This window comes from Artibeus jamaicensis, unplaced genomic scaffold, assembly GCF_021234435.1.
Source record: "Artibeus jamaicensis isolate MK-2021 breed Jamaican fruit bat unplaced genomic scaffold, CSHL_Jam_final scaffold_612, whole genome shotgun sequence".
NCBI lineage: Eukaryota > Metazoa > Chordata > Mammalia > Chiroptera > Phyllostomidae > Artibeus > Artibeus jamaicensis.
In genome coordinates this window covers 7,645,463-7,717,551 of record NW_026522049.1, presented here as the reverse complement: position 1 = coordinate 7,717,551, position 72,089 = coordinate 7,645,463, and the positions used below count along the sequence as shown (strand labels likewise).

At 40.9% G+C, this 72,089-nt stretch overlaps 1 long non-coding RNA gene across 1 annotated transcript; it reads left to right on the top strand.

Moving 5' to 3' along the window:
- Nucleotides 1-28,929: 28,929 nt before the first annotated feature.
- On the top strand, nt 28,930-51,264 carry LOC128626436 (uncharacterized). Its single transcript, XR_008390410.1, has 3 exons — nt 28,930-29,143; nt 43,800-43,925; nt 51,177-51,264. It is a non-coding gene; the product is annotated as an uncharacterized LOC128626436 (long non-coding RNA).
- Nucleotides 51,265-72,089: the final 20,825 nt, after the last annotated feature.

Genomic DNA, 72,089 nt, shown 5'->3' with positions numbered 1-72,089 from the left:
GTACCTATAGACAGGCATGACTACAAAGAGAGAGTGAGCCATATGGATTTTTCTAAGACTAATTAAATGGCTAAATAATTTTAATTAAGTCACTTATATCTAGACCCTTTGGGGGCTCTTATTTCCCTTATCAGTTTTCTACTGATAGTGTTTACAGTGATAGAAAGGAAAAGCCAAAATTCACATGCAAAGTCCCCTTTTCTTTTAAATGTCTTGATTTTAAGACTTTGCAAGGCAGGGTTTACCAGCTGCTTCAATAACTAGTTGTGTGCTGAGCATGAACCAGGTGCTCAAACAGGGAAGGAAGGGACTTGGGCTGGGTCCTGGGCTGGGTCCTGGGCAGGGCTAGTGGGAGGGGAGGGGCTGAAAAGAGGGTACGATGCAAGAGACATGGCAGTTGTCCCTCATGTTTGAAACCGAATCATGGAAAAGCAACTCCGATTATCGAGATAGTCATTCTTAACCTTAATAGTAATAGACATCACTTTAAAGGGAAAGACATATGATGCAGAGGGAAGTTTGTAAAATACAAGGTGGTAGAATATAAAGGCAGAAGAATACAGACTTTGGAAACCAGAAAAGCCTAGATTCAAATTTCAGCTGTCTACCAGCTTCCTGGTAGAAAGAAGGTGGGCAAGTTTCTGAAATTTCTCTAGTCAAAATTTTCCTCCTGCACAAGATGAAGATAATATCTACCTGGCAGTTTTAACACAAGGCCTAACTAAAAGACAATAGAGATACTTATTTGGTATGTGGTAGATGACAGCAATCACGGTTTAGACAAATAAAGCATTTTCACAAGTGTGTCCTTTACTGCATTATGGGAACACAGCTAGGTGGATTTCTACCCAACTGAAAAGGCGTAGGTCTTAAGATAAAGTCCAAGCAGCATGTATGAAATTTGCATGTGAGGGGCTTAGACAAGCTGCAGAAGAATGAAGACATGATAAAGCAGACCACCCCGTGGCTTCAGATATCAGGGCCCCACCCCTCGATGTAAGTTAGAATGGAGTTCGGTCCAAACAGAAAGTTCCAAAGTGCCTTTGAGTGACTTTCCACCCAGTATGTACTGTGTTCCAAGGCAATTAGCAAATTTATTAATGGTTAATGATTCTCCGTATCAACCCCAGGGATGAGGGGGAGGGGGTAGTGATTTCACACAACCAAGCACAGAAGTTTTCCACTCACTTTACCAATCAACCGGGGAGACTGTTAAGGGGGAAAAAATGATTTTTGTTTCTTCTCTCCCTGGCATGTTCGCCCTAGGATTTTCCCACAGTGGATTTATGGCATCTTACTTTCTGACCCCTTTGCAAAAAGGAATTTGAGTTAATGTGCTAGGGTGGAAGTCGGCCCATTATTCCTGCCAAGGTGGGGTTCCTTCAAAGGCATTTAGGTCTGGACAACATTTGTGCAGAATGACTGGTCCACTTGGAAGTGATGGGTCAGAAAACAATCTGAAATTAATATAGAATGGTGAGTCTCATTCCTGTCTGATTGGAGCCGAATTTTAGGAGCAGAGAAAGACAATCACTCAGAACTGGAATCTTTTAAATTATCTTATCCTCTCCAGCTTCCAGACAGCTCTGATCTCATGATTAACATGTTTGTGAAGTTCAGCATTTCTAGTGCCAAGAGAACTAAAATGTGTACTTTTTAGAAAAATATATTGCTCTCACTGGAGATTCTCTCTGTCTCCCCCTGTCTTGCATCTTTAAATTTTACAGTGAAAGTCATTCATGGGATAGGACATGTTTTTTTCTGATTTTATACGTAAACTGGCTCATTTGTCACTTTCGACTGTATTCTGGCTGTGGCATTTATAGTTGTGAATGTCAGGAACTTTGATCCAACGGAGAAACTACCTGTTAAAGCTATCTAATTGAAGAAAAGTGAGTGTAATCTACTACGTTTTGTTGTCAAGTTTCTTTTTCCTTTTCAGCATAAATAAGAACAAGCTGGCTCCCAAACTTGGCTCCTGGGACTGAGACCAGCTTCTGCTCCGTGGGCCTTGCACCGAGCTGGTCGGGGAATCTCTTTTGTCTGGGGACTTTCTTTAGAATCGCATCGGTGTCCAAGCTGCTCTCAAAGGTCGCCTGGCTAAGTTTTTTTGAGTCATTGTATCTTCCACTTGGAGCTGAAGGTTTTTTTTCACCCAGCCCTTATTATAGATGACCTAACATTTTGCTCCGGGGCTGATGCCAGAAGCCTTTTCCTTTAGTTCCTGGCAAGGCTGCTGCCATTTCCTCTCGCTCTCCTTCCTGAATTTACCTAAACTCAAGCTCCAGGCTTTTGTTGAAATGCTTTTCTCCCTTCCGCCCTTGTGTGCCCCGTGTCACATTATCTGCAGAAGGTTGCAACCAACTTCCCTTCACTGTGGACACAGGAAGGGGAAATGGAGAGGCGAGAAGTTACTGATCTGATTCTCGAGGTCAAGGGTGTGGGGAGGGTGAATGAACAATTCTCAATAGCTTTCACTGCAGTGTGTGCTTTCCTTTGTTGGCCATCCCTTGCTATTGTGTTGGGAAGGCTTTTAATAACCGCCAGCAGAATTGACTAAATGGCAATACCAGGATGAAAAGGACTCGGTAAAAAATCATACGTGCGCAGATGCCTGGGTACATGCATAGCAGATACCCAGCTGTTTCCAGAGGATTTAATGGGCCTGCGACTTTTCTCACCCGTCCCAGACGGTACCAAACCGACTCTATTATATTGAACTCTCACGGCATTGCAGTAAAAGGAGCGTTATTTCTACCACGTTCCCAGGGAGAAAACTGAACACTGAGGCTTCGGGAAGAGTGGTGCTGCCTTAAGTCACACGCAAGCAGCCGAGGTGCCGTTCAAATGCATGTCCATACCTGGGCTTCTGTAGTAACACTGCCATGAACACAGGGGTGACAACTTGGCACGGTGACAGACTAAGGGCAGCGGTCACATCATAGGCACATAAATGCTGAATCACTATATCCGTGTGCATTTGAAACGAATATCATCTTATATGCCAACTGTACTTAAATGAAAAATAAAGGTATGTCACCCATCCCTGCTCTTCCCGACCTCTCATCTTGCTCTAATGTACACGCACACGTGCTGTTCACTTGGAAACCAAACTTTCAGGGTACGACAACTCTTCCCCATCAAAAGGGCAGCGAGATTATCTTCCGCATTTAAATGATTCTTTTCTGGTACAGCAGGCTAATTAACGTGAGCACATTTCCATTCTTTCAACCCAGAGGTACTTGCACGATGGCTCTCAAGGTGCCTGCAGGTCGTTCACTGGCAACCCGTCTCTTGCAGAACCTTCATTTCCATAATTAGACCCCTCTGCTCCACCACCTCTGCACGGCTGATGGTAGCCCTGTGGCTCTTCCTTCCCATTTATGATGATTGTGAACGAGGTCTCTGAGTCACACTACAGGCAGGACCCTGCTCTGAACAGGGCTCTGGGATCCAAGGGGCCGATGCCTGGAGTGTCAGGGACAAGGCAGGGATCACACGGAAGCCAAGCCCACGAACTTGAGCTCCCCAAGACGACTGAGAGGGTGTTTTGAAAAGCACAGGAATAGGTTACTAAATACGCAAATGCCTTTGGTTTATTATTATTGCTCCATAAGTGTCAGAACAAGTGAAGTAACACATCAAAGGTAGCATCTGTGTTAAGGAGGGAGGGCTCTGCATGAGTAGTGGAGAGAAAGACATTGGGGAGGTGCTATGACCAATGCTGGGGCTGGCTCCAGGTCAGAAGAAGCAACCCTTCACTTGAACATCTCTGTGGCCAAGCCCAAGCAGGGAAGCCAGGGGTAAAGGGAAGAAGAAAAGAGCAGAGAGGAAGCAGAGGCTGAGGGAGTCAGCCATGTGGGGAAGTCAGTGAGGACACACAGAAAGGATCTTTACTTCCAATGTAGAAGTTGTCTTCTCTGTGGCCCAGTTCAAAGGCACATAGTAAAATCAGTTGATGGAGGGAGGTCACAAGGCAGGCAGAGGTCAAGCAGGTGGCTGGGAGGAGGATCCAGGCCCTCTGGCCCCTAGTCCAGTCCAGCTGCTCCTCCCCTGCAGCCGGGGCCATGTCCAGGACCGCTGAAGGGTCACCAGGCACCCGGACACAGCAAAATGACACAAAACTCACCAACTTCTTTGCAGCGTGAAAGCAACTAAAAAGGGCCATTTCAGAGACATTAACCAGATCATTGCCTAACAGCCGTATTGCCATGTCAAAGAACATCATAAAATACACATTGATCCAATCCGGATTCTTACAAGAAGCAGAGGAGAAAAATGTTTAAAGTACTGTATACCTGAAACATTGAAAGATGCATTACTTTCTAAAGCCAAATTGTAAGGGTAGCTGAGAGCTTATGCTTATTAACATCGTTTTAATTTTCTATTCTTAACCTGCTTTTTATGTTACATCCTTGAATGCCTTTGTGATTGACAAAACAAAACAGAAATTAAAAAAAAACAAATATTTTCTTCTAAAATGAGGCAATGTATATCCACTGTAGAAAATTCGGGCAATATACAAACAGATCAAGATTTTTTTTTTAAAGCCACATATCAATGCAAACAGATGCGTATTTGGGGGTGAGCAAAAGGCCTGAGATCTGGGTATGAAAACACCCAGGTCCAATGCCAACCCTGGCTCTCCCTGGCGGTGGGTCTCTGGGAGAATTTGTGCCTTCGAGGCTCGTTATCTCCAGCACAAAACAGAGTCATTGAGAATGTCCGTAGTGAAGAGCTGCCTGAGAGCATCCAAAGATCTGTGTCTAGCGCCTGGCCCAGCAGTATTCTACAGGTTTGACTGCTCGCTAGCTGTGTACCCTGCTGAGAACTCACTGGAAACTTGATAATCTGTTTATTAGAGCATTCTGTGATTCACCGTTTAATAAAGCCTTTTTAAATGTCAAGTGGGAAAAGTTTTGTAATTTTAATTGTATAGATCCTAAGAGGGCTTACTGATGCAAGTATTCATAGATGTTTGACAATTTTGATTTATAGTATATAGTAGATTTTTTGGATATCAGTCTAACTGATATTGCTGTTCAATAGGTAAATGTTGATTTTGTTATGTTGACTATATAACGGGCTACTTCAGAGAATTCTCTTATTAGTTCCAGTATATATTTTTTCAGTTAATTATCTTGGATTTTTTCAGTTAGACAGTTATTACAAATGGTAATAAACATGTTTTATATTCACATTTATTTGTCTTGTCATGTTGCATTTGTTAGCATTTTAAGAACAGTGTTACATAGTAACACTAATAGCTAGAATTACTCTTCTTGACTTTAATGGAATGACTGTAGTGGTTTACAGTTAAAGCATAGTACTGGCTAACTATCTTATTATATAAAAAAATACTTTCATAGTAGAGAAGTATCATTCAATCAACACATTTGTTAAAATTTTTTTATTCTAAATGTTGAACTTGAAAGATAATGAGATGAGTAAATTTTTCCTGCCTTGATATATTAATGATATAGAATATTGATTTTTTATTGAATCCTCATAGTCATTATTTTATCATGGAATATTAATGATTATTAATAAGCTACTGATTTTATATTCATTCATTATATAACATTGATTTTCATTTATTGTGAGAATAATTTGTTCAACAGTGGGGAGCCATAAATATACAAGGATTTTTCGACTAATTGACTCCTCTATAGCTGAGCAGGACAACCAACATGGAGCAAAAGATGATGTACTAGGAAATAATGAAACTTGAAACAACTGCTCAGATACTTTGGGCAGTTTTTCAACCATGAAGATGTTTATTCTTTTCCATTACAGGGGCCGTGTGAGACTAACCTTGTCACTCTCACTTAAAGCCTTCCAATGGTGCCCACCAGAAACCTCTAATCTTTCTGCTGCAGTACATCAGGCCCCCCAGCGCAGAACCCCTGCCTCCCTGCCTCCCCTTTTTTATTGAAATTATTGGTGTAATATTGGTTAATGTAATTATAGAGGCCTCAGGTGTACGGTGCTGTAGTACTTCATCTGTAGAGTGTACTGTGTGTTCACCACCACGAGTCAAGTCTCCTTCCATCACCACTTATCCCTCCTTTACCCTCTCTACCTGCCCCTGCCCCCTTTCTCTCTGGTAATCACCATAGTGTTGTCTGTGTCTGTGAGATCTTTGTTTTGTTTTTTGCTTAACCCTTGCACTGTTTCACCCAGCCCCACACACCATCTCCCCTGTGACAGGTGTCAGTCTGTCCTCTATCCATGAGCCTCCCTCTTCGGATTCATTTCTGACCAGCCGCTCCCTCTTACTTTATGCCCGGAGCTCTCCAAATGCATCCAAATCTATAACACCTCTTGCCCTTTCAGAGCTGATCGTGCCTTCCTGGAAAGTTCTTTGCTACCTTTCTCAAAGGTTAACTCCTCGATTGTATTTTACGATCTGTTGAAACATCACCCCAGCCGGGACCCCTTTCCTTTCTGTTTGCCTCCAAAAAACAGTTGCAAAGGGCAACTGTAGAGAACATACCACGTCGAATTGAGATTATCTTCCCACAAGTCTTTCTTCCTGTGCTTCTTCGTGGTAGGCGCTGAACTGAATTGCCACATCATCTGAAATATTTTGTCTAGAAATCTATTTTTATAGTTGTCTTTTCTATTGAACCAAAAGCTTAGAGCTGCCTAGTAGAGCTTTTAAGATCAAGCTGAGATAAGATCAAGATACATTGGGATATACTGAACCGTATCATCCATATCAAAAGCAGATGATATTGGCATTTTTGTAACTTTACAGAGAAACAGGTATGGTCTCTGTTGGCCCCTTTAAAAGGTTTCAGGAGCTCAAAGACCCCCCATTGGTGCTCTTGGGTTTTGGTAAAGCTCCCTCTGGGATTTTCTGATTTCTAGTTTACCTCCAAGAGCCGGTGGAACTTTTGTGAGCAAGAAAACAAAAACAAAATAAAAAACATGTAGGCCTCTTTCATCTGTGCATTTCGAATGAGTTCCCAGAAGTCTTATAGCAGTGTTTTGAACATAAGAAGGCATCTGTGGTAATATGTGTTATTGGTCTCAATCAAAGATAACTCCAACTACTGTTATCTATGCATCCCTTTGGCATACCTGCTGGATTAGATAGGGATACCTCACGGTTCTTCACAATTCTTATTACACACACACAAACTAATATCATATTAGAAAGAAGATAGTGGCTAACATGTTCCTAAAAACTGATGGGTTTTGAAGGATGTATAAGACATCAGAGACTGCCTGAGGCAACACCCTCATTTTTCCAATGGCAAAGGTGGTTCAAAGAAGAGAGTATCGATCCTAGTCACGCAGCTGGTTAGTAGCAAATCTGGCAGTGACCTCATATCCCAAGTCCCATCCCAGGCCTCTGTTCATAACAGTGACAACCCTCTCCACTACCCAACACTTGGTCTACATGCAAAATAAGAATTGGCCCTGGCTGGGAAGTTCAGTTGGTTAGAGTGTCATTCCAATACACCAAGGTCGTGGGTTCAGTCCCCAGCCAGGGCACACACCAGAATCAACCTGAATGCATCAATGAGTGGGAACAACAAATTGATGTCCCCCCTCTCTTTTTCTCTCTCCATTCTTCTCTCTCTCTCTCTCTAAAATCAATACATATTTTTTTAAAGGAAAGGAAAATGATATGGGAACTGGGGCAAATCAATTGTTTTCTATTTTATAGGCAAAAGCAAATTACCTCATTTTGCCCCACCTCTCTATTTAGGACTAATAACACTTTCACTTTAACGATGCAGATACTCGCCTCGGGCCCCCCTTCAGAAGTCCACACACCAGATTTCGGGGTCACGCGACGTGTAGCATTTGCATGGTGTTGCACTGGCTCACATTTCTCTGGGATCCTGCCTTCTGTTCTTGCCACATTTCTTTTGTGTATAAAATTGTGGGGCAATACTCCAGCTTGCAGTTAAGCTGGCTGACAGAACAGAAATGGAATCAATCCCTGGGAGCAATAGATTCAACCCTGGGAACCTCTAGCACATGCTGGCAGCTGCTAGCAAGCCTTGTGCGGTACATGCCTCCCAGGGATTTCCTGGGATGCTGCTTTTTAAGAAAAACATTTATAAAAACTACCCACTGTGCAAGTCTAACATCAGTTAGTGGTTTCCATGCAACTTGTAGAGGCATTTCACAATTCTATGAAGAGAAAGTAGTGACTGTCCTGTGAGGGGAACTGCTGAGGGAAATGGGGCCCTGAGCTACTAGGGGAAAAAAGATCTGCTGGAGGCAGGAGCACTGGGTTCTGACTCTTTGCTTTCTCCTTACTCTGTTAGAGAGAAATCTGATTAGGGGAACAGGATTTTAAGTACCCATCGAATCTTATTTTTCAAGAGTGTAAGAAACGAGCAAGCAAACAAAACCCACGAAATTTTAGTATGTAAGAAGCAAGTAAAAAAAGATATAAAGAAATTCAAAGAAGAGAGAAACAAATAGAGAAATACACCAAAGTATCCTCAAGTGGATGCAAATCAATAGAATAACACTGGACAATTTTATACACACTAAATGAAAATTAATTAATTAATTAATGATCATTTCCATTCAAGTAAAAGTGCAGTTAAATTGGAGCCTGTGTGTATTGGCTTACATTGGGTTAGATTTGCATCAATACTTTGGAAAGCAAGCTATCAACAGGTTGAAAAATACTTGGAAGTACCTACACCCCTGGATCCAGAAACACCCCAGTATATTTTTATCCCCTTGACCAAAAAGACAAGCTAAGCACAAAGACACTTTACTTCATTTATTTACAGCAGGGTATGATTATTTATATGGAACTTTTTGTAACTAGGAAATTTATAGTTTAATGTCCAGCAAAAATCAAACAATTATTCTATGTTTAAGGAAAGAAATATATTTATTTTCCTTCTCTCTCTTTAAAGGGGTGACCTCTCTTTTGAAGTTGATGTGTTAACACAAACCACATTTGGCTATCTGTGCATTTGAATGTACAAACAAAATATATATGTATATATCTAAATCTATATAATCTAGACATACGTGTGTTATTTAAATGATAACTTATTCTTCTGCATTTCTTTTTGGATCTATGGTAGCTTTCCTTTCTTTGGCATTACGACGTTTGTCTGTGCCGATTCTCATGGATCTGCAGTTTAACAGAACGGCATTTCATCGAATCATGAGCTACAACTATTCAGCCCTATCCTAATGATGGCTTGGCCTAGTGGTTATCAGTGGGAGCTCTAGAGCAGATTTCTGGGCTCTCCCACCCCTAGTGTGTTACCTCTATTTGCTTTGTGATTTGGGGGAAGTTATTTAACTGTTGTACCTTGGTTCACCCAGATGGGCATCACAAGAGTACAAACCACACAGAGTCATTGTGAGGATTACATTACATAATACAAATGAAAAGCCCAAAGGGCTTCTTGGGAAATAAGCAAGGCCCTGGCAAAAATTAGCTCTTATTACAAACAGGGCTATGAGGAGCATCCTCATACATATCTCATGAGATCTCTGGATTACGGAGCACGCCGTGCCCAGCGTAAATGGTGCCCAGGTGCATGTCCGCCCCCCACATCCTAACCACACGTTTTTGTGGTCAGATAGCAGCCATGTGTATATATTCAATGACAAAAAAAGTCAGTGTACAGAATATACATTTAGTAAAACCTCCTACGAGTTAATAAAAATATTCTTATTAAAAAAGGAAAATCAGTCTGAAAAGAAAATTAACTAAAAAAAAATCTGACGTTGAAGAGTTAAAGGGGATACTTGACTAGTCTGTGTTAGAAATCTTGTTAGTAAGTAACCCAATGTGCCTTTAACACACATCCCCCCAAACCACAACTGGCCTTTGTCCGCTACTACATTTTTTCCCTGTTAATCAGGCAACGATCGAATCTTTCCTTCTCTAAGTGATGTGTAACACCAGCATCTTTCCCCTGGTTTCAGAGTGTTAAACAAAACATTTTTTTCGAGGAAGATTTTTTTCTGAGCCAAAATTAGCTAGAGCAACTTGTAACACATGTTGTGTTATCCACGGATGCATGTATGCATTTAAAAAAACTCTGTGTAGTTGTTTCTACAAATGTATGAATGTAACAGGTGTCCAGGCACACATGTGTTTTTCAGAGCTACTGGTGGTAAAAGCAGTTGATATAAGTGATCTCCATTAGCATAGCCACATGGCTAACACAGCTATTCATTTCAATTCACGTGTATTGAAATCGAACAGGAATTTGGCAACTTGGAGTAACCAGCGGTTGGTCTGCTCACGGGCTTCTGAAATATATGAGGGGAAAAAACCTTTCCTAGCCAATCTTTGACGTGCTATGTTCCAAAAGATTTTTTATTTTAACCCCAGTCTTAATTGCCCTTCAGTATCAAAATTAATTGTGTTTTCCGCTAAAAGGCCAGTGCAGCTTAAGGTTGCTCCAGGGTCTCAGCCGCCCATGCATCTTCTGTAAGTGGCTTGATTGCCGTCTGCGGAGAGGAGTGCTGGGAAAGATGTGCTTGACCGAGGCTATACATTACAGTCCAATTAGTGTGAGAATCACTACATGAGTCTTTAACTTTATCTAGTGACTGTCGGAATCTCTAATGGAGACCACAGACACAGTGGGGAGGGATGCAGAATCTACCCTCTTTGCCAGCAGAAGGGGAATGGCTTTGGCTGTGTGCCAAAGGACTGCCAAGGCAGCTTCTCTCAATTTTCCTGTCCCCTACGTGTCTCCATGACCCCTGCCATCCAAATGAAGAATGAAAAAGGAAACTCAGAATCTTCAAGGTGCATGTCAGTATAGGCAGCACTGAGTACATATTAAGTCTACAGACAGGGACCTGGGTCAGAATTTCAGGCTACTTGAGTTGGGTTATTAAAATTTCTTGAGCCTTCAGTTCATCAATTAATAATGAAAATGGTAGTTTCATTGCCATTGTAGAATTATTAGAATTGCTAAACAGCATCTTGACTTAAAGAATCATAACTGACAAGTAACAAGCAGTTTGTATTCTTTTAGGTTAGAGAATAATAGTTCTAAATGGGTTCTGAAGTCAGGACATTCAAGTTCACTCATCACGACTGTTCATTGTGTGGTCTTCCAAAGTCGGCTGCCCCGTCCTGACTTTAGAAGGCCTTTATTTCTCTCCGGTCATTGAGCATTTTCTAGGTCCCCTTGAGCTCAACTCTCACTTCGTGGTAAAGGTTTGAGTATGGGGATTCTCTGACCCACATCATGGAAGGGCTGGCCCCATCTGACCCTTGTCTTGTGATGCCCGGTTGTCAGCATGGCCTTCTGAAGGCAGTGATTGCTCCTGTTGTCCTTTCCGAAAGGGTGACCTGCCCCCTGACCCGAACCTGGCAGTGAAGCCTCCGCTCTCCTTCCTGATCTCTCCTTGGCCATCTCTCTCGACATTCTTCCATCTCCTGCTGGACACGTTACTGGTTCTACTGAGACCAAGGAGAACGTAGGCTACTTAATACCCACGGACTCAGTAATTTACTTCCTTGATTTCCCCTTCTCTGAGAACAGAGCCTTTCCTTCTCTGACACCATGCTAAGCAGAGGACGTATTAATTGTGTCAATCAAGGGACAAAGTTTCACAAAATGTCAAAGAAAATTCAACATAGTGAAAGGTCAGGGTCATCCTGGGTATTGGCTCTCAGGAAAGCCCTAGGAAGGATTCCAGAGGGCCTCCGCAAAGTCCGCACAAGATCACCCCCTGCCTTAAACACCAGCTCTATGGTACATAAAGGCTGTTCCCCACATACTTGTGTTGCCTTTTATTTTCAGTTCTTCAGGAGTGTAACCAAATGGAGAATGATGGCGTAACAAATTTAATTTGTGTTCTCTAATACATCATGAACTTGATAATGTGCTTGTGATGTTAAAATGAAAAAAATAACTTTATCGTATTTCCTACAGTAAAAAAAAGTTATCAGGATAAATAATTTAGGGTCCATATGGATTAGAGGTGAGGATATCAATTGCTTGGCATATAGAAGGTGCTCAGTAATGTTACATATCATTATTACAGGGTTCAGTTCGCTTTGTTTTACTCTCCTGGGAAACTTATACATATTTTTATATTATTTATACGGAAAAACACTTTCCCAGTTCCAAGTGTCCAATTTATAAATGTGTTTCTGTAGTTACACATTTGGATGTTGTACATTACCTGCACTAAATAGATACAGAAACTCAACCTGCAAGTGGTAGGAGAAAAAGCAGTGCCAGGATCTTATCACTCACATCATCCTTGTATTTGTGCCTGTTCCCAAGGCAGCCCAACTTTAGAAGTTGGTAGAAAGCTTGCCAAGTTTAAGTTGACTAAAAGAAACAAGATTTTCCAAGCCATTTTATCTAAAAAGGGCCTGGGGGGTTATGAGGGCAAATGAAAAAGATCAATAGAAAATAACTGAGTAAAAAATGGTCCAGTTAATCTTATGCTTATAAATAGAAATGCTTAACCAGAGAAATGCCTAAAGACAAAAGCACAATAACATTTATTGCCATTTTTTTAAAAAGGCAAAACAAAGCTGAGTGCACAGCTCTGGGGGACCAGACTAGTAAGCCTTTGACTGTGCATGTGTACAGTCGAATACTCAGCAGCTGATCAAAGCAAGGATAGAAAATTGTTATTTTTTCCTTGGCTGGTGTGGCTCAGTGGATTGAGTCCTGGACTGCAAACCAAAGGGTCACTGGCTCGATTCCCAGTCAGGGCACATGCCTGGGTTGTGGGCCAGGTCCCAAGTGGGGGGCGTGCAAGAGGCAACCACTCATTGCTGTTTCTCTCCTTCTCTTCCTCCTTCCCTTCTTTGCTCTCTATAAGTGAATAGATAAAATCTTTAGAAAAATGGTTATTTCCTGCTTCTTGCCATCATGACATCTTCATGCTACACTGCAAGCTGAGTGATCTGTGTATGTGTTTGTATCCAGAAAGCCATACACAAAATGTTCACAGACTAGATATTCTGGATAGTTAGTTACTTGGTGACTGTCAAAAGAAGATATTTTTGTTTTCAACTGATAGTTTGCTTTCTACATTGATCCTATGCTGTATAGTTACAAAATGATTTATAATTACAAAGGGAGATAACTGGTTATGCTTTCTTTCTCATTGGTGTATTTTTCCTCTTAGGGTACGTAGAAACATTCGTGCAGCTAAGATTTGCTAGGAGAAGAGCCAAGCCGTGGCTGTTAGTGCCAGGACCAGCCCCTAACAGAGAGTCTCCTCCCCCCACTTCACTGTCAGCAAAGCGAACTCTCCACAGATGGTAATGGGTTTTAATAAAAGCATTTTTTTCTCCCATTGCAACAGCCACCACATAAAGAAAATGTTGGGTTTCAGATGGATTTTTAATTTTCTTTCAGAGCTTTTCCAGACTTTCTTGTGAATTTCTTGCACCTAAAGGGCCTGGACCAGTTTCAAGTTTCCCCGCTCCCTGGGGGCCCTGCGGGCCAAGTTCAGCATCCAGGACTGGCTTCCCAGGGAATTCGGGTTCTTGCCTGAAGACCACCTGACACCACCCTGAGCTGCTCAGAAACGCTGGGAATGCAAATGGGAGTCTGACCCGGACAGGTGCTCGCCTCTTGGGGATCTGTGCCTTCTCTCCAGTCTCCAGAATAGTCCGTGGAAAGTCCTATTGCTCTCAGCCCCAGCCCGGATATGCCATCTGCCCTCAGCCCAGACTTGGTGGCCCCAGCTAAATTTAGATGCATTAATACCATGTGCTGGGAATAGATGGTGCAAAAGGGCTCAGCCTCATCTCTCCCCCAGCCCTGCCTTGTTACCTCTGACAACCACTCCAGGCTGTGAAGAGACCTGTGTCACTTCCACTCAGCTCCAGCCCAGCAACTAAGTACTTTCTTACGGGGAACATCAATCTTGGATGCCAAAGCCTGACGATTTGCATTGCAAATCGCCGACCACGGTGACATTTCACCACTGGGAGCAGAACCTGAGCCATCCTCCCTGGTTAGAGCTATAGGGGGAGAAATCCACTTTGTAGTCAAATTGAGTGCAGAAGAAAGGCAAGAAGGGGGTGGGTAGAAAGTATTCGACTTGCCTTTCGCATGGCACACAGGATATTTTTTTTTTAAATACCAGCTCACTATTCTTTTCAAACCTTGAGCCGACCATTCCTTCCAGTACTGCAATGGGCCCTAACCACCCAACTTCCAACCCATAGCCAACACCTGGGCTATGCATCATCTTTTCCCGACCCCACAGCTTCTGTAATTTCCTGCCCCATATCTTAGGTGCCATTCGGATCTCTTGCTACTTTGATTCTTTAGCTTTTAAATCTTAAACAAGAACTCACCTACAAATCATTTGTGAAAGCCAATCAAGTACTATAACACATTTACAGAAAAAAAAAGTCATTTTTATCCACAAGGTCTGCATATGTGTTTGACAACAAGCATTCACTGTTGCCTGAGGTAGCTCGAAAGCTCAGTGAACGAATAAACACTCGCTGGTTCCTGCCGAGTGCAGTGCCCTAAGCTTCGTCTGCACACCCAGAGAGTGTGGTTCAGCTACAGAGCACAGAAGGGAGCTACTGAGTTAGGGTGACTGGTTGATGGAAAAGATGCTTTAAAAGGGGAAGAGAGAAGGTGGCCGGAGTCCACGCCAGGTTATGAAGGCTCTCGCACACCATGTAAACCAGTCTGACGTTTTCTCTACGTAATGCTCTATAAAACAACAAGGCAGGATGAGTGGGAAAGTTCATGGCTCACAAGGGGATGAATTATAGGCGCACAAACCAGGGGTCATAAGTATTTCCCCCCAACGACAGGGCTGATCGGAAGAGACTCGGCCTGTCAATGGCTCTCGGGTTTGGGGTGTTCATGGCTACCTAGGCAAGCTGCGTCTATCATCCCCACACCTCTGAACTTTCCCCAAATTAATGGCACAGTTTAACCTTGATGTTTCTTCTGAGCATATTGTGACCCCTGGGGACTGCAGAGTTAAGCAGGAAGTACCCCACAGGCAGGCCTGTCTGGGACGATTTCCAGACTTTGCGAGAGAATCTCGAACGCTTTGACTTCTCAGGGAAACACAGTATTTCTCCCGCAGCTCAAAGTTAGTACTTTATCTTCAAGTAACTATAAACAAACACAGTTTTGGCAATCACCACTGGGAAAAATAATGCTGATGGAGTTATCGAAAATTCCACTTTTACTCAGCCTCTTTCCCCACAGGATTTCACAGCTGGTTCGTGTTCCCTTGCATTCTTCAGCCGCGCTACATTCTGCTCAGCCTTAAATGGGCGAAGCAGAGACTGTGCTTTCTTTGGAACATGCCTTTCTGTCTCTAGAAACTCTGTTTTAAGCATTAAAACTTTCAGTTCCCAATTTGCCAGTCCCTCTGCATTTAAAGCGGCAACAATGTCCCCAGGGCCATCGAGTAAACGGGGTTGCACTTTCTGCAATTAATGAAACACATTAATATCATTACACTTTGCTCCACTTCTTTCCCCAAATTTTTAAATAAGGTTTCCAGGCAGCTCTGCTTTGTGCTGCGGAGCCAGAAGAATGATGTTGAATAAAAGGGGACGTAAGTGAGCAATATTTTATAATAAGGGGGAAAGCCATTTTACAGCATTTTTAGTTCTGTATGCCCTTTCTTGATGAATTGTGTTGACCTAAGACTAAATTGGCTTAGTACACTTTTCTTAAAGATACAACATGCTAATTTGCTTTTATATTAAACATTTAATTTAATTTAATTTAATTTACTTGCTTGATTCTGGGCCTATTCTGGAAAATATTTCCCTTATATCTCAGGAAATGTAAACTCCAATTTTGGTAGCATTGGAAAGCAATGAAAAAGACTAGTAAGATCAATGGCAATATTCTAATACCAGTACAAACACATGTGCGATTCAAATTTTATAAATACATAAAAATTGGGGAATACATTAAACTGTTCATTCTACAGTGTTATCAATACATAAACAGATTAATGGTCTGATTTAATTCAGTTATGACTTTCTTATATGTTTAAATTTTTGTAATGGAAGCTTCTCTTACTTTTGAAGTCAGAAAAAGTAATATATATGGATATAAAATTTTAAGCATATATAACTTGAAGTTATATAAACATTGCCTTGATCCAAAAACTGGATTCAGGCAACTTTAGATACAGATAGCCACAAATCGCATCTTTCAATTATTCTGAATATTGACGAGATTATTTTCCCTATCTTTGGACTTTTTATTGTGAACCTACTGTGTGCTGAGTGCCACACTAGAAGAATGGGCATAATTTGAAATATCCACTTAATGCACAGGCACACACACAAGGCAAGCATAATTTGAATGTCCCCTCGGCAGATTTACCTATCTAATTATGCTTTCCCTAAGCCAATATTAAAATTAGTTAGCACCCCCTAAGCACAGACCCACTAATGGTGGGGAAAGTGGCTTTGGAGTAGAAGTTAGCTCAGGGCATTAGCAGTTCAAGCTCCTCTGACTCTTTTCAACATCAAAAGGACTGAAGCCAGCCCCCTCTTGCAGAAAGTGTTGAGATGATTTACTACCCCGCTAATTCCTCATGTGTTGTGCTGTAAGCATCAGACCCTGGGCTGTGAGAAATGATGTCTTTCAGATGGGAAGTCAAGATGGTCATTAATGCTCTGTTCCACCCGGGCAGGACACTGGGCAATTCTAATGATCCTGGCGGCATTCCAAGCTCCAAAGCCATGCGCTGCCTCTCTTGAACACTGCCCTGAAATTTCAGCTGAGGAGCTGCTTTTCAGTCACCATCTAGATGGAGGACGTCAGACAGCTGCTAGACAGTGGCCTTGTCCAACTACAGACGTGACTGATTTCGATGATAATGCCGTCAGAACCATTACTTTGGATTTAGGTTTCATTAGTTGGATTTACAGTTCAGACAGGCTAGTTTCAAGGGGGATCAGAACTATCAAATGGCTAATGGTGCTGACGGCAACTGTTGCACTGCGGTGGCAGTTAGACGAGTTTGGAGATGGCTTTGTCAGTAGTTATCTTGATTTTGATTTAATTTGGCGTACATGTAGCGAATATTGTTTTCCTTTGGTGCAGCACTTGAAAGTTTAAGAGAACTATGCTCTGATGGTTGGAGTAGGTTCTGCCTTCCTTGGACAGCTACACAAATTGAGGCTCAAAGGGTTTGAGGTCACAGGGTGAGTCAGAGAGTCTAATTTCTCCTCCATTACTTTAACTGCCATTAAAATGTGATTTCCAGAGGCCTTGGAACAAGTCTGTCTCACTCACCAAGCACCTAGAGCCCCCTTAGGATATAACAGGCCCCCCAAAATATTTGACTTAATAAGCACAAAGGAGTTGAGTTTTAAACTCATGTCTCCCACCAAAGTAGGATTTTTCAACTTGGAACATATTCTAGGAACCCATTTTCTGGGCTCTTCAATTCTAACATTCTAATTTTTTAAATGATTCTATAAACAAAACAACATAAGTATATTCTACACTGTCTAGAAATTAAATTCTGCCATTCAATTTCACTGCTGTAATTTGCTTTTTTTTTTTTTGTTTGGGAGGTATTAAACCAAAATGAAGGCCAAATTACATCTGAGTTTATTATTTAAACAAAAGTGTGTCAAGGATGAGTGCCATATTCCCCTTGGAGACAGGCTCACTGATTGGATCGTGGTTTCATGTTTAACAGAGTGCGCCAGTGTGCTAGCACTAGGAAGAAGCTCAAAAAGACAATGAAGAAATTTCTGTCCCCAGTTTCCACAGGAATTGAATGAGATGCCCATTTAATGCAGTTATCAGTAATGCAGTAAGACAACACTGTGTTCTCGTGAACGAGAAAGCCTTACAGACACATCAACTGATTCATTAAAGTCAGTGTTCACAGATGGCTTTACAGGCAGAGTTTGGATCAGACCTGAATCTCAGTAGCCCCAGCGTGGTAAACAGAGTCTTCAAGGAGTAATTCTCTATATACTACATACATTGATATAGGACATAAAAATCAATGATGACAACGTGGAAGTTGAAACACAGAGATAAATTTAGTGCAGAAACACATCTGAGATGACGTTTCTACTAGGAACCTCAGCCTTACAGTTTTAGCAAAATGAAATCACCCACCACAGTCAAAGTAATGGTTTACTGAATGCTTTTCATTTATGAATTTGCTTAGAATCTTGAGATGTAAAGGAATTATAAGCATGAAATCATGTACTTAGTCTTTTTTGTATATATTTAAGTAATACATGAAAAATAATGACCAAAGTCACTGCTATGTCCTGTGGATTCTTCTCCTCAGTGAGTTCTACACATATATTTATAGAGAGATAATTAAAGAAATGAGCACTCTCTATATATTATACTCACATATTTTATATACAATGTATCTGTTATTTAATTTATATATTATATGTTGAATATATATAATCCTCATTTCTTTAATGAATTATAGCTATATAGCAGCAAATTTTCCTGAAAGAATTTACTGCATCATTGCCATTGTTTGCAAACTATAAATGTACTTGTTGTATATGTGCACATAAAAAATCAGTCTCAGTCAAAGGAAATAATAGATTTGTAAAAGAATAGAAACAAAACTAGGATGTCAAATTAAAATTAAAATGTTGGAAAAAGCATTACTATATTTCTTCTTTTAAGTTACTTTTTTCTTTCACTGACAGTATTTCAAATATAAATAAAAGTATGAGAAGAATTACTTTCATGTTGTATTATTACATTCATGCCTACTATTTTTAAATATAGGGCTCCATGTTTCACTTCTGAAAGGGATTATTTTTATTGGGATATAATTGACATACAACATTCTATTAGTTTCAGGTATACAGCACAGTGATTCAATATTTATGCACATTAGCTAAGATCTCCGCAATAAGCCCACTTATTATCTGTTGCCATATAAAGTTCTTACAATACTATTGACTATATTCCCTATGCTGTACTTTACATCCTCTGACTTATTTATAACTGAAAGTTGGTGAAGAATATTTTGAGACATGAAATGTATATTAAAAATTCATAGCACTTTTGGAACATTATTCACTTAAAATATTTCCAGAAGCACACAACAATGTTTTGAAGAACACTTGAAAACTCTGGTGAAAAATAGTAGGTAGTTATTGTACATCAATCAAAAGTATAAACAAAAAGATTTTTCTAAAGTTTTTAATTCCACCACTAAGGTAAAGATACTGTTCAATGTTTAGAGAACATCCTTTTGCCTTACGCACACTTTTACATCTTATGTACATGTAAATGTTATACATTTATAATATATACCTTTACCTTGAAGCCTTGTTTAACCAGAGGCCATATATGTACTAACAGTGACTCTAGCAAATGAATCAACCAAATGAAGCCAATAACATCTGTTTGACCACTGAAAAAAACTACGTAGAACACATAGATCATGCAATTGATTATTGTAATTAGATTCAACAGTAAAGAAACAATTTTTATGGGATAAAGGAGTTAGCAATACATTTAAACAAATGAATTATAACATCAGTTTTTCCCACTGGATCTAACATATGTTGAGCAATTACTGCATTCTACTTTTAAAACCCTGAATCTATAATAAAGTAAAAGGTAGAAAGGTGTTCTTATGCTATTCATTTGAGAAACTGCAGTGAACTATATTATTTGATAGTATCTCCATATTAATTGAGAAGTCTTTTAGGGGTATTCGTAATAAAGCTGGCCAATTTTTAATTCAGACTGACACTCAGAAGATACAGGCATAATTGCTATTGGTTCAGAATCTGGAGATAATCTGATATCAATCCTTGGCATTGGTTCAAGCATAGTAATACCTCATTAATTTAGACTTCTTCATTTGAATTTCATGGCAATTTAAACAAGGTACACTGTTCTTCACTCCCAAGGGAAAAAAGTTTCCAGCTGGGAGAAAAATAATCCCAATAAGATTAAGATCATAGGACTACAATATGAAGTATCCCATTGAACAAAATATTATAAAAGCATTCTTTTGTATACTTTCCTGTTTGAATTATTTACAATAAGCATATTTTTACCAAAATTTTTAATGTTCTTTAAAACACTGTTCTGTGCTTATTGAAGGAGTTTAATGGAGTAATGTTTCAAAAATGCTATTAATTTTAAATATATATTTAATTTCCCAGAATGTCCTCTCTTGTACAGAAGAGAAGGGCAGTAAGTGGTAGGCATTGATAACAAGGTCATGCTCAGTGAGAATGTTCATGGCCATTATCATCCAATACGCATCTTACGCAGATGAATTATTAAGACTTATTTAGCATGCATATCCTATTGCAGCATATCGAGTACCAAAAATGTACTGAGATTTGGGGGAAATTAAAATGTTTGCATATTAAACATATTCCAGTGTTCCCTGGATAAGTGAGGTGGTACAATCTAAGATTCTGTAATTTCTGACACTGGCATCCTCCCCAGGCAAAGCTACCAAGGATCTGTCTCTTGATTTGGGCCAACGCTAAGAATATTTAAGCACTTTGCAAGGTTTATTTGAACACTGAAACTCCTGTAAAAAATGTATATCTTGAAAGAAATAGCAAACAAGCTCAAGCTTTGTAAAAATTGCAATGGTTATGTTTTCATTCTCTGCCCTAAAAATGTCTTTGAATATCATTTCTGGGGAAAAAATTGGTTCTTTCAGAGTATGGCATAGACTGACAAAATTCCCATCTGGGGGGGATAAACAATTCCCAACTGACCCTCCTACAAAACCAAGGACTTTAATTAAAGCTTCAAAAATAGTCCTTTCTGTCTCTTTTAACTTCTACCAACAGCTTTAGGATTAGAAAAGAAGAGATTATTTAGCAGAAATCCAAAGGTTGAAATCCTTCAGTTGACTTCATTTATATTTTTGCTTAAAGTTTGACCATGTTTTCTGAAGATTGCCCTGATCTTTGTGGGAGAGCCAGTAGCTGGAAAAAAAAACGAACTTAAAAATAAAGGTTAATTCCAAAATGATCTCCAGAATACATAGTACAATCTCCTGAACAACATGCAAACGAAACATTCTAAATGGTATTTTAGTGCCATGGTTAGGTGTAACAAACAGATGACAGGAGAGGATGCTCTAAGTTGAGGGTAGCCAAGAAGAACACACATTTGCCGTTTCAGAGAGCATCTCTGTAAATCACACAGAGAAGAAAGCACATGTGGTCCTAGGGTCATTTCCTGTCCTGCTAACTGTCTCTGAAACAGTGAGGTAGGTTGAGTAAGTGCCCAAAGACCAGGAGTTCTTATCTGTTGCATAGAATATTAGCAACTCCATTTGGTGTAAGTACCATACAAGGATTCATTAATTACTGTTTGCAAAGCACAGCGAGGATGAAAAGCTCTAATCATTAACGATAACCGATTTCACATTCTCCAGCAAGGCCTGCAGTGATTTCTGCACAGAAAGAATGATAGAAATGAGCTTCCACATTGCATCAGTACATCACTTAAAAGATGACTCTTCAATGGACTAAATAGAATACGAAATGGGGAACTGAGAGATAAGAGAGTTTACAATGGTACTAATAAGATACACAGGGCATTTAAATGATTGACAAATAAGAGGGAAGCACACACACAGTTTACATATGTCCCTGGGCAAGTGACGTTTATTTGATCAAATAATTTAAGAAATAAGATTTCTGTGCCGCTTGACCCTAAGGAGTTTGGATGATCGGTCAGTGTCACCACATCAATATTGACTTAATATTTTAAAAGCTGTCTACAGAGGAAATATTAACACTACCTAGTTGACAGACTAGCATTTCCTTTGCCAAGTAACTAGTATTGGCTTCACTTTGCTTGACATCATAAGTGTTCAGTTGGAAAGTGAGAGAGGCCCTAAGTTTCACCAGAGCAGTGACTTTTTGTAAACTGTCCTGCCATTATCCATTTTGATAAGCATTTAAAACAAATAAGCAAACCTATTAATGGGATAGAGATTTATGGAATTCACCTGCTTGCTACAGAAGGAAAAGAAAAGAAACTAGAGTGGAAGAAGTTTATGTCTGAGATTGACTTACCAGTCTACAGTTTAGGAAGACTAAAGGGAAAAAAATATATATGTATACATATATATATAAATATATAAACGGAAAAATATATATGTGTGTATCTCACTCACCACACAGAGTGACAAAACGGTAGCTGTCATAATGTGCCAGTTAACATGTCCAATACAAGCTGATCGTTGAGTGTCCCCCAGGACCAGAAGACAGAAACATGACAAAGAACAAAGAACTTGGATCAATAATGCTTGGGGAAATAAGACAGAGAAGGTTATTTACTTGCATTGATCCGCTGCTGCCGTCGCGTAAACTTGGCCTGTTTTTCTTTTGTTAACCTTTAAGCCTGAGTGTACTCAGAGGCAACAAGGGAGCCAGCTAACAGGTGTAGATTAAGGATCGAAGGAGGTCACCGTACCTCTGTCACCACCAGGCACCCATGTAACAACATCCCTGAAGAAATTTAAACATCAATAGCCATAATAAGGGCAAATTTATCAAGCCCAGCCAGCTCTAGCTGGGAGCCCGCCTGTGTCCAGCCGCTTTGCCCTTGCTACAGCTCAATTGATTTGGACATTCTTTTACTAGAGTTGATTATCAATTGTGACATCGCAAATTTGTTAGCTCCCAAGTGCTGAGCACATGGTGGCTAGTGGCGTCTCTGAAGTGAAAACACCTGGACTGAACTTGCCCCTCACGAGTGAAAAGAGAGGAGGGGACCATCCTGCTGTCAGAAGCACAGGCCATGGGAGCTGCCCCTTGCCTGCAGTCCCGGCTGCTCCTGGAGAAGGACAGATAAGGAAGCAGCAGGAAGGCTGGCTTTCTGAGTCGAAAAGACTGGTGGAGTGGAGAGGAGTAAGCTTCTAACGGAAGGACCTGTTTGGAAGCCAGATCACTAAGCTCTTACTTATGCTATTTCCCTCTAAATGGAAAATCTTTACACATCCATCCCCCTTTACCAAAACCAGACCTTCTCAGGGAACAGTTTGGAAGCTACTTTCTCCGAAATCCACAATGTAAAGGTGGGTCTTTTCCATCTTGCTACCCCTGGATAACACTTACTCTTTTCATTTCTCTTTTCTCCCCTATTAGATAACAAACCACTAGAAGTTGAAGGTTGGTTTACACAGTTCCCTGTCATCCAGATCACCTACCACAATAGTACAAACAGCAGGAGTGTTTAATAAAGCTTGCTGGAGAATGAGGGAATAAATGAATGAAGAGAGACACTCACTCAAGTGGAGATAAGAATTCTGTGATCACATAACTAACACCAGGACATTTCAGAGGCAACTAACAAGGCCAGGTACTATGGTTAGACTTCCCTTTGGGAGAGATTTTCTCACACCTAGTATGTTTCACTTCCTTTCCTCAGCTGCACCCCTAGGCCTCTCTTCTGGGTCATGGGGCGCCCATGACTGCCAGTGATTGTCATAATTAGACATCCTTTGTTTACACTTCAGTGTAACTCAGGAGTATGTCTCTCAAAGGTGTGTGCATTTGTTAACAATGTGTTAAGAATGTTTGCCTCGGCATTCATGAGGGTATTGGTTTATATGTTTTGGTTTGGGGATTGGGGTAATACTGTCTTAAATGACTTTTATAAATAAAGCTATTAGTAATGAAGTAACAGACAATCCTTGTATGAAGCCTTATATCCATAGTTTCTTTGGATTTATAAAGAAATTTCATATATAATAGCCTTGTCTTAGTCTGTTTGGACTGCTGTAACAAAAATACTATAGACGGGGGCCCTTATAAACAACAGAACTTTTTTTCTCACAGTTCTGGAGTCTGGAAAGTCCAAGATTAAGGCTTTCCCTGTGTTATCACATGATGGAAAGGGCTACAAAGCTCTGTAGTCTCTCTCATAATGGCACTGATCTTCTACATGAGGACTATACCCTCATGGCCTAATCACTTCCTAAGGGCCCACCTCCTAATCCATCACATTGGGGGTTAGGATTTCAACATGTGAATTTTGCAGGAGACACATTCAGTCTCTAGCATCTAACTAGTAGGTACCAGGTGATATAAGCAAAGCAGATGTTAGTACCTCTGCACCACTCTTAGGAAAGCTGAGGCTCACAGAGGTTAATGATCAACCCAAGGTCACCCCGTGGATCACTGGGACTGGAACCCACAGCCTCTGCCTCTCAACTCTGCACTGGTAGATAGCCTCAGTTTTTCATCTCTATCCTCTTTGTGCTATTTCAGGCAAAACAGGTACTCTGCCAGAAAAAGTGGAACATATTCTGCAAAAGACCGTAGATGGAAGAAGTTGGGAAGCAGATGTGCAGTAAAGAAAGCACAATTGCCCGTTGTTCTAAAACAGAGCTTCTCACCTGCTCTCCCACCAGGCCCATAAGGCAGGTGGAACCAGTTCAGGAAACTACCTTACAACACCCCATCCTACCATGTCCAGAAGGGATAAATAGTGTATCAATTTATAACCACCCCAGCTTTACAGTGCATCATCAACTGTTTCCTACAATGGGCTACAGTGGCACCTGTGTCCCTATAAAGTGACAGTGATCAAGATAAGCCACAGAGCAGAGTGGCCAGGCACAAAGGCCATTCTCGGCCCCACCCGCTCCCAGTCCCTTCTGCACAGAACAGCCCTCATTAAGGCCCAAGGTGGCCTCCCTCCGAGGTGTCTGGAAAGCAGGTCTCCTCAGCAACAAGTCCTTTCCCGAACACATTGTTTTTTCAGCCCGCTCTTTTTGGGCATGGTATCCACATCAGGAAAACAAAATAAACTTTAAAAACCCAAACACCTTTCTAATGAGCACTAATTGGTGCCTCTGCTGATGAGATCTGCAGAAGGGCCAAGCTGGGACAGGGCCTTCGTGAACAGACCCCTTTTCCTGCTTACTGCGGTCCCCAAGGCGGCAGTAAGAGTTGGCGCCCGGGGACAGGTAGCCTTCCACTTCCCCGCGCATGCTGCCGCCCGCAGACAAAAGCTGCAGTGTCCTGTGCTGTTGCAACAGGGTTTCCTGAAATGTTCCCTCATCAGAGATGACAAGGAACAGTAGTGAGCTCTTCCTTTTTACCAATGGCTCCAATGCTATCCTCCAAAGTGCTGCTAACCCCTCCCCTTTGCACGCACTTGTATTCCACTTATCCGAAAACCAGCTGCCCTCTGTCTTCCAATTGCAAAGAAAAGTTCATTCATAATTACCACAGCATTTGACAAAACCCAGTGTTGTTCAGCATATATAAATCCGTAAAGCATCTGCTTTGGAGAGTTTAGCAATATGCACTGAAAAGCACGGTGTTCCCCTCATCAACTCAACAATCCAGTTTCTAGGAGTTTTTCCTGATGTAATAACTACATAAGCCCAGAAAGACATTCCCCACAGAACTGCTCTGGTATTAGCAAATTAGAAACAACCTAAATGTCCTCCCTAGAGGGCTGCTTACCTAAATATTTGTACACATATGCAATGGGCTCTCATGCCACACTGAAACGACCATATTCATGATATAGTATCAAACGAAGCAAGCAGGTTAGGAGGGAGCACGCGTGGAATGAGCTCATTCATAAAATACTGTATACCTGAATGGGGAGATTTCTGCAAGACTATTTCTCAAAGCATTACCTACCACTCTCATTCACTTCTCTGCATTGATCATATATGTATATAAAACAAGGTACTTTCCAGAAGAGTCAAAATGATGACGTGACTGCCGGCCAGTGCGGACAGTAAAATGCTCTGATACACTGGACAGCAGGTAGTTTGATTGTTGGGCTCCGCCTCTTTGAGATGGCTAGGTCCATTCAGTCCATGAGAGAGCCAACTCATGGGGTTCTCCCCGAAAAGCTAAGGCAGTGCTGTCTGCATGTATATTTAGTACTGCCATTCTCACTGATCACTCTACAGCTGCAATAGCAAAACAAGTGATAATATTCGGCCCCGCAGCCACATTCGGGACTTGTCAGTATGTTTTCCTAGCGCACGGCTGCCGTGTGCTTGGGGAACAAGCAGGCCTGCCTCCACCAGGGGCCTGGTGCCGTCTGACCCACTCACTCGCATTGGCCGGTTGGCTGCTGGCACCTTTCCCAGCAGTCATTGCTCTCCAAGCACGACATCTATCATTGCTCCAGTCGAAAGATGGCACTTACCTGATGGGTAGGCAGAAGCGTCTTCTCTTACCATATGCTGGAAATTGTCAGGGGCTGTTCACGCCAAGACTGATTACTCTGAGTGCCAGGAAACAGGCCTTTCCCAAAGCCTGCCAAAAAAAATACAAATAAAAATTTAAAAAGAACCAATTTTCACATATCAAATTTCGTGTTGAGGAGTTGTATAACAAGCTCTGCAGAGCAGAGGATTATGGACATTTTTCTGGCATAGACACTCTAAACACAAAAAGAAGAGCAGTTCTCATTTGTGAAATGAGAAAGGGAATTAAAAAAAAGTCTGACCTACATAAATATTCGGTTTAAACCTAGTGCCATGCAGGGTTGGAGGGGGGGCTCACCTATCCGGTATAACTTAATGAATGTTGAAAGGCCCACCTGGGTAGGGTGGCAGCTTCTGGTCTCATCATTGGAGTCATTTGGGGGTTAAGGCATTATCTGATGGAAGGTCCCACGGAATCCCTGTCTGTTCCTCTGGACAGGGCAGCACTCGGCCATTGTCTCCAATTATTGTATTTGTGCCAATGAGGTGATTAAATACAGCAGCTATGTATGTTTTAATGACATCACACAGAACTGGGAAATGTTTGGGGCTGTCACTGCAAAAAAGAAAGCCAATGTTTGCTGCTGAATAGAAACCTCTGTGCAGTGAAGGAGCCAGACAAGGACCCAGGCTCTGCGATTCTGAAGGGAGGTCTCCACAGAGGGACTTGGAACAGAGGAAGGAGGCAGGGCCCTGTGAAAAACAAGATAGTGACACCAGCCAGGGCACAGTTTGGGGTCTCAGGCTGGCAGAACCCCCTGAGCTACACTTGGGGACACTGTCAAAATAGAGAGGAGGGAATGGGAGCATGACAGAGAGAAATAGGATGAGTCTTGAATTCAAGGGGCAAAGATGTCAGCATGGAAGAGGCTGCCACCTGAGCAGAAAGTTCATGGGCCCTTGGCAATCTGAGGGAGATGCCAGGAGTGGATGGGGTTGGGCGGCTCAAGGATTAACCAGGGTTCAAGTCGGGGAGTTCACTGTGGCACCCGTGGGCAGGTGCTCTAGGACAGATCAAGCTGCTTCAACACACCTGTTACCCCTGCAGGCTGCAGCACGACAGCCAAATCCCTTCTAACTTAGAGCAGCTTCCTCTGATCTCCTTCAGTCGCCTGAGGTTTCTGCTCAGGAGTTTTCTGTTTGCTTTGTTTCCACCTGGCCATGTCCTCCTTTGCCAACGTTGTGTAGGAGAGCGCGCAACCGTGTGGGAGGGTGGGTTGGCGTATGTGCATCTTTTATATGTATTGCTAATTTCAAGTGTATGCTCTCCAGATGTCATTTTTTTTTCAATGACAACTGACATTCAATATACTTTTATATTAGTTTCAGGCAGACAGCATAGTGGTTAGATAATTATATAATTTACGAAGTTATCCCCCCCCAAAATCCTAGCACCCACCTGGCATCATGCTTAATGATCATAATATTGTTGAGTATATTTCCTATGCTGTACTTGACATCCCTGTGACTACTTTGTAACCACCAATTTGTACTTCTTAGGACATATTTGGACTCATTCATTCATGCTTGCTTTGGTTATTTCATCATTGTTGTCACAGGAAGGTCAAACTGAAGCCAGCATCAAAGGCAAAACGTTCTACAATAATAGCTCTAATCTTTTGGTGGAAGTGAGAAGCATCCACGGCCTCTGCTCTTATTCTGGGAAGCTCCAGATTTCATAACTCTTCTAACCTATTTTTGAGCTACGTTTTCAACTCAGAAGTCATTAAGGGGGAGAAAGTCCGCAGCGAGGGCCATGTGCTCTGAGAAACCTGGAGTCAGGCTACTTGAGTTCCTGTCCTGGTAACTCGCTGCCTGGGTGTCTCTGCCTTTAGTTTTCTCATTCATACAAAGTGGGAAATAATAGAACACATCTCATCAATCAAGTGCATGGAAGAGCATCACTTATCATTTTACTATGCATTTTTCAGTCTAATTCACACCAAAAGGCATCTAAGCAAAATTTAAAGACAAAGATATTAACAAAACACTAGCATCAATATACCATTGGTCCTTACAAATCAATAAGAAAATGAATAAAAAATGTGGAAAGACAATTCACAAAAAATGTGTAAGCAGTCCAAAAATCTACACAATAGCACAAAACATTTTAAAAAATCAAAAACACCATGAAACCATAATCACAAATTTCCCCTGTGGTGTTGGTAAAAAAAAGTCGATCATTTGAAGGTTGGCCAGTGAACTAGTGAACAGCTTGTCCTCAACAAGTCGGTGGAAATAAAAGTCATTGTGACTTTTTGAAGCCATGTCTTAGCAATGTTAAGCTATGTAGATTCACATGCCCAGAATTCTCAATGCTCAGCATCAGAAATATTTGTGCAAATCCACAACAAATAAATGTTTGTATTTGTGTCAAATTGTTTGCAATAGCAAAAGAAATGGAAAATAATCTAAATTTTACCAGCACAGAAATATTTAATCACTTAGGATACGGTACCAGAATAAATAGCCATTGAAACATGGATCTATAGTAGGCAGTGAGACAGGCATAAGCCGAGCAAGGACCATGGGCCAGATACAGAAGGTCACAAGCACAGAAAGCTCCAGGTGTCTAGTGAGAACCCGCTCCCCACCTGGGGTGACCTTTCCTTCCCTGGCATGTCTCCAGTCACATGGTAGATCCCCCTTGGAGGAGGAAGTTAGGAGCCGAAGAATGGACTCATGTGACACCCATTCAGGCACTTTAGCTTATTTAACCCCTACAGATAATATCTAGGCCTCAGTTCTGTTTCAGCTCCAGACAAGCAGCAAAACCAGACAAGGGACACCATGCCTGACATCAGGACCAGCTGCATCGGCTAATGACCCCTACCCTGGTGCCAACCAATGAGGGGAGACCACAATCGTGAAAGAACATGTTTGGAAAACTGCTGAATATTCTATTGAGATCGTCCTCTAGGACCTCCTGATGAACACCCTCAAGACGGAGGACCCAGTGCAGCTCTCGGTATGGAGCACGCCAGCGCCTTCCCTCACATTCTTCCACCAGGCACATTTTCCTGGTCTCTCTGTCTCCTAAGATCCAACGGAGCTTTGTCTCTATAACTTGTTTCCTGAGTCCATTTCTTCTATACCTCACTTCTTCTACCTCCGTGATTTTCTAAATAAACTTCCTCTTATAATTTGGGTCTTGGCTCTGAATTCTTTCTTAGTCGGAACTCAGGCACCAAGGTTGCTGAACCAAGGCCTGGTCGGACTCCATCATTCTAACACCCAGTGCTGTTTACCACCAAGAGATCTATATGTATAAACAGAAAATACAAATTGCAAAGTGGCTTTATTAAAATTTTATTGTTGAACACTGCAATTTTATTTGTGCCTATTGCAGGTAGGAGTGAAATATGTGTACCTGTGTTTTGTCAAACTTCAGAAGGATCAGAGAAATAGATGTGTCCAAGCTGAAGTCCCAGAAATTTTGTGTGGTCCAGCAACTAGGGGCAACCAAGCTGTGTGTTCAAAAGGCACCAGTCAGTGGTACAAAAACTTGGGTGTTAGCATTCTGAGAATCAGTGTTCAAAATTCAGCTTTGCACCTGCCTGGCTACATAAGATTTTGACAATTTCAACAACTTCAATCTTCTCCTCTAATTCTTCTAATTCCTTGCAGATTGATCATAAGAATTATATGAAATGTTTGTAAATCCTGTTGTACAATGTACTTTCAATCAATGCCATTGTCATCTTTCATGTATCAAGGCACATGTTTACCTTACTAACATTTCAGAGAGCAAAAATAAAAGATGATTTTTTTTTGCTTTTGGTGGCAATAACAATTCATCATAGGTCATGTCAGCATATAATATCCTAATAAGAACTTCTGATTATCAATGTCATTGATTAGTTTAAGAAAATGAGGAAACTATTACTTCATAGAAGTCATTGATAGAACAAACTTTTCAAAATTTTGAATTTTAGGGGGAAATGCTTAGCTTTGTGGTGACAGTCACCAAATGTGTCACGGGACAGGGTGTATTAGAGGCTCTCTCAGTCTCTGAAGGACTCCTTGTTAGACACTTGCTTGCACGGGGAGGGAAAAAGCCTTCCCAAAGCTGAGGGCCAACTCACCTTTGTTACTTTTGAATCTGAAAATACACTGATAAATGCATTTGGGAGGGAGGGAAGGTGGTGTTAGAATGTTAGAAATCCAGGCCAAAGGACCACTTCAATACTCTCTTGAGGCAGAAATTAAGTGATGAGAAAAAATCTATTTTGTATTATTCAGCAAGTTGATTTCTACATGAAAAATTCTTCCCACTTGCCCCATCCTCCTCCCCTGCCCCACCTAACGTTCGATTCTCTATATTGCCATTTACTCATACACGCCTACATACACACATTCCACAAAAATGCTCTTTGATTTATAAATTAGTGGGCAGTTTTGCAAAAAATGCAGAGAATATCTTTTGGTAAAATGAGTTTAAGGTCAGTTTTCAGGGTCCTTGGGTTTTTACATGCAATCTAGCCACATTTCCTCTCTCTGCTTTGCTTGTTTAACTTATTAGAAACTTGGGCACGGTTTTGCTGGTGTTGGCAGTTTTAAGGTATGGATTCGTGTAGGCTATTTACAAGATGCCAAGGGATGTCAAGTCTGGAACATGCGATTTGTATCCCACGGTCCTTCTCTGACACCAGAAATACTCTGTAGATTATCAGATCCATTTGCTGATATTTAACATCTTTTTTTTTTTTAAATCCACTCTGGGTTTTGGCTGTGATGAATTGTAATGTTTCTTCACGGTGAAATTGACAAAAAATTCTTTAAACATTTAAAGAGAGGAAATTAAAACTTTATAGTTTAATGCAAAGAAAGTCCTTTTCATTTACTTAAAAACTTCGCAATGACTTTGCAGCCAAAGCAATTCAGAATTTTATTTATTTGTTTATTTAAAAAGAGCACTTGTGGATACTCTCGACATGATGCAGAGCTAGTGAAGGTGTGATCATGGTCATTCTGAATTTTTCGGCACTGGCAGTACTCAAGTTATCAGGGTGGTGCTATGACGGTTCAGGATTCTCTGGTCCCATAAAATGTTAATATTTTCCTAAACACTCATGAACATTGCTTCCATTTTTAGTGAATATACAGAGTCATTACATGTGAGTAAAGATAAAAAAAGAAAATGGGTCTGTCATTTTCATAGTTGTTTGCATGCTGTTCAGATTTTAGTTTTCTCTGTCTAGCTTGTTTGCAGAGAGGTATCATGCTATTCATATTTCTTCTCCCAATCCATCCTACTTTTTCTGCTGGGGAGCAAGCATTTTACTCTATGCTTCAAGGTTCTTTTGGTTGGTCTAATAATTAAATCGATATAAGGCTGGCTATCAAAAGAACCAAATTTAATTATACAACCACATATGGTGACCCCACATATGTAAGAAAGTCAGAGAGACCCCATATATGTGAGAGGTTCTGAGACAGAAAGATAAAATGAGGTACAACCAACATCCTGAGCTAAGGAATAAAGCTAAGGGGCCTGAGGCTTGAGAGGAATAGATGTTAATAATATGTTTGCTTGGCTAGATAGGTCATAAAAAGTTATTTATAATAATAACCCTTATTATGAACAAGGCCCCCAATTTAAATTCTTTCGAGAGACAGAGAAACAGAAACATCAATTTGTTATTTCACTTATTTCTACATCTGGTTGATTTTTGTATGTGCCCTGACCAGGGATTAAACCTGCAACCTTGGCATATCAGGATGCTCTAATCAAGTGTGTTACCCAGTCAGGGCCCACATTTCAATTCTTTAAGGGAGATGTAAAAGTCTGCCTTAGGCCTACAGGGTCTTGATTGCATCTTCAGCTGGCAATACTCTGCATGCAAAGTGGCACATCCTGGGGAGGCCTATTATGAACTCCTTCACTCCAAAGCTCTGAACTCAGAGCACCATGAGTCCTTTTCGATTACTCAACCAGGCTGCAGCCTGGACCTGCCCAACTGGGAAGATAGTTAAAGTGTGCGACTATGACAGTGATGAGACCACACTGGACTCTCAATTCCTACATGACAGAGTCATGCACAGCTCAAGCCCACAGTTCTGGGAGGCTGACACACTTCTCTGCCTGCTACTGCACCCCATTTCTAGTCTCTAACTCCATTATCTCCGTCTGCAGCCCCCTGCTCTTGCTTGTCATACCTGCTGAAGATTATGGCCTAGACATCACCAGTCCCATCCAACAGGTTGACAATAAATATTTGAATGAATGAATGAGGTAGTTCCAATGATCTGCCAATGTCACTGTTACCTGTATGGCCACCAGAGTAATGGAAGGCAGGTGCCCCACTATGCTGTCCCAAACCAAGACTGCCCTACAGTGGCCTTGCTCATTCTCTTGAATGTCCTGAACATGACCACTCTTTAAGGTTGGGCCCAGTCTCTCTGAGTTGCTAAGTGAGCCTCTGAGAGTCAGCTGTTGGCAACCACCATCAAGATGGGTAGACCGGTGTCTCCAAGGAAGACAGACAGTCTCACAGAACAGTAGCAATCAGGTGTGTCCACCTCTTGATCATAATGGAATAGGACGAATATCACCATTCAGCAATCATGTTGAAACATAGACACAAAAAGGCCACTGCGGCCCCATAAAATGTCCAAATATCTTCCCCTCTACCTCTTCTTTAGCAAGAACAACACCTCACTTTACATCTACTAGACTAAAATCAGAATGTCCAGTGGCTAAATTGTCTCTGCATCCTGCTAGTGCCCCATTCAGAACAGATCCGTGCCTTTTAAAATCTTTCTCAAAATTCCTAATATAAATCCAACTCCTATCAAAAGTATTTCCTTTCAGAGAACGTGAGGCAGCTTATATGAAAGCATATACTAAATAAAATAATATAAATAAGCCAAAACAAAAAAAAGGTAGAAAGAAAAGGAAAAAATGTTTCCACCCTATGGATTAATATTTTGGCCATAAATAAATATCAAATAAGAGTCTGATTGTCTTGGAAGTGAGGGAAGAACATGTGACACAGAAATTTATATCGCTGTCACTATCCGAAAAAGAAAGAAAAAGAAAAGCACACTGGAATCCTCCGAGAAATAAAGATTTCCCTGACATTTCCCACTTCAGACCTGCTCTAAGCAAAGAGGAGCATTTTTGCTCTGCAACTGGAAATCATCCCATCACAAAACCTGGGCCTTTTGATCACATGCCACACTTTCAGTGGGGGCAAACAGAGTGAACCATAAATTTTATGTACAGTGAATTGGTCCTTCAAAGGTCGAGGCTATAAAATAATTTTTCTCAAACTAATTTGGAAGACTTGGATTAATTTTGCCATATACAAGTTGAATCTTTTCAATAATTTTCAAGTCTTTTTCTTTCCTGGAAAGCTTTTTTTTTGGATTATAGTTTTAAATATTAGTTTTGTGCTATTGTTCTTTTTTTCTTCAGAGACTTCAATTTAGTAAATAATATTCGTTTCCTGGTCCACTCCCATTTTCACTATTTTCTCTGACCCTTTTATTTTCATTCTCTTGCTTGTTTTCCTATCTTTCTTCAATGGCCCTTACTAAACGATCATTTGAATGTATCCTTCCTTGCAATGCATTATTCACCTGTGAGAAAACTCTCTTTTTTCCATGTCTTTCCTGAATAAAATAAACTTTAAAAAGATTTCTTCCTGTTTTTTTGTCTATTTTTGTTTTCACTTTCAAAATTTCTGGCTCAAGTTGGCTTTCCATACACTTGCTGCTTATTTGAGTGTATTTAATGCTACTTGAAATATTAATTTATAGGTGTCTCTGTTTCATGGTTATTTTCAAATGGAATGCTCCTCATTTAATCTATATATTTTGTGTCCTGATTTTCTTCAATATCTCTGCATAAACCCGACTTTCCACTTGTTTAATTTTATCATATTGTGGTATTTTGCGTGATTACTAGTTTGATAGAATGCTCACCTATTAAGATAACAGTCCAGATATTTTGGCCGGTTCTTTCTTTATTTATTTCTTTTGCTAATTTGTTTTGCAGCAGTTGAGATGGGAATTCTCAGCTTCTCAACTAAAGTTCTTTTCCGACATCCGGTGCTCTAAATTCCTCCCTTTTTCTCCTGGTGTCGTTCACTACACAAACACTGTTTCTCTCTCTCTCTTTTGGTCTTTTTTCTCATACCTGCCCCTTTAAATTTCACCTGCTCTGTTAAATTCAACCTACCATTTTAATGGTACATTCATTAAAAACACTTGTACAATCCGTGCTTGATCCATGTGGATACATTTTGGACTTAGAGTAGACTTGGTTTTCCAGGGTATTTAGTCCTTTTCTGTATTCCTCCACAGAGTTTCCTGATACCCTGAAAAACTGTGAGGCCTCATTTCGGGGAGTTCATTTGACATGAGGTGATGGTGGGGGTGTGAGAGGCCTTAAGCTGGGATTTGTTGATTTTTCTCTTTTGTAATCACAGTGATTTGGGAGGTTAGGCAGCATCTTTCTTCAAGCTATGCTGAGCATGTAATTTCCATGTAGGTCCTATTTTCCATCATTTCATGTTGTTTTCTATGGGAACGAGGGGGCATGAAGCAGGAGAGCTGGCATTGTGTTCAATGGCTCTTTCTTTGATTTAAGTTGAATTTTCATCATTTCAGCACTTAGCTCCTGTCCTTATATCATGGTTCTTAGGACATTTTTGTCACACTTATGCCTTCCATGACCTTTTGGATGGTAGAAATTAATAATTAAACAGAAAGAAGGCTGGCTAGAGAAATAAAATTTTGCCCTCAGTCTATTTCCTTCTTAGTGTGATCATTTTCTTTCACACAATAAACATATTCTTCCATGACATTTTACCAAAAGCTTTTTTAAAAGAGTAAATATATTTTAGCTCTCTTAATCATCACATAACCACTGTGAAGTGTTTACTATCTCTACTCTACAGATTAAAAACCCTGATACCTAGGAAGGCTAACTATTTTGCCCAAGGTCACACAGTTAGTGTCAAAGCCAGAAATTTAATGTCACTTCTATGGCAAGTTATGAGAAAAAAATACAAGAAACATCTAAAAATAAACATGCCATATGTGTAGAAATATTTCAAAGGCATTATGGTCTTTTAGCATATTTACAGAATTTAGTTAATTAGTGAATAATATTATTAAGCCTTGACTCAATAGTAATTTTGGCTGTAGACTCAACTCTTTCTAGTCTAGTCTATTTCTTTCTGGTAAAGAAATAAGGTAATTCATCTTGAGACTAATTTTTTTAGAGTAGGTAATATGAAATCAAATGCTCAATCCAGTACAGATAATCTAGAACTGCCAATTGTTTTAGTATCTGCTATAACTACTCTGAGATCATTTCCTTTCTGGGGATGGGGGTGGGAGCACCTCTTTGCTTACCTTTACCACTGAACGCCATTAGAACTTACAGAATAGTTTTGAAAAATGTTCAGTAGAGGATCACGTGATGTAAAAGTTTTTTGGTCAACTTGAAGCAGTTGAGTTTTTGAGACAAAGAAAAATTAGCAAATCACTTCTCACTTGCCAAGTGCTCACTCATGTTAAACATAATCACTTAGCAAAACTCCAGGAAACAACTAGGTGGTCATCTCCCCTCTTCATCTAAGCAGTCCTGTTCCTTCCTAGGCTTTCCTACATTAAAGACTCATCATCTGAAATAACACCTACATAACTCTTCTTCATAGTAAATGGCTATTTGGTTCACACTGGAAGGGAGAAAACAATGCAATAAAACTCGGATAATCCCATCATCATCGTCATGATGAGTAGTAGAATACTCTCTTAGCAAAATGATGCCAAATTCTTCATAGGCTGTGTCTGAAGACTGACCTATGGCAGAGACCTAACCAGTTAGTGGCTCTTATTTAAATATCTCTCTTTTTCTTTAAGTGTCCCAAGACAGTTTGTTAACAATCTTAACTGTTGGACAACAGCTCAAGGTAGTACATGTATATTGGGTTCTTGCAGCAATTCTGAATTTCCTCCCTTGGAACCAAATGTCAGCTTAAGATCTATTAGGGCAAAAGCTGTAAAGGGATTCCAGTTGCAGCATTTGCCTTCTCCTCCCATGTTCAAACATTCTATCAAGTGACTTGAAATAAATGACAATGCTAATACAGCTATGGGTATCCATGAAAGCAGTCTTAGGCACTCTCCTGGGCACACCCATTGTCTTCTTTCTTAAAAAGTGTTTTATTGGAAGAAAATATTTTAATGAAAAAAATCCTCTTATATGTCACTTCATTTTTAAACACCCAGGATGCTTCACTGCAGGCATGTGAACTGGATATGCACACACGTGTACCTGTGTGTGTACAGGAACCAAGACCAGCATTTGGAATATCCTCCCTCAGGCAAAGCAAGGGCCTGTAAGCAGAACTGTTTTTCCTATCAGCCCTGGAGAGTATAGGCGCAGCCCTGTGTGTTATTAATGGATAAAATCTGAACAGCAGCCAACCCCAAGGTGAACCCTATGCATTTAAAACATTTCATCAGACAGCTAAGTATTTTTTTTTCCAAGCAGTGGATATCTCTCTAGCCGCCACTCAATAGATCCAGATAGACGGGAGCAATAGCTGGGCTCACTAATGTGCAAATTGATAGTATGAGCTCTCCACCAAAATATAAACAGCCCTGTGTTTCTTAAGTGTCAATATCACAGGCGGGGTTGGTGTGTGTGGGGGTGGCAGATTAACCCTAGAATTATCCAGCAAAGGAAGATGGGAAATGTAAAGTCCTTGCCCAGGCAGTGGGCAGCTTGGGCTCATTTCTAGGGTGTTGGGATGCTCTGCTGAATTCTCTCATGTAGGATATCCATATTTATAGACAGTTGTGACATTTATAGTTTGTAAGGGTCAAGGAGGAAGTGGGTGGTTTGTAAAGTGATGAGGAGAATACAAAAGTTATTTACTTTATTATTTTCTATGTATTCTCTACTTAATTCCTAGAATAATTTGAGGTGTATGCTGATTATTTTCCATTACCATCCATCTTGGATTCTTTTCTTGAAAATTTCGTTTCTTTTCTTGCCCAATTTTCTGCACAGGGAAGCTGACTCCTACGGATTTGGCCTAACCTTGGCTACCTGGCCAACTGGCTTTCAATAGGAGGCCCTGGGAGTAATGATTCATCAGTTCATCAGGCGGAACAGCAAAAGCCTGGCAAATAACACACTTCCTGCTATCCCACATCATCCTGAGGTCCTTCCTTTAACATGAGGCCAATGTTTCTCATGTTAACCTTTACCTTGACCTTAACCTTAACCTTGGCCACGCTGACAATGGCTGGTCTGCCCATCCACAAGAAAATCACCAATGCTCTCAAGCAATGTTGCTAGGAGCAAACACTTTTTACATCTCCCACATGAACTGTACACCAAAACTCAAACTACTACATTATGGTCAAGTTCTATTAAAAATGCATCCTTAAACACATGGTCCCTGGAATTTCTATTAGGAATTCTGGGGTGCAAACCTCTCTTTGCATTCATGCAACTGCATCTATGCAGGAACTTGTATCCCACCCCCCGCCCCACCAAGATCTGTTACCTCTTTCCCACCTACACATCTACCCAAGTCCAAGTGTCTTAACATAGAACACTTGCCTCAGGAACTGCAACAGGCTGTGTCAGAACTCAGGGGTACAAAGAGAAGTGAAGGATGCCGGAAGGTAGATTTTCACTTCCGCAGAAGAGACTGGAATTAATGATCTACACCCTGTCCTCTCAGAAGTGTTCCTGCTTGGGTCAGGGGCTAACGTATTTCTTTAGTGGTTTGATTTCTAGTTGGTTAACAGTTGGCTTCTGCAGACACATACACATTCATTGTGGTTCTCATTCCCTCTCTCTCTCCCTTCCTCCTTCTCTCCCTCCCTCCCTGATCTCATACATCTCTGCCAAGTCAAGCACTACTTCTACTTTACACTCATAAGGAAAAAAAATATTTTCCTAAGTAAAAGGAAAGAAATCACTTGCAAGGCAGCCACAACTTAAACCTGTAATCGAGGTTAAGTTGAGCTCTTTTTGAATCCAATGCAAATAGGAATAAGACAAATTGCTAAGATATATACTATATATTTTTTGAGTGAGTGAGGGATATTTTAATGAGTAGTTTTAAACTATGAAATAAAATACAGTCATGATTTTAAACACAAAGATACAGGATTAATGATGAACGATAATAATAGCTTATCCCAAAACCATTTCCTACCACAGATACAGCTACTACTGATAGTTTACTTATATATTTCTTAAGACTAGGTATATAAAAAGATTTTTTATTTGTAATACTCATGCAGTTAAAAATTTTTTTTCTTTTGTTCTGTGGCTCTATACTGTTTTTTTATTTAGCATTATAAAATACATATAACGAAATTTAGTATTTCAACTCCATTTAAGTGTTCAGCTTTGTGGCATTAAGTACATACACAATGTTTTATAGCCATCACTTAATGACTGTGTCACTAGTCATGTGGGTTTGTAATTTTATTAGATATTTCCAAGATATTGTCCAAATTTCACACAATGTATACTCTTGTATGAGGAAACTGCTTTTCCCTCCATACATCCACTAACAGTAAGTATAATAAATACTTTTAAAATGTTGACAATCTTATGGGAGAAGAATGCAATATAATTTTCTTTTATTTTGCATTTGTTCAAAAGGAATTAGGTTGGCATTTTTCCCTTTGTTTATCCATTTGTTTTTATTTTCCTGAGAATTGCCTTCTTGAATCTTTTGCTCAAGTTTATATTTGATTTTTTCTGCCTTCTACACTGGTGTGTAGGAAGCTCTTTATAAATTGATGAAATTAATCTTCCATCTGTCAAAACTTTTTCAGTTTGCTATTTGTATTTTTACCTTATTTGTGGTATTTTTGCCATCAAAATTTTCTAAATTTTATGTGCTTGGATTTATTTATCTTTTCCTTTTTGGCTCATGTGTCATGATTTAGAAAGGACTTGATTTTCAGGATAAATACATTTCCTCCCACTAATTTGAAATGGTAGTTTATGAAATACTAAATTTCCATATGCAAAGCTCTATTTCTGGAGTCCCTATTCTGTACTTTTGAACTGTCTGTTCCTTAACCTGTACTAACAGATTGCTTTCATTATTGTACCTACATAATTGTATTGTACCATTGTACCTATACATCTGTATCACACCAGTATAATCATTGTACCTGTATAAAATGTTTTATTACATGCTTAATTTAGTCAAGACTCATACTATTCTCTTTTTAGAATTATCTCAATAATTCTCAGATGCACCTTTAAGATCTTCACAACAATAACCAGATAGAAAATAGAATGGAATTTTTTAAATGGCAACAAGAACATATATTCCCAATTAGACACATGGGTAAATATATAAACACACACACAGAGCAAGCTTTACACCTCTTAAGAACCATAAAAGAAGGCAGGGATAAATGAGAAGAGCCAGTTTATCCTGGACGAGGAAAATAACATTGTCTATTTGTCAACTCTCCTTACATTACTAAATAGTTGCAATTTAATACCAATCCAAATATCAACAGGAGTTTTCTTTTCCATTTAACTAAATGCCACTAAAATTCATTTTTAAAAACTGTATGTCTCTTATTAATCGTCCCCTCAGCAACACAAATCAGTGGCTGGAGCTTTTAAATTAAAGGCCTAATTAACTTCTTAAATAAGGTCCTTTGTGTGTCCTAGTTTTTGGTGGTGTGCCTTTTTTTTTCTTTCGGTTATGTAGAAACATAGACATTATATCTTTATACATATATTTCAGGTTGACTGGCTGCTAAAAAAAAGAACCCTCTCCTTTTGCTTAATAGCTATATAATTTTTTCTGATCTACAGTCCCAGGGTATTTGCTAAAAGGTCCAAAGGCCATATATCACCAACACAATGGAATACCACTCTGTCTTTTCTTATTTAAAGTGTAAGCGGCTCAAAAGCAGAGCCTTAGCTTCTATGCTCAACCACATTCCCATATGAAGCGACTCAAAAAAAAAATGTTTAGATAGTGACTTGAGTGCCGAGCTTCACATGTTCCCGATAAATTCTTTCTCTCTCTCTCTTCCTCTGTTTTTTTTCCACTTCTTCAACTGCTTTTTGTTTGGTTTTTAATCAGACAGCATAAGATCATATAAGTCTAAAATGTGTCCTTCACGGAGGAATGAATTTGGGAAAACATCAAGATTTTTCAGTGAACTGGGAAAATCATCCTCAGTGTTGATAAAGTGACTTTGGTAGAGACCACTAACATGCTCTGTGCTGAAAACGGCTGCCTCGCTAAAAATCCCCGACCTGCTACTTGTTTACGGAGGTTTCTGTCTGCTTGCTTGGGCTTGGGGACCCTTTTACTTGTGACTCCTTGGGGGGATCCAAATATCCCATTTGGATATTTAGGCACGCTCTTCCACCATTTGATGGGGGATCATGACTAAATTGAGAGTCCTTTATCCCTGGGAGGCTGGCAAAACATCTGATAAGCAAATCTCAGAGGATTTCAACGAGAAAGGCATGTCCTGGAGAAACTGTTTAAAGGGAAGCACGAAAGAAGTTGTATATATAGCATTCAAGTGTGCTATTTTTGAACTTTTTTTCTAGAGATTATATGGATGATGGTCAACATATAAAAGATATAAATGCCTGTACCCAGCTTTTTATAGCGTCTTCTCTCTCTCTCTCTCTCTCTCTCTCTCACACACACACACACACACAGAGGCATATCCATCATTTTACTACATTAGTTATTTTTACTAAAATTCCTTTCCTTTCCCAAAGTCTAAGGCTTTAATTATGGAAATAATCAAAGAAAACAATGTTCACATTTTAACTGTTTTAATTAGTTTGTAATCATTGCTCTTCCTTTGGAAAGATCTGCTTAAAATTGACCCTGATCAAGAAGATGCAAATAATTATTAACATTTTCCTCAAAATATCAGGGATATGAAAAAAATCGTTGTTTCATCAAACATGTATTAGAGATGATCTACACGCAAACTGGAAACACCCACCAGTAGCAAGACTTAATTAGGGAAGGGTCAACTGCGGCCAGGCCACAGCCGAAAAATGACTTGAGAAGCTGTAAAGTAGGTCTCAGGATTCTAATGCATTAGAACTTTAGTGAAACATGTAATAATACACATTTAAAAAATCAGTTATAAACTGTAACAGAAAAAAAGGTCCAAATTTGTCTACATGAAAAGTAGGAACTTTAGTTCACCAAACCAAAGATTCTGAAGACATTTGTCAACACTGCAAAACTGAGAAGTGGCTTAATGTACGGGCAACATTAGGACAAGCAAGGGAAAGGAAAAACAAAGCTGAACGTTTTAATCATGATTTAAAAGTTTTCAGAGACAGTTATTATTCTTGGTGCGGATGAAATTTTTTTAATACTTGATTCTTTTTTTTTGAGTTACTATATTTTTTGTTGTTGTTCAAGTCATTATAAAATATCTCCATCACTCCCTTTCTAGTCTTATATTATAGCCCTCTCTTCTTTAGTGCAGTGTTTGGCACAGGTGGGCCACAAAATTTAAAAAATGGGGGGACAGAAAAAGAGAAAGAAATTACTCTATTTCTCAGGGCTCATTGTTAAAAATATATTAAAAAGACACTATTATTTTTCCATGGAAGGGCAATGATCTACAGTAACTTAACCTTTTTTACTTCCTGTGAAGGAGTCCATCAAAATGCGAACATTAGTTACTTAATGGACATGTATCCATGGTGCTCTATGAAGTACATATTCTCAGTACCTGATACTGACACATCTCATCCTAAGCAAAGTGCTTTCCTGCTTTTACATATTTGGCTTCTCCCAGAAGCAGATCTTATTGATGACTATTTCTTAATTTGGATCCCTGAAGGATTCTTGGGCACACAGATTCAGGCTGAAGAAGTTTCCACTGGAGACTGGTGGCCATCACGCTCAATGCCAAATGGTGTTTTCAGTCTACATGCTTCTGAGGACTACTGCTCTCATGTAAATATTTTTAATGTCATGTGACTTTGCTGCCCTCCTGTGGCTGCTTCTTGGGGTGCCCAGACCTTGTTGATGCCTGTAGGTTCCACTGACGTTTTCACTAGGTCACCCCCAAGTGTCTACCTGCTGCTCTTGGCCTCACAGGTGGGTACTACCTCCCAAAGCACACCGACCACCAACCTGCGTGAACCTGTGTCCTACCAAGGAGTCCTGAACGTTTCTCCTCCTTCATCCAAGAGCCCAGAAACAATGCAACAACAGCACACCAGTTTTCTAAATAACTGAGGCATTTTTCCCTTTGATTTTCTGTTTTCAGCTCTCTCCAAGGTAAGAACATTCTGATACTCTCTTTCAGGGATTGAGAAATGCTCACTATAGAGGGCCAGGATTTGGGGGCCATCCCATGTCTGTCGTGGCGACTCAACTCTGCCATTGCAGCATGAAAGCAGTCACAGACAGTATGTGAATGAGCTTAGCTGTGTTCCAATAAAACTTTATTCAGTAAATGTTATTTCTAAGCAGGTGTACACTGGACGGGCCCCACAGGCTACCAGTCATCAACTTCTAGAGTTATTTCCTATCATATCAATCCGGAACTAATTTCTTTGAAAAGTGATCAATACATTGGCCTAAGTTAATCATTCTTTGAATTTAAATAGAGTATTTCTAAATATTCCATGTATAATTGAATTGATACAAATATTCATATTGGCTAAATACTTACTCCATTCTTATGTCTTTCTAAGTTGTTGTATGGCTTTTCCAGGCGACTTCTTCAAATAGGCATCAAGCAACTATCACAACTGATCTGTATATATTACTGTGTGGGAACATGGCTCTCTACGGAGACTTATACCTGGACTTATGGAGGAGTACACTGTAGATTATTTTTTCCTTAAACGTTGCTAATGTCCCACATGCAATTAGCTTCTAGGTCCTACTGGTTTATTCTCTAAATAGCTTTCCAATCTGTCACAATCTTTATAGTTCAGACTTATAGTTAAGTTTCATACCATGGAAAATGTTTTCCAGAGTATTTTTCTGTTCTGCCTCTAGTCTTACATTCCTATACCATCATGTAAAAGCAAATGCCCAAATGACCTTTGTGTAACATGGATCTGGCTTAATCACTCCCCTGGTCCGGTGGCTTCATGATGGCCAAGTCTAAGCTGCTTAGCATGGCACAAAAAGCCTTTCATGAACCAGTTCCTTTTTTCTCTTGTGAACCTTACCTCTTGGGCGCCATGCCAGCCTCTTCCATGGTACACTAACCATATTGCCCTTTTCTTAACCTTTTTTTCCCCACCACTTTTCACAGACCACCTGCTCTTTTTCATCTCACTTTCCAATCAGTTTTCATTCACTCATTCATTCACTCATACTTCCTTTCTTCAATATGCATGCAATCAATATCCAGCAAGCACATTTCTGATGCCCTGAACACAAAAGCTCTCCTGAGCACCTTCTTCCCTCCATGCCCATCACACTTATTCTTGCTCCATGTTCCAAATGCACTTTGTAAACACCTCCATTTATCACTCTACAGTGATTATTTATTCCACTTCTGTGTTTTAGCCATTAGACTATAAACTGAAAGGCAGAAGCAGTGCCTCAGTAATCTCTGTATTCCTAACGCCTTGCATTCTTACATTGTAGGCAATCAATAAGGATGGGATAAATAAATGAACGAGTGAGTGAGTGAAGAGACTAATGAACACCTTCCATGCTGACTGATGCACAGGATGTGTTATATACTTCATTTGACGTTGCCCAAATAACAAGGTATGTTGCTGTCATTAACTGAACACCAGAAAAGAGCTAAAAAATGTTGTTGTGCCTCAGATCCTACTTCACTTAACTGATTTTCAGAAAGCTCAGCTAGCGAAGTATTTGAAAAAATTAAGCAGATGCTGACTTCAATTACGTAACAGCTCCCCCTACCGATAGTGGGATAAGTAGGGACCTCGAAATTAACCATGATGCTGCATCTCTGTAAGCCAAGTTGGCAAGTCTACAAGCAAGGTGATCTAAAGATCAGGCAGCCTGCTACACTGGACATGTCCAAGTGAAGGGGTCAGGGGCAGGGCACTGGCTACACCAGCAAAGCAGCCCCGTCCTCACCCAAGGACAAAGGCAGCTGTGATTTTATAGCAGAGAAGCATTTGTTGTTACCTTTCCAACAAGTCTTTAAAAATGCTGATCTGAAAGACTGAAGCAACCCACTTGAGACTCATTTTCAGTATGGCAAAAGTTCTGAAACCCAGACTGCTAAATCTCCGGAAGCAGCTGGGTTCCTAATTAAAACAAATCGTTAATAGATTTAGCGGTCCAAATTTATGCTTTTCAATTAAAAATGCTATTGCAGTTGGTGTATGTGTGCAAGAGTAAATGTGTGAGTGTGTGTGTGTGAATGTGTGTGTGCATGCATGTATAAACAAACACGCCTACATTCTGGGCTTGGGTATTCCAGAGTTTAAAAGGCAGTTAAAAGGCTGGGTCAAAACCAAAATACAAAGGTTAATTGCATCAATTCTTAATTGTTTTGGTAACTTCCTGGAGTCTCTATGCATGTTTCAGAAAGAGTGGTGTAAGGACAAAAAGAACTTTCCTATCACAATTCTTTTAAGAAGACATTTTTAAGAGCTATTTTGTAAGTGTTAGCTACTTTTTGAGGAGACATTGTTTTCAGTTTAAGTGAAAAAGACATTTTGAGGTGCGCAGTTTTCCCTCAAGTTCACCCAGCAAGTCAGCAGAAAGGACCTGAACCCTGGTCCAGGTATATATCTACTTGTATCTCAGCAGGGTGCCATGTTTCTCAGTGAGGAAAGCCAAATTTTGTCAATGAGATGGACATGGGTCATCTAAAATTGTACTAGGCAATAATTTACGGTGCTCACAAGCAGGGCAATGAGTCCCACCTCGATTGGAGGATGCATCAATTTGTCAGCAATTGCTCTACTAACTGTACCCAGGTGCTCTCAAGGCCCCCAGTGCTCAGAGCAGGAGAGGAGCCCTGGGGGCCAGCTTCCGGGAAAGCGCACCTCCCAGTTCTACTTACAGAGCAACCACTTTGCCACTCTGAATTACATTCGCACCTAAATATAACTGCAGTGAACTTGTTGCCTAAAAGGAGTGTTTTTAGGCAACAAGAGAACCGGAAATGCATCCGACCATCTGGAGTATAGAAAAGACTGAAAGTTTGGGATCGGGGTCTGCACCTGTAATTGTAGGCAAATCAGTTCAACTATCTGGAAGCCAGTTTGTTCGACATCTAAATCCCATCTTATATCTTATATAAGCTTAAATCTTAGAAGTCATAAAATTTTATACATTCAAAATTTCATGAACTATTTGGAGATTTCAAGATAACTCTATAGCACTTGGTGAAAATACTGGCACTCTGTATGGCAGAAATGTGAGAATTGGGTGCTATAAAAACATCAATAAATCAATTTTGGAATAGTTCTTAATTTATATTGTTTCTTCTTTTTCCTCCCACCCCCAGTCCTCTGCTGAGATTCATTCTTCTTCTTTCTGATTCGTTTTTCAAGTCCTGTCAACAAACTTCCACTTCAGAATCTCAGAATCTGTCTCAGAATCTCAGATTCTGTCTCAGAATCTCAGACTCCAGATTAATGCTGGTTAAAAAGTAAACTTGATCCTACACAAGCAGCCCCTGAACTGGACTTCCATGAAGGTGTAAACTTCCTGGAGTTGCACGAAAACTGTATGTGATTGTCTGTGTGCTATATGTGTTAGGGGAGCCAGAGCTTTTCTCTGCTTTTCTAAAAGTTCTGTGACCCACAATAAAGGTTGTGAACTACTGGTCCATAGAATTTGCATTTAAAGTCCTGGGAAAATATTTCTTTGAAGCCAGGACAAATGATACTATGGTAAGAAATTGACACTGTGCATAAGGTAGCATAATGTGATTTGAATGTAGACCATACTGACTTAGAGCTTATTATTTTAATCTCTATAGCAAACACTAAAAACAGAGGAATAGCTTAAAAAGTCAACATACAAGATAAATAGAATATTAAAAGATATGGGATCCCCCCCATGAAGGAAATCAGGAAAGAACACACCAAAGAACTAACACCAAATGAGATAAAAGAAAACAAACAGAAAGATGACTTTAAGAAATATCAATTATTATATTAAATACAAATGGACTAATTATTCCAATTAAGGGGCAGAGATTATAAGATTGGATTTTAAAAGAAAGCTAGACCTATTTATATGCTATTTATAAAAAAATACACTTTAAATATAAAAACTCAGGAGTTTGAAAATAAAAGAGTACAAGATATACTATTCGATCAATAAGTGTAAGAAAGCGAATGCAGCTACATCAATATCAGACGAAGTAGACCCTAAGACAGAGTGTTAGTAGAGATAGAGATGTATTTCATAGTAGTAAGAAAATCAATTCATCAAGAAAAAAACTAATTACCCTAAATGCATATTTACCTTCCAAACACATGAAATAAACAAACAAAAAACATATTTAAAAGGAAACAAAAAATATTTGTAGATTTTGACATGATAGTTAAATCCTCACTACAAAATTGATAGAACAGGGTGGGGAGTGGGTAGGGGGCAGTGGAAACCCAGCACTTGCCTATTTGTATAATTTTTATTTTACTTTTGTATTTCGGGGGAAATGTTACCTTTCAGAAATGGGCTTTATTAAGTAATTGATCTTTCTAGTATATGTTGTTGTAAGAAAACGCATTGAGAAAGGAGGCAAGACACCTGTGAAAATGAGAAGTCTATACGTATATGTGGTACATTGAGGGGAGGGGTGTCCTTGTTTGAATTTGTTTTAAATACCAAATTCTATTTTGCACTATTTCATTTCCTTCCTTACTTCCACTTTTGGCTCCTCTATCACCATTCTTTGCCTCTCAGATTTGTGGTGTTTGCTTTCCTTTTCTTACCAGAGGATGAGCATTTCTCAGTCAGAAAGACAGCAGATGAGCAAGGAAAACAGCCAGCTCTGGCAGAACTTGTCTGTTGTAGCCCCAGAAAGACCTGTGGCCTGTATTCCGCAGGTAGTTGGTTCCAAAATGGTGCCTGTGGTCCCCTCCCTCAAGATGGCTAATTCACTCAGTTACTTCTGATGCTAAACTTTTAAAAAATTGCTTTTGATTAATGTGTGTGTGTGTGAGAGAGAGAGAGAGAGATGTTGATTTGCTGTTCCGCCTATTCATGCATTCACTGGTTGACTTCTGCATGTGCCCCAACCCAGGGATTAAACCTGCAACCTCTGTGGGAAGAGATGACGCCCCATCTAACTGAGATACCCAGCCAGGGCTCTGGCCACAGTCTTGAGACTGCATGCAGGAGAGCCAGCCAGAGTGTCCTGTACTCTGCAGTCTCCTTATAACAAGACGAGGGTGTGACTAAAGCCAGGCTATGGCTGGATGAAAGCCATCAAGCCTGGGGAGGAACTAAAGTAAATAGTGTGAGAAAAGCCCTATAACAAACGGGACTTTCCAACCCGCTTCATTACTCATGCCTACTTTTGTCTCAGAATCTCAAAGCGCTGACCCATTTCCCTGGAAATAATAATTAACAAAAGAAAAAAAACAGCAGTGATAACAGAACTTTGGAGGAGAGCGAATTCATTTGTCACATGGCTTTTAATTTTAATATCACTTTAAATTTCCACTAAGGACACTGTACAACATGTTCACAGGAATTTCTGCTTACAGTGTATTTCTGGGTTGGTTAAAAAATGAACTCCCACACTGTCGATAAGAAGTATGTCAGGATTATGCATTTTCATAAAAAGAGAGAAAGGTAAGCCACAGCAGCTTTGACTCGGTAGAATTCAGACTTCCTGGCTGTCCACCTGGTGCTCAGGATGAAAGTGTCAGAAATTCACAAACTTTCACCCAAAAGTATTTGGGGCTATCTTATTAAGGGCAGAGTCTGAGTGCTTGTGATGGGTTCACTCAGAATGGGGGCTGAGGTCTCCACCCATCTCTTTAAACACCCTCTGGTGCATGGATAGGGTAGCAATGACAGTCTTCTGTTTGTGTAAGGAAAAGAGCTTTTCTGGTGCTGCTCTAAATATTTGGGGAAAGTGCATGGGACAGAAGCAAATATCCCAATGTGTGATACATTTTTGCCTCAATAAAATGGAAGGAAACCTGATCCAGGGTAACTGTGCTCTGCAGTTAGGCTTGGGTTCAAAGTCCAGATCAATTATTTAAGAACTGCGTGACCTCCTTGGGCCATCTACAAAAACTCTTTGAACATCGATTTCCTCAGCAGTACAATGGAGACTTTAAAAGATATCCCTACCTTGGCCAGCATGTTCTGTGGATTAGAGTTAATAAATGTGAAGTGCCTGGTACTTCACGGTTTGTGTGCTCAACAAATACAATCACTCAGCATTATTCCTAGCTCAAATTATGGCGGAGCGGTTGCTGACCCTCCTTGCAAAGCCAGGAGGCATAAGGTGTATTTAACTCCTTGTTCCCATGGAATGTTGAAATCATCTGCTTGAATTAAACATACTCAATTATTCTGTAATGTAATAGTCTGGAGTCGTTCCCTAGCTTCCCTGAGGTGTGTGTAGAACACAGTAGAACAGTTTACATACTTGGGGAAAGGGGGTGAGAGAGAAAGAATGCATAGCAAATTCCATCAGGTCTGAGAGTGCTCTCAGTCTGAGAACAAATCATGGAAGTGGCCTGAAAGCCAGGTTGGGGGTGGGGGGCGGGGAGGGAGAGCTCTGAGATTCTACTGCTGACTCCAGAGGTCACATGGCCCTGACACATAACTTTTACCGAGTTGACTATATCTCACTTCCTGTAAGTGCCTGTCCCTCATGCTCACTTTCAAGGACTTGGCCAATCTCCTTGTGTAAATAGAACAATGCTTTATATTTCTCTATTACTCTGGAGCGACTATATCAATAATGCAGGAAACGCATCTGTCCAGCACAATGAGATTATTTTTCTGATTTCGGTTGACAGTTATGGTAATAGTTTGGCAAACAATCGACTCCACCATCAATGACCGCAGACTACAGCTGTTTTTAAACATCTCGGCCGCTTCTGGAAAGTTGGAAGATAGATTGCACATTGAGAGGGAGACGGAAAAACGTGCCATAAGCCTTTACGGCAGGACAATGATTAACTCTTTCTGTACATAAAAAGCTAAGGAAATATTGAGGGAAGCACAGCGTGTTGTCTCTGGGTGCTCTATAATGAGGGCCAGGTGAGAAATAATAATGCCTAACATTGCCAGAGGGGCCACAAGGCAGTCGGGAGCGCCGAGATATATCAGAGCACTGCTCTTTATATGGATAAACCCCCCAAGTCAGCCAGGAGTTATTGCAGATATGTACAGGGGAGAAAATTGAGAAAGAATAGTATCATCTCTTCAGTGCTGGTCTTGATGAATAGAGACAGCAGCTAGTCAATAATGAGCCATGTCTAGGATTTCATGTTTGTTTTTACAAAATAATGGTTTAACTCTACTTCTGCAGAAGTGATGAATAGAATTTCATATTTTTAAAAAAGAAACTTCTTCACAAAACATGTGTTATTCCTAAAAGTTCATAACAGCTCTGGAAGAGGCCTTATTTTCGATATGGATTTCTCTCTTTGGTGTTTTCTTTTTCCTTACTTCCGTTTCATAAAAGGCAGAATGCTGATCTTGCCAGTGGCCTGTGACCCTGGCGTTTGGCCACCATTGTTACCCAGGGGCCAGGAGCGCAAGCCGCCCAAGGAGCGCGGTGTCTTTGCCTCTGAGTTCCAATGTGAAGGCATTCGGGGGTGTAGTTGGAAAGGGGAGGTCACCGGACTGTGTGAAGTCCTCATCTCCAGGTGAGTTCATTTTCCTTGTGAACTTTTCACCTAGGCCCCAATTAGTATCCTATTAACCTCCTTAAATATGGAATTGCTAAGATCTTAGAATACTCCAAAATGGACTATTAGCTAGGCCATTTCCTGGCTCCATCAGTGAAAATGCCAACGTAGGTCATACAACAGAATTACCTTGATTAATTTCAGCTCTCTCCCACCGGGCGTGATGTCATGCAAGTTAAAAGAGATTCAAATTGATGCATCATTTCAATGACGGATTAAACAAGGGATTTAAAAGAAAAAACAAAACCATGTACAATTCCAAGTTTATAAGGACTTCCCTTTGTAAAGTGACACATTTCAAACGTGCTAAATTGATCAGTTATACAAATGGTGACTTTCCCTGAATGTATTTTTTAATGGCCTGTTCTCTGAGGTCTCATGTCGGAAAAGGTTTCTCTTCTCCAGCAATTACTCTGTTAGAGCAGAAACCCTCAGCATTACGCCCCGTACCCAACCATGGAGGCAGGCCAGTGTTTAAACGCACTGCGAAGATGCCATTTCCACTCCAGAGGCCTCTCAGAATGGCATTTGTAAATACAAATGGCTTTGCTAAGGCTAAAAAAAGCAGCAAACTTCACATCGTTTCTCAAATATTCCTAAAGGCCTTCCTTAAGAAAGTACTTAAAAAGAAACATCGTGCATTTTAATACCTCCTAGGCTGGTGTGATTTCTTTACAATAGGCAGATTTAATTTCTTTTCATGTAGAAAGCAAGCTTGAGAGGCTTATTAGCAATTTCGAATATCGCAGCACAGTGCGTCAAACAAATCTACATTTTGTTATTACAGGTAGGCTGATTTAGGTGAGAGTATTTGTTTCTTGGGATGTGGGATCTAACCAGTTCTTTAAGAGGCTACTTGCCTTCTGTTGACTCTCTTTGCTCTGAAATAAGAACATCTTGGTACACAGAAGTTAGGCTACATACAAAGGGCTGCGTCTCTTGTGTGTCTAAGGGACATGGCTCAGGCTGCCTTCAGGAACACGGACGCTGACTCCACCCTCCCCAGCCCTTGGTGGACAAAAACGCAACCTGCTTTTCTCATTCCAAGCGTTAAACTCTGAAACTGTGTCATCTTTCAATGCTGAAGCACTCCTCCTCAAAACAATAGCTATTCTCCGTGTCCTTATTTTTGCAATTTCTCCAGCAAGTGGTGGAACATCCAATAACTCGAAGAAGCATCTCTGAACCTCGTAAGGTCCACCCTGGGCTTCATGGGCACCCACTGAGCGCAGACTGGTCCGTGACACTGTCTATGGTGAGTACCTTCCAGGGCAGTGATTTTTCACTGGTGGGCTGCAGCAGACTGGTGCGCCCCAGGAATGTTCCACACACGCAACGCCTGACTATCCATTCAGGGGCACTGCCTTTTTTCTCCTTAAATTGTTAAATTAAAAAATGACAACAGCCAGCACAACAATGACCACCTGGTGTAAGTAAATGAAAATTATACCCACGTTTGGTCACAGGGGCAAAAAATATATTTTGGGTGTGCTACAGAGTTTTAGTGATTAGTTTATGTGTGCCATGAATTAAAGTTTGAAAATCGTTGTTTGAAGGCAATCAATCACTCCTCTCCTTTCTGATCAGCCCACTGGTCACTAAGAATGCAGGTACACCGCTACCTTTTAGAAACTGCATACCTCGCCACCGTCAGAGAGTGAAAGGTTTATGTAGGTTACTAAAATGCACGCAACGTGCAGAAGGGTAATGGGCTTCCACGGCCTCGCTCATCTACTCTTTGAGATGCCACTACTCTCTGGGATTCACAACCGAGGCATTCAGAGCTCTAGGATCGGGATGACAAGGTGGTCCTGTCTGTCACCAGAGAAATTACGCCCTCATATTCTAACATCGGGTGTCTCCAAGGCTGGCTCCATCCCCTCAGTTCAACTACTCGGCAAGTCAGGTAGAGGTGTAGGACTGGACAATGTGGCATCCGGAGAGAAATGTGGTGCCTGGAAACAAGAGGAGATCACAGTCCAGAACTTTGGGGCTTGTTTCTTTGCTCTCTCCCTATGGACGTTTCTGTAAGTCCCCTCTAACTGGTGTGTATATATATTCTCATCAACTTAATCTACGTATGCAGCTTCCAAGCAGTAAGACCTGTTTTCTATGAGGAAGGCGAGAGGAATTTGAACTCAGATATTTACACAGGGAGTCTTTCTGCCCCACCCACTTACTTTTGATCATTGCTCTGGTTGTTGATGATTACAAAAGAAAGGCATGTTTACCTTTCAATTAATAAAAATTGAAACTCAGTGCCTTGGTGGCACTGACCGCATTTCCTGTGCTCATCACTGTGGATGACCTTGTTCGACTCGCTGGTTTATAGTGATGGTGCCCTTTCCCCCAGCCTGTGAATCCCATCCCTTTCCCAGCAGGAAGCACCCAAGGAAGGTCTTCCTATGCATTTCCAAACACACCCTATGGAATACATTCTCATCAGGAATTTGCCCTTTCTCTGAACACTGTATCTCAGATATGGTGCCATTTTGGGTCCTGTAGATTTACAACAGATACAAACATCTGCTTGGGGTTTCACCGTACAGCTACCTCATGCTTTACTTAATTAAACAGTTCTCTCTCAATGAAGATTTAGCTTGCTTTCAATTTTTCACTGTTTTATCAATGACAAAATGGACATGCTTACTCAGATATCTATGAATATGTGTATATGTTTTCTGTAAATAAGATTCCAATAAGCAGGTCTCTTTGTTCCCCAAAACTGGCCCTCTCCCTTGTTCTGCCATGTTCTGATGATAGAATCAGGCCCTTCCAATATTTATCATCCTTCCCTGGATAAGTGCCAACAGCCTATCTCTTGACAGTCAGTGGGAACTGAAAGTATATCCATGTCATAGAGCCACAATTTTTATTTGCAATTATTCAGCAGCCCTGAGCTATGCCTGTTAGTCTGGCATTAGCTGTGGCTGTTAAACACCAGCACAGCTTGTGTGCTCCGCCCAATCCCTGCACCTCCAGCCTTTTGTCCAGGACAAAAGACTTTTCAGTGTGTTGGTTTCACTTTTTCACTTCTATTTGTACTCATTCCCCCATGTCTTCAGCACAAGCCCTGCTCTTCAGTCAGTCCTTCGTGAGGTCGCTCCTGAAATTACCATCACAGCCACCTCACCAGCATCCCTGTCCTCCAGCTCCTGTCCCCGTCCCATTTGCTGCCACACTGCTGCTCCAGGATGTGCCTAAAATGCCATCTGCCTGTTACAGCGTGGCCTTCACAACGTTCTTCATGACCCTGAGCATCAGCTCCTACCACCCACTTCCCCTGTGCTATCCCGAATCCCTTATAGGTACTGGACACATCCCAGCTGCTAGCCTGTTCTCTTGGTCTGGGTGGATACCAATCCTTTGCAACTCCATGAAGGCATCCTACCTTCACAGAAGGGTTCACCTCACAACCCTCCCTGCCCTAGGAGGTTATACCTGTCTTTCCCCTTTCTTTCCCCCAGTCCCTTATCCTGTACAAACTCAAACACAACACTGCGCGCAAATACAATGTTTGAGCATTGCTTACATTTTCTTTCCTACTGGTCAATGAACCCAAGCGTGGAGTCTATGATGCATTTCTTGATTTAGTATAGTGATTGCCACACAGTGAGATGAATGGCTGCTAAATGAAACAGTTCTAAGAAAAGAATTCCCTCTTGGCCAGACCCAGAGGTAGGCAGGTGTGAATGTCTGCATCCCCCATCATACTGCACACTGTGAACAAAGCCTCTCACACCATCACAGCACTGAAAATATCCAACTCTTCTGGGTCTAGTGGCAAATCTTAGATTGTTTTACTCAGTTGCTTCTCCAAGTTTGCTCATGCCTCCTTTCTGGGGCTATGCCAGGCCCCTCCCTTGCAGAGCATCAGAACTCTCTTCTCACAGGTTAGGGCTGTCTCACCTTACTAGAACAACACTAAGGAAGATGAATTTTCCAGAATGAGGCTAGCCAGTGAACTGTGGTGCCAGAGTAATCCCATTACTTTCACAGGTGTCGAGTCTCTTAGACTCACTCAAGTGCAGCGATGTTGTACTTTAAAGGGGAAAGGATATGGTAGTCATTGGTGGGAGGTTGTTCTTTAACGTTTTTCATAACAGAACTTCCCATCTTGGAAACCTGTGTATCTACAGAGGCAATGCCTTTATGGAGCTCATTAAGAGCATTACCGTCCTAAAGTACATATTAAAGTGGGTCAAAGAAGGTGATGCTAGTTATGTCCAGTTGCCTCCTGCCTGGAATCAAGTTAAAATCAACATGAGCCTATGTTTCTGGGCACGTGAAGTCCCCAATTTTGATCATTTCTATGTTAGCTCTGAACTGATGATGTTCATTCTTTTTAGAGTCAGGATTCATGGGAAAGAGCACAAGAGAAAATGAGCAACAATGAGGAATCATCAACTGAAATAATCTTTTGGAAAAGAGAAGTGAGAAACATTGAATGGTATATATGCATCACACAAATCCATGCAACTGTACTTTAGTATTTTAACAGTTGACCTTAGTGTGGATTAAACTGATGTACAGGATACCATATTTTACCACAATGTTTGGGCCCTGAAGAAGCAGTTCTCAAAGTGATGGCTTTGATCCAGCTGTGGACTGTTAACAGTCCTCTGTGAGGTCCTAGCACTTACGTCAAAGTTTGGAATCCATTCTGCCCTGGCTATGTGCAAATGACATGGATTTCCACTGGATGTTGGTGGCTATTAAATGAGTTACGAAAAAGTACTAACGTGATATCGATAAAACTAAAAGTAGCACACCAAGAGAGTTTACTTTAGACCTTCATCTAGTACGGAGCCAGGAAGTCTGGCTGCTCCCAAAAGCTGAGCAATGCTGCAAAGCTCCTGCCAGTCTGGTGTGTGAGCAAATGGTTGAAATTCCTCCCTGTTTCCAGGAAGTAAACTTTGTTTTCAGTGCATCATAGTGTCTTAGTGGGTTGTCCTTAGGTTTTAGTTGCTTCTGAGTGTGTATTAATATTTTACTTTTGTTGATGGTTAGGTTCTTGCATTTCATCTTCTTCATTTTAGTCTCTTTTAAGCCAGAGGAATTCAATCCTACCTTTTATTTAAAATAATATTGACTTTTGAAAGACGCTAGGCCGATTGATTGTGGAGTATGCCTCATTTTAGATGTGTCTTATTGCTTTCTCGGGTGTTATATTTTCCTCCTATCCCCTGCATTGCTTTCAAACTAGAAACCAGACAATCCCCATATTTTAAGGACAGAGGATTAGCGACTTTCATTGCCTTCTGCCGCATCACCTAACATATGCACAGGACTGGGGATTGGGATATGGATACCTTTTGCTAGGCCACCATTCTGCCTTTAGCAGTGATACTTCAGCACTGTGCAAATAAACTCTTCCCCAACAACCTCCCACGTCACAGTTCTACCCCCCACTGACAGTCCTTGGTTATGTCAGTGACTGGGGGTGTAAACACTGAAGGATACAAATTGGTGACCTTCTAATTATATTATTCCTTTTGTAGTTATAAGCCAGCCTTGTTCTCCAAAGAAGAGGTATGCATTTTGTCTACTTTACATAATTTTATTCCTTTCCAATGTCACTGTGATTTTAAGGTATTCTAATAAATGATGATCACTTTTCTTTTGGGGGTACCAATTTTGGGCAGCATGATTTCTTTACATCGAGATCCTGTGAGCTTTTGACATATGTCTTTATTTTCTGTCACAGCCGCATGCCACAGGCTCACCTTTTCTTTCTCCAAATGAAATCTGATATTAGCTATTTTTCAAAGAAGACTCTCCTTTGCCTCTTTATTTGAAAACATCACTGGTACTTAGGAACCAAAATCTATGTGGTTAGGTATGCTTACTGCTGTTGGAGTATCACTGTTTCTGGGTTAAGGATAGATAGATGGATGGAAAGATAGATGGATGGAAAGATGGATGGATGGATAGATGGATGGATGGATGGATGGAGAGATAGAGACATAGAGAGACAGATAAATAAAAATATAGTCAAATATAAACTGAGTGTATATTAATGTTTCCAATACAGATTTAACATTAAAGGCTTTAACTTAATGAAAAAATATCACTACTTTCCTTATAATGAAATCCTTGGCTCCTAATCCTATATACAGAAAAAACAATTCAAAACAATAACACACGTAACTACCAACTATAACCCTTCTATACAATTTAAGATTTATTTGGCATTTCTTCTGATCTCGGTCCACTAAAAATGTATAGTCAGAATATTGTCCAAAAGTTACTTGATATAATCATTTTCTCTCTGTCATCATCAACTTCATTGAAAAGTTAGGTTTATTTATTTTTGTCTCATTCCATTTTGGGGGGGGTATACATTTTTTGACTTAGTGTCATTCTTTACTGTGTAAAATCTTGACATCGCTCAGAAGTCAAACCCATAGAAATGATGCTCTCAGTCAAGTTTCCTCCCATCCTTATGGCCTCCACCCACAACTCCCTATTGAGGACCTTCCTAATTCATTTCTGACTGGCCTGTAAATGTTTCTCTTTGGAAAAATAAGTACATGCATGTATCTTTTGTCATGACTTACATTAATGATATAAATTGATTTCTTTCACCTAAAAATGTATCCTGAAATCACAGAGTGGATTCTTTGTTCTTGATGAAACACAGATGACATATCCCCTCTCAGGCAGCTCCTACTACCATCACCATTTTGTAGGTGACGACATCAAAACACATAGAAAAATGAGCACTTTGAGGAAACTCACTCAGTTTGGGAGTAGCTGAGGTAGAACGTGGACCTAAGCATTCCGCTCTTCGAGCCCATTCTTCCAACCCCATTCTCCCAGCATCTGGACACACACGGGCATCCTCTCACTCTCCCCTGAAGCAATGCCAGGGATGCTACCAAGGTTTTTTTCTTTCCTTCCTTCCTTCCTTCCTGCCTTCCTGCCTTCCTTCCTTCCTTCCTTCCTTCCTCATCCTCCCTCACCCCAAGTTCTTACAGCAGGAAATTTTAAGAAGAATTAGATCTAGTATATATAATTAGTTTTACAGTTCATAAACATAGTTCAAAAACTTACAGACCTTCAAAATAATCTATCCCAACACTTCCATTTCACAGGTTAAGACTGGGTAACACCCAGGTGAAAAAGACTGACCCACTATGAAATAGTGGCAGAATGACACCTTGAGTTCTGGTCCCATAAGTACTCACTGAAAGTTATTTTCACTATGGTACACATTTTGATGGGCAGGCACAGATAGCTAAAGTCCACACTAATACAGAGCTCAAGAAAAATAAGGCACCATTGCTTTTTGTTTCGAGCCTTGAGTAATGAATCCAGTAATCCAAAACCTTGTCATCATCTTCCTCCCTTGCTTAGTTCAGCAGTAAGCCTTTGACAGCTTTCCACTGAGCACAGTGAGATCTCCTGGTGGAATATCTCCACATCACACGTGAGGAACTTAAGTACACTGAGTTGTTCGAAAGCACAGCACACGCCTGAAATGTAGGCTCAGCCCCCACATTTCAAAAACAGAGTCCAGCTACAGATGCACTCCTGAGAGCAAGGCTCTGAAGTGCTAGCCTGCAGTGATTTGGACAGAAACACATTTCTGTACTACTGTGGAGTGTGCACATTATGTCCTCTGTAGGTGCATTAGTAGGCTTCTGCACTAAGTACTTCAGGGAAGTTGCCAACCACTCAGCCTCCCCTGCCAGTGTCCCAAGAGCAAGTGTTAACAGCACGGTCACAGCATGTGGCTCGCTGATACGGCATCTTACATCCCCAGAATGGCACCCCAACAGTTAGTGGAGAGTAGGATCAAAATTTTGACAGCTGTCATGAGACTGCACTTTACTCTTACCACTGTGACTTGAAAATGAATATCAGGTCAAATATTAGAGTGAGATGAAACCATGGACATGGTTCTGGATTATTCTACCCAGCAGGTGACTCCCCTCTGGAAGGCCTTTTTGTCCTGGTGCAAAGTCTGGACTTTGATAGGGCTTCCTGTAACCAGTTACCTGCCTTTCCCCCCATTTTTCATCTTTAAAAGAAAAGGAGAAAACAAAAAAAACAGTGAGGTGAGCAGTCTCACAGTGGTTGCTATTTAAAAGTGATGTTGGATTATTTTTATGATAAAATCCATGTATGCACTTTTTAAATATTTAAAATATCATGACAGAGATCTGGGCACAGGTTCGCATTACAAAACATCTTAGATTGGCAAGGTACTGTGGTAAGCCACTGAAAGTCTCAAAGCTACTAGTACCGAGTGTGATCCCTCCTTGTGTGTCTCCCTTCCCTCGCTTCTGGCTCTAGTATTATCCCTAATTTAGACATGAGGAAGGCTGAGTCACAGGGAGGTTAGATAACCTGCCCAGGTTCACAGAGCTTGTAATAACAGTTTCTATTCCAAAGGAGGTTTGTCAGACTTTGATACAGAGAAAAATTCCTCAATTACTTCTCTTTATCTAATAGTACCTACCAACATAATTTCTTCTGCCACTTCCCTCCCTTCTGCCCTCCCTCCCACCAAGGAAATGCTGAAAAGAAGGCAGCATTTCCTTTTAGGCTACCTTCACCCTGCTAGATGGATAGTTCCTAAATGTTTACACTGAATGTATTGACTTGATTTTTCATTGTAAATATTCTATGACTTCTCCAGGTTTTCTTATAAACCAACCAATAAGCAAACAAGATATGAGACACACGGTGGCAGAATCACTGAAAACAAAAACTTGGTTGTGGCATAAAGAAAAAAAATACGACAGAGGAGTTCATTGTAAGCAATTATCTCAGGGAATTCACCTTCAAAGAATGTCTCATTCCCTTTTCTCTCTGACTCATAAGTTTTATGGAATCACTGAGTACAATAATCCCTTGGCTTTTTATTCTGGAGGCCTCAACTCTCTATCATGAAGTTAATGGAACCACGGACAGCCTGAACTCTAGTCTCGGATGTGATGCACGCACACCCGCCTTTAAGTGTAGCATTAAGTCCACTTGGTTATTTCTAGGTGCACACATAGACACACACACACAAAAAAAAAACCTTGGCTGTTCACATGGAAGAGTTATCAAAGAACCCAAGCATTATTTCATGATAATGATAATGATCAGAATGGCAATAACACTGCCAATTCATCGACTGCTTACTGGGTTCCAGGCACTGTGTTTTCAGTTACATGGGTGGCCTTATTTAATTACTGCTATAATTGTGTATCAAGAAAGATTATGATTGTATTTCACTAACGAAGAAATTGAAGCTCAGTGAGTTAAGTGAACTTTCCCAAGCCACACAACTTCTAAACTGCGCTCACTTCTGTCGTTCCCCAGGCTTTCATGTGCTATATCAAGGCCTTCAGACATCTGTTGTGTTTGATATAGTGGGGACCTCAAAGGGAGTGTGACTGTGTTATCTGAGAACCTCCCTTTATGAATCACTGGATCATCACTTGCGTGTGGTATGTTAGGTACTGTCTGATTCTTACCTTCATCTCTAAAAAGTACTGCTCGCCGGAATCTGCAAATCTACAGAGGAAAGAAGCCGCACTCTCGTGTTCTCCCAGGCCCTGCCTGGTTCGTTCTGCCTATTCAGCTCCCGCTGGTCTGGAGCCGGGTTTTAAAGCTTGTGAATTTTGAGTTGGGAAAGCACATAAACTTTTTTCTCTCTGAAATAGTTTGTGTTGCACACCCTGGTTTGCCCAAGTCATTTGTCATTAGGAACTAGTAGCAGGATAATGCAAAAGAAGAGTGTGGGTTTTTATGAAATTAACTCCTCCTCCCCTGGTGATGAGAGCCCCTTGGTGATCTGTTGTTCCTCCTGCCCTCCTGGGGGGATGATTACATGTCTCTGATGGTGTTGCAAGCATACTCAGAGAGCTCACACATCCCTTTCCAAACTGGAAGCATGTGCTAATGGAGGAGAGGTTAATCTACATGGCTTTCTAGCTAATCACTCTGGCATCTCGCTTGCACAGTGTCCAGCGCTTTTGCTGGAATAGGTGAAACTGTGGAAATACACCAGCTCACTCAGAGGTAGAAAGCTCTTCAAAGCAGAGAGAATTGCCACCAAGAGCTCTTAGAGAGATCAAAATGTACCCTTTGTCTTATTCATTTTGGTGCTGATTTCAAAAGGCAACAGGAAAACAACACAGAATGGTATCCAGTATACTTGGCATAGTTTTTTGCCAATTTAAACTAATGAAACGTGTTGATATCCTGTTATTCACATTAAGTCCAGAATCAGTAACACTTACCAAGCACGAATCTTACCTGGCACTTGGTTGGTGTTACTGCGTACAAATGAACCCTGACTAGTAATGTTTTTAGACTTAATTGCTTTTTCCCCACCTTTCTAAATCAGTGTCTCTGAAGCCACAACTCTCTGTAAAGGTAGGCACTAACCATCACCCCCTTCTAGGAGGACACCTCTCCTGATGCCCTGTCCCCCTGCCTTGAGCTTAAGCAGAAATGTGTTGAGACTTCTGGGCTGATGGAGCTGAAATGAACAGATCTGGGCCTGATCATTCTCTCTGGCTCAGACTTTGGAGAGACACCACCTTACTACTTACTTGGGCACAGTTCTTTCATCAAAACATAGACTCTATCACTGATGTTTACAATCCACAAAGAGCGATGAAGTATCAGTACCTCCCCCCATACAACATCCAACTCCACATGACTTTCACTGGAGGCTGAACCCTAAGATTGTCCAGAATGACTCCTAGCCATCACTAATTGTTCCTATTTTTCATCTGCAGAGCTTGGCAGGTCCCTGACATTAGAGCAAAAGTCTTCCTACTAGGACCTTGCCAATTTCAGCTTCAATTCCATCAGTAAACAACTTTGACTGTGTTGGGAAAATTCCATTAATCATTCATGTTCTGGGAAGAATGATCCACAAAGGGGCTGTCAGCACCAGGCAGCAACTTTCCATTTGTTTGGTAATTAAGAACTCTAGGCCATCTAATGGTGCCAGGATGCAAATTCACGGTCAAGTCGGAGCCACCAGAATGAGCTTAAAAGAATTCACTTGCACTTAAACCCCTCCTGCTCCATGATTTGATGGATCTTCCTTGTTTCTGTTAGGCCAACAGCAGGCATAGTGCTTCAAGCTGAAATGATGCTCTTGGTAAAAGCCATTGCTTCTATCAAGAAGATACCAACTGTTTAGGATGCATATTTTTTAAACCTGTTTCTGAACTATGTTTTGTTTATACAAAGATACAAAGGCACGTTTCCCCTAATCAAACTTTTATGTCACCCAACGATAATAAATTGCACTTTGACTTGAAATTTGAATAGGGTTTTATTCCACTCTGCTGGGACCCTATAATGTTGCAGAACAGAAATCCAGGAAACTTCAGAATCTTCTGGGCAACAGGTTTTTCTTCCTTTTTTAAAATCTGAGTTGTGCATTCCTACATCTATTTTGAAATACCAGGGATGATGTGATACTTAAAATTTATGAGGAATTCAGCCAGGGCATGAGGAGAGGCTGTGAAACCAATCCTCTGGGAGATAAAGGATCCCTAAATGGCCCCTACTTGATCTTCACATCATCAGAAAAGTGTAACCACAAGGCCACGCTTAGGAAACCAGGTGGCATTCAAATGGCCCAGGCATCCTGTCATCGTTTGCTCTTCTCCTCTCTGCTTCCTGTCACTCAAATGCCTATCTGAAATGTCTGTGCTTCATAGCAGGCTGATGGGCGAGTCCAGCCAAGTGCAACTCCCATACTGATGGCAACAAAGAAGAGATGCTCTCACTCCTCCCTGTGGGTAACTTTGAATGGGCAACCCATACCCGCTGAGAAAAATGGGCAGCAGCGGATTCCCAGGAGTTCTTTTAACATGTTTCAACTTTAACTTTTTATATATTTATAGAATTTCAGGTGAGGCTCTTGTCCTTTCTTTAATTAAAATGTTTTTATCTGCAGGTGAGGATGTACTTTAAAATGTAAAGCCAAATTGAGGCTTGATAGTGGGCACTGTTTCCAAACTTGCAAAAGTATAAGAGAATCATAGTTGCTGAATATTAATTTCTTTCTCATGGCTCTGTAACTGTCGGTCTTGCTTCTGATACTTTCCTGGGCACTTCTTCCTAGCATTTTGATAATTTTATGAGCCTTGACAATAAGAAAAAACCATGAGAGAATCATTAGGAGTAATTTTTTTCACAGTGGCCTCTGCTCCAGTTAAAGGCATTTGTTGTATGTGATATTAATCGCTCACACCTACAACAAATAGAATGCAAAATGCAATAGAAGAAAATATTGCCCTATGTTCCCATCTCCCTTTCCACACAAAAGGTGTTTACATGAATGTATGCTATTCTCTTAGACAGTTTAAATATTTTAAAATATTTTTCTGTTTCCTTAAACACACAGGCTACATTGACTATGCATGTTTGAATTTCCATTTTGCCTTCAGAAATACAAAAAAAAGGGGGTCAGCCAAATAACAAATTGTTGCATTTATGTGTCTCCAATATCACATCTGTGATTTCTTTTTGGAATAAAGTAAAGCAGTTCTGTGATATTTTACCTCTAGGGGAAGTTAGTGCCTGTTGAACACACAGGCACTGATGATTTGTGTACATACATTCGGGGAGCTGTATGAGATGGTTAGAAATAGTAATGCTATTAAGTTCAAATGTTGAGACCCATTTTTCCCCCTGTCTTTCTACAGAGATCACGGTGCAGGAGAGGAGGATGGGGGTGGAGGTGAACAAGGAAAGGGCGAGGACAACCGGCCTCCACCGATACCCTTCTCAGGGCTCCTGCACGGCCTCAGCCAACTCTCTGCTTTGTATTCCATTTCCGCCCCCTGGACCTTGGCCACCAGCAGTCTCTCTCTTAGCCTCAGATCCTAATTCAGGAAGAAAATCGAGGCCGTGATCAGTGAGTTATTGCAATTACCAGACTTTCCCCAAGGTGCAGTGATTTCTATACCCATCTTTTTCTGAATCCTTTTTATCTAAAAATTACCAGCATCCTACCTTGATCCTAGACATGGATTCCTCTAAGTTTCCCACTCACTCCCCTTGTCTGCCACAACTGAGCCACCACTACAGTCTGGCTTCTGGTCCCATTCCTTAGGGAGCGCTCACCTCCGACTTAACCTGAGAAAACGAGAGATCGCCTTTCAATTTTCATCTGTCGTGTACTCCCTATTCTTCTTAGTCACTATTATCATCATTGCTTGAATCATGCCCCCCTCAAACGTAAGTTCAAGTTCTCATCTGACAACCTGTAAATGTGACCTTATTTACAAATAAGGTCTTTGCAATTGTCGCCAAGCCAAGACGAGGTCAGACTGGAATACAGTGGGCCCTGATCCAGTGACTGGTGTCTTTTTTTTTTTAAGATTTTATTTATTTATTTTTAGAGAGAGGGGAAATGAGGGAGAAAGAGAGAGAGAAAAAAAACATCGATGTACAAGAGGAACAGCAGTCAGTTGCCTCTCACACACCCCCTACTGCGGACCTGGCCCACAACCCACGCCAGGGGCATGTGCCCTGACTGGGAACCAAACCGGTAACCTTTCGATTTGCAGGCTGGTGCTCAATTTCCTGAGCCACACCAAACAGAGCTGGTGTCTTTATTTGAAGAGGGGAATCTGGGTACAGACACATAGGGAGAAACGTCAGGAGACAGGAGCAGAAAACGACAGGACGGACACATCTACAAGCCAATGAAAGCCGAGGATTACAGGCAACCACCGGATGCCAAGAGGAAGCCAGGGAAGGCCCTTCCCGTAAAACGCGCAGAGAGAGCATGCCATGCTAACACCCTGACTTCAGATTGCTGGTCTCCAGACTGTCAGAGAATACATTTCCATTGCTTCCAGTCCCCTCGTTTGTGGTGCTTTGTTACAGCGGCCATAGGAAAACAATGAAATTTCTCACTCCTTACCACTTTTACTGACTTGGCCTCTGTGTTACTTTTTACTTTCTTCATGGTTCTTTGATTATTCTTCTTAATCTCTTTCTCTGCTTGCCCCTTTGAAGCTGTGTTTCCCTGGGATACTTGCCTTGGCTTACTGTTGAGCTCGCTCTCTCTCCAATCTCTTCTCTCTACATTCTTTTCTGGGTTCACCCATGCCTGTCTCAACCATTTCTGCCCATCTTAGTCATGCAGGGCTTTCATGACTCAAGTGGCCTTATCGTAGCCAAGATTTTTCATATTCTCAGGCTGAGCCCAGAACCCCTCCTCTGAGCCTCATGGTAGCAGGAGCGAACAGCCCCCAGCATATACCACTTCAGTTCCCAGCACTAACCTATTGATATACAACTCTCTCTGAATTCTAAGGTGGCAGGGTAGGCAGAATTCTAAGATGAGCCCCAAGGTTCTTGCCCCATCGTATACCCCCTTGTATCCTTGCCTCCCCTCTAGTGCCAGGGAGATGCAGCGAGGGCTCCCAGCCCTAAATTGGGGTCACTGCCCAGTGAGACCCTGCACAGTGGACCCGGTTTACCTGTGCCTGATCCTCCGACTGACAGGACTGTGAGATAATAAGCCTGAGGCTTTTTAGTGTCGGGAACTAAGTTGTGTGGTTGTTATTGTTTATTTTTTATTTCTGTATCCCAGTTGCCTTCACAATGCACAATACCGATGCACAATGCTTACTCGGTCCATGTGTGGACTCAGTAATTTACTCAGGGAAGGTGGTACTGATTTATCATTTTTAAATGCCGTTACAAATAGCATTATTGTTATATTATGTTTATAAACTTTACCTCACCAGGTCAAAGGAGGCATTCTTCTCTCCCTGTTCTGTCATGCCTCACTCTCTCCACCCGCCCTGCACATGGGTAAGGTTTCTTTTCCACATTCCCCTACACCTTTCTGGATGAAGCTTTTGCTCTCTTATCAGCAAAACTGACTGTGGCTTCCAGAAGCTAACCTCTCAGGAAATTGTTATTCATAAAGTGCTTTGGAATCTTCAGCACAACAGGATACGAGGAGCAAAGTGTCTGCTGATGTACACGTATTGAAAACACATGGCAATGGCAGAAACGTAAATATCTCAGGCCCACAAATAATGCACGAGGCAGCGTTTAATTTCCTGGTGCAAAGGCTTTCCATTATTTTCTTCCTCAAACTCCCAGTTCCATCAAAGCAGAGAACAAACACAATTTTCTTAGACAAGTGAAATAACGAGAGCCAAAGCCATTATTCTACACCATTTAGCCTCTCAGTGTAGATAAATGTATAAACTTATAGGCCTTTGGAATAATGGTTGAGTGTGGTGAACAATTGATGTTTCTGACTGTGAGAAAAGTACTTGGTATAGTAAAGGACCAAGTTCATGGCAGATTCCCTTAGTAAATCTGGTCAAAACTTGTTTAAAGACTTTTTAAAATTTTAGTAAAATATACATAACATAAAGTTTCCATTTGAAGCATTTAAGTGTAAAGTTCAATAGTGTTAAGTATGTTTGTATTGCTGTGTAGTCAATCTCTAGAACATTTTCACCCTGTAAAACTGAAACTCTATACCCATTAAACAATTCCTCCTCTCTTCCCCCAACCCCTGAACCTCCATACCACTTTCTTTTTTTTTTTTAAGATTTTATTTATTCATTCTTAGAGGGGAAAAGCAGGGGAAAAGCAGGAGAAAGACAGGAAGAGAAACATCAGTGTGTGGTTGCCTCTCCAGCACCCTTTAATGGGGACCTGGCCCACAACCCAGGCATGTGCCCTGACTAGGTATTGAACTGGCGACCCTTTGGTTCCTAGTACATGCTCAATCCACTAAACTATACCAGTCAGGGCCCCCATACCACTTTCTACTGCTATGAGTTTGACTCCTCTAGATATTGTAGCAAAGCAAAATCATAGTGTTTGTCTTTTTGTGACTACCTTATGTTACTAAGCATAATGTCCTACATTTCATCTGTGCTGTAGCCAATGTTTAGTAGCCTCTATCAGATAACTCTGGGTATTTAGATCTAAAACGTGCCTCAAGTTATGAAGACCTTCTCACTGAAAGTTCCTCATATCACGTCATCAGGTGCCACGGCCGACCTCTCCTGGAGTTCAAAAGCCGACACAGGGACTGGGTCCTTGGTCCTCCCTTCGTAGCACTGAGCTCTGCAAAGTGTTTCTCTACGTGTGGTGCAAAACCTGAAAATCGTTTCCTTTATTATCCCTGCTAATACGTCTTCAGCTAACCTTCCTCCCTAGTGAAGACTACAAATTCCCCTTTAAATTCTCATATTTTGTTTTTATGTTTCAAAATAAAAATTATGATATTAATACCCTAACGAGGGGACTCAGGCCCATTCCAAAGAATGAGTAACTAAGATGCACCATGTGAACAAATTACTTAAAACCACTCCAAGTGGTTTTTTTTTCTGGCTCTTAGTACAACAGAAAAGCATTTTCTCACCCCAAAATAAATTTAACCCCCCAAAATAAAAATAAAGTGAAAAAAGTATTTTCTACATAACTTCTCAATTAATAAAATCAATTCAAAATTTTAATTTACAAAGATTGAATTTTTTTCTTTGGAAAATTAGGCTCTTGACCTTACTGAAAATTTCCTCCCGCAGGACACTGAAGAGGCCTCCAGCAGCCTCTGCATCCTAATAGTCACACTCTCCTGTGGCACCTTTAACACGGACTCCAGGTCATCGGTTGAAAGGGATGATGCTGTGACATGTGGGAGGAGAGCCGTGATCGGGGTTGGTCACACTACGGGGTTCTGGTGTGGCCGGCGAAGTTCTATGTCTTGACCAGGGTGATGGCGGCAAGGCTGTTGACCGTATAATGATTTGTTAAGCCACAACTATGTTTTGTGTTGTCTTTGTTATTATGCAATGAGAAGGAGGTGATATCATCATCTCAGAGGCCACATAGGAGAGCAGAGCTCTTCGTGGATGTGTGCCACGTGGTCATGGGAACAATCCAGGCTGCTTGGGGACCTTGGGCACGTTCGCTCCTCTAAGGCCTTTGTTTCCTTATCCGCACAATGAAGATACCTCGCAGGGCTGCCATGATGATTAAAGGGGATAAATCACATCAAATACGCAGTGTGGTGTTTTGCACTGGAAAAGTATTTGTTGAGCAATAACTATCACTATCAGCTCAATGGTGCAAAACTCCAGGGCAGGATGAAGACTCTGGATTTATAGGAAAGAAATGAATGTGAGGAAAAAAATGAGAATTGAGGGAAATAGGAAAATTGAACAGGAGAGTGAGGGACCTGTGATAAAAAGAAACAGGAAATAAATCCTTAGGGCAGAATGGGGAAGAGCCGGCAGGTGCCAGAGTGCTGGAATACGTTGTGACGCGTGATGATGCATTATATGGGGTTTTCTTTAGGATCCTCACGGGAGTCTTGCAAAAGGATGGATCTTGACTGCACCCAAGAGAGACTTTGTCTACATAACCATGTCACTTGCAGCCGACTCTCGTCCATATTCCTTCAGTCCCCAAGGCTGCACAGGTGGCAGTGACAAAGTAAAGCCACAAGATCTGATACTTTCCAAGAGAAGAGAGGTTGCGTGCCACAAGCTCTTGGCCAAATTCATCTCTGCCCTTCCCTGGGCATATGCAGGGGCTCCCATTAGTGCTCTTGTTTTCTGTTTGGGATGACTATCTTTCCATTAGTTTAATGAATTATGCATTTAAGCTTTAAAAGCATGCATTTCAAAGAAGGTGGACAGATTTCCCCACTTTGCTCACCTTTATGAGTACTAGTCATCCTATCATAAGCTAATAATCCATTGTCCTGGGACATTTTTCATTCCTATTCCAAAAAACTGAGTTTTAATGACTTTTGTGATGATCAGAATCATATATGTCTAAACACTTCCTGGAAGTAAAAACTAGGTAAAATTTAGCCTTTTAAAAAATGCTTTTTAGCTCACAGATTCTTCTAGAAAGATCATTGAATTGTGTGCTTCCGATACCTCTTCTCAGAAGCATGGTGCTCAAGGTCAAATAAGCCATTTGCTCTAGTTTAACATGGGTGACTGTCGAGATGAACAGATTAGATATATTTAAATAAAACATTCTAATAGCATGTTCTGGTCTTGGAGGCCTCAGGCAGCATACGTTGTATTTGTTAGACACCATGGCTTAATTACTCTCATAAATGAATTATACCAATTTCAATTTAAAACCATAAGTGTTACAGTTGAACTAGGGTCAAATTAAACTTTCTGTCAATTATGCAGATTACTTAAGCAATTATGTAAATTGTTAATAAATTCTTAAGGGATGTGGAATTTTTCTTGAAAAAATATCTGTTTTATGCTACCGGGCTCAAATACTCGGAGAGTGTGGGGACTCGGGAATAATGAACACACAACTCTAAATATCTGTCTTCAGAATTCTCCCCGGCATGAGGAGTAAATTGGGGCCTCTGATCAGCTGAGGCTGAGTGGGATGTTTTCCACTCAGGAACTGTTTGGTTTGGATTGTGAAGATGTACATTCTTTAGAGTACAAGACAGCATTAGAGTTCCAAGTGATAGGATTGGGGAGGGAAAGGTGGTGATAATGAAAAATCAGATCTGCTTTTTGTTTTAAAATTCTTTACAGACAGTGCACCTCTTTTTGGCTTTTCCTGGAACAGAGCTTGTTCATCGCCCACTAGCCCTTTATATGAGATTAAATCATGGGAACATGATGAGCCCGGAGGGCTGAGAAACTTCACGGAGTCTCCTTCTCATAGTCAGTGTTCATGACAGTTTTCTTGAATCTTACCAGGCTACCTTAAACCAAACCTACCTCTTTATACAAATAGGCAAAGTCATTTTGTTTTTACTGAAAGAAAAAACAAACAAACAAACAACAACAAAACCTTAGGTAGAAAAGCCAAGTCCATTCAATGATTTTTGGTTTCCAGGTTATCAAGTTAAATAACCAATTGAAGCCTCAGGGGAGCAAATATCTATGCACTCAGAATGCTTCGAGGACCAGCACTTGAGTATTTTTTTCCTCAGTGGCTTGCTATGTAAAGTTTAAACATACTCTCTAGTAAGATAAGTCCTCATTTTGAAATAGAACGTGCTGCTGTGTTAGGTTGCCCCACTCAGGCTGCAGAGGGGAAGGAGCTCAGGCCTCAACAGGAGCTGGGCCTTTACAATGCCCAGAGAAGTCAGGACAGGTGGTCAGAAGGTCGGGTCACGGGACATCCTGACCATGCTGATAGCACAGCTTTTGTGGTGCATGGCGACAATCCCAGTGTCTCCGTCCCCCTGTGACTCAGTAGCTTCCCCTTTCTCCTTTTTCTCTCTCTGCTCTGATTGACTGCTAACTCTTTCTGTGTGTTTTGACTCAGGTTCCTTCAAGAACATAGACTGGATTTGGTGCTTCAGGGGCTCTACAAAACAGCCTGCACACTCCAGAGAATCCTTAGGTCAAGACATTCAAGGGCTTTTGCTTAGTTATGGCCAGGATGGGAAAATGTCATGGTAGGAGACAGTGACTGCTATGCAGAGAACTGACCATGGCCAACTTTCCTCAGAGTGAGGCTGGGATGCTACCTTAGTGTGTATAGACATTTTCATGAGAAAAGGGCAAGGAATGCAGAACCAGTGTTCTATGGTGAAGAACTAAGTTCCCTCCTCAGAACCGTCTCTGAGCCTGGCATTTGCTGTGGCTGAAATATTGAGCTCACACTTTTTCATGTCATTTGTTCTCCACTCCAGGTGGGTTGATGGAAGAGACTGACATGTCCCAGAGGAAAAAAAAATGACTAAGGACCCCTAGGTTTGGAAGGGGGTACTTCACTATTATACAACTCGCCAATGCCAAAGCTAGCATTTGAATCCAGTTGAGACATTCGAAAGTTCACCCGTGACTAACTGAAGCCTAATAAAGGCAAACCTCTGACCCTGGTCCTCTGGGTTTCCTTCCTGGTGTAAGTGAACACTTGAACACAAGTATGAAATGTGTGACATATCAAAAAGAAAAGCACCTGATGCTATGAAATGTACATATTGATGAGGGCAATGCGAAAACGCACTGAATGCTAAAGTATGGTCCACCGAGGATGGCCTTTGTTAAAATCTCCAAATCACTACCTGTAAACTCCTGAGTATTCACCAGAAAGCAGAGGGCACGTGTACCTGGAAAAAACCTTCTTTTTTCTTTCTTTTTTTTTTTTTTGAATTCTTTATGATGCAGAGGAAAAACTTTATAAAATATTAGATGAAAAGACCCCTTTCAAAATGCACTTGCTTTGTAGCAACCTCCTTTCTGGCTCTTCTGCATACTTAAAAGTCATCCCCACCTTGAGTGCAGCGCTGGCTTTTAAAAAGACACCGCACCTTCCCAAGTTCTGACACAGAGCTACTGGGCCTGCATTTGGAAATGTCTCATTGTCCTCACGGTGAGCATTTCTGTGAAGGCGAGCAAAGCCAAACAAAGCCAAAAAAAATTTTTTTTCTAAACTGCCCAACCAACGCTTCACAGGCACTCTGTGCTGCCCCAGTTTCAAGGCTATGTCTGACTGTAGACAGAAAGCTATTTCGAGCATTGAAAACAGCCTTATTACCCTGCCATTTTTGCACAGGTTTTTTTTTTCCCTCCCTTCCCCGTGACATTAGAGAGTCCGAAGTGACATACATTTTTTATAGCTTCATAAAGTCGTCTCCTGACCGGGTCACCCTTCTCATAACTAGGGAGCAGAACGCTTGAAAAAACCCATTCATCAACGTGAAAGGAGGCTCTGTCTGCAGCTTCCAATATGCAGAGTCTGGCAAGATCCAGCTCAGTGCAAATGCTAACTTACTCCTTTCCTAATGCCAAATGACCCGCCCATTCTCTCAACACACTGAGGAGGACAAGGAGGGCACGGTGGCCCTCCGCATCTGCAGAGAGCTCCTCGAGTCAGAGCCCAGCACCAGCCCTTCCCGCTCCATGTACTGCACGCATTAAAAAATTAGTTGTATATGTATACTAATTAAATATTCAATTAAACAAAGATAAAATTATGGGGGGAAATTTGTTCTTGCCTAATGGGCTATAGCCCTTTCATTACTTTTGCACAGATATACATTAAAATTCCATGGAAAAGTGCAGAAACTGTTAGCCTGGTTTTTATTCTGCCAATGTCCCTCCTACATGCTTTGTTCAGACATTCGGACTTGGGATGGTCTAACCTAGGATCACGGGTGGATGAAAGAAGGTAGGGAAGGTGGGAAACAAGGAGAAAATTGTTACGGAGACTTCTGGTGCTAGGCAGACATCCCCTCCATGAGAGCAGAATCTTTCCCACGAAAGTGCATGGTGAGGGGTAGGAATGCGCAGGTTTGGGGGTTTGAAAGAGACATGCTCATGATGAATTTCAGCTCCATTAAAATTGGGGTCTCTGATGGACGCAGACCCCTGCAGGCCGAAGGTCGGAACATCCCCTGTCCCCCCCCTGCTCATGCCACATGGGTTTGTGTCCTGCCCTTTACTCTGCTGAAACTGGGCTTTAAACTTGAGTTAAGGTCACAAATGAATAAAAATGACCCACCACACCCCAGGACTGTGTTTTTATATTTGGGATTCTTGCTGTCGTGGTATTGAATAGACTGTATCTGTGCACAATCGTATGTATATGTGTGCATGTGATGCAAATATATATGTATTTGTATACACAGGGGTAGACAAAAAGTAGGTTTATGGTTGTGAGTACAGGAAAGACTTTATTCTCATATTATTTATTTATTGTTCTATTATTTGTATCACTTGTCTTATTGTTATTATTGTTATTATTTTGTATCTTTATTTACAATTGATCTCTTAGGTAATGATGGCTGATAATTTAACCCATTTTTGCCCACCCCTCTATGTATATATGTGTGTATATATATATATATATATATGCATAAGTTTTATGCATTTATATATATGCATAAGTTTTATAAGCCATAACCACAAACATATCTACATGCACACATGTATGAACAATTTGACCTATAACTCAGAAATAATTAGAATACTACTGAAAGAGCAACGGAATGATTGCTGTAAAATTATTTGCTTTACATTAAAAAAAATTGCACCCAGGCTGAAAACCCCCTTGTCTCTCTCTTCTCCTGTCCCCGCAGGCTGACAGACTGGCAAAT